Here is a 72,089-nt window from a genome sequence, read left to right as displayed (position 1 = left end):
GCGCTGTCGGGCTTGGCTAGCATTTGGACGGGTGACCGGGTCTGCCGACCTCTGTTGGCAAGCGCAGTGTACTCAGTTCCTGTGAGGCCAATTGAGGAGCTACTTCGTTGAGAAGTAGGGGCTCCGGTCACGAAAACGGACAACGCGCTGATCATATATCCACTCATATCCCCATCCAATGACAGACACGATAGGGTAGCCGAGAGCGCTAACATGCTGCTTCCTGCACTCAAGTAGGCGTGCCGGCCCCGGATCGAATCCGCCCGGTGGACTAACGACGAGGGCCGATGTGCCAACCAGCCTGGATGTGGTTTTTAGGCGGTTTTCCACATCCGACCAGGGGAATCCCGGGCTGATCCCCATGTTCTGCCTCAGTTACACGGCTCGCAGACATCTGAACACATTCGCACTATTCCATGGGTTCCACTCGACGCAGTTGGGGTACACTAATTCCGTCCCCGGGGGTAGAGGGTAGCGGCAGAAAGGGCATCCGGCCACCCTTTCAACATTAACATGCCAAGTCCGATTAACGATGGCTGACCCTGCGTCACTGCGGGACAAGGCTCAAGCGATAGAATGGAATCCCCATCCAATGACACTTATCGTCTGAGGATGACACTGCGATGGGTCGGTGCCTTAGGACCATCTCTGGCCTGTTCTGACGGTGTTCGGTTTTAGTTTTAATCTCTCCTAAGATTCGTCAGGCACATCTTTCTTTGGTGTATCGGCAGATGTTATCAAATTTAGTTTCTGCAATGTGTGTGTGTGTGTGTGTGTGTGTGTGCAGCCAGCCTAAACAAATACTGCTCGCCACGTCTTTCCTGTAACAACCGTGTCGACGGAAAGCGTCGGTTTATTTCACGTTTCTAACAGAATTATCTTTAAAACGGAATTTTACTTGTCCATTCGGTAGAACGGTCCCAAAGTAATTTAGAGCCACATTCGTTTTATCGATATGTTTTAACAGAGACACTAAACCAGAATGAATAAACAACTCTCCAGTAGCGACTGATCAGTGCAGCTGCACCCCGGTAGCAGTCGGCGTGGGCCACGGCACTGCTGTCGCACCTACAGTACTCGTTAATTCTCGTGTTTATTGTCACTGTTCATACATATTGACAAAGCACAAACTGACTAATTTAGGGCCGCTCTGTAGGGTGGTCACATAAAATTCCGCTTTAAAAATAATTTTCTTAGGGGCAGGAAACAAACGTAAGCGTTTCGTCGACACAAGGCGTCACGTGAAAGACATGAACGCAATTTGTTCGGGCAAACGAAATCACAAATATCTGCCGAAACATCAGAGACGATTTTTGGAAGGAGGCACCTGGTGTATATACTGCTTAACAAAGCGAAAGCACCCTAAGACATGGTCGGATGCCAATGTAATTTTGTAGATGTACACACTATCGCAGGCCGGGGTGGCCTAGCGGTTCTAGGCGCTACAGTCTGGTTCGAATCCTGCCTCGGGCATGGATGTGTGTGATGTTCTTAGGTTTGTTAGGTTTAAGTAGCTCTAAGTTCTAGGGGACTGATGACCTCAGAAGTTAAGTCGCATAGTGCTCAGAGCCATTTGAACCATTTACACACTATCCGTGGTATCTAAATAATTACACTGCAAAATCTCTGTGGCATGTAGAGCGGCCACTAGAGTGTATCAGTTTTGTTCGTGTTTACTGATGTTGCCAGAGCTGTTAGACTTACAAGGGTCGTGAACAGCGTAAGGTGTTGAGACACGAAGATGCCGCATACTCGTACATGGCACAATCTGAGAGAGGCTTCACTGGGAAACTCCAGTTTGGACGATCGGTCGAATCGAGCAGTATCAAGACTTCTGGGTCATTCCACAAGTGAGGATAGTCGTATTCTGTACCAAACACTTCGTAACCCATTCTCATCTGCGCTGGCCACCCGAAAGCAAGTAATAGGAGGCCTGCAATGTTCAGCATCATCCCGTACCACTCGTTAGAGGCGAGCAACAGAAATACTGGGGAATTACTGCCCCACAAACGGCGGTGTTTGGAGTGGTGCCACTACCAGGACGCACGTATAGGTAATGAATGGCGTCGTATTGTGTCGAGCGAGGAACCACGGTTGTACACTTTCATGGATGACCATCGTTGGTGACTACGGTGTTATTCCTAGCACCATGGTGTGAAGAGCGATCGGGTATGACTTCAGTCGGTTGTCGACCATTACAGGTTCGGGGCGTTTTATAGCCTCGAATCTCCATTCTTTATCTTCCTCTCAGGTACACACAGGTGGCCAATCCCTTGTGATGAATTTCTCAGACCTTCATGGAACTATCAGTAGTGCGTCAATTTTCATCCGTGTATCGATGGAAGGGAGGGTTAGTGCCTACTTGGTATAAACAGTATTAACAGTCGATGCCTATATGGCGTTTCGTGGGGCGGAGCTGACTATTGTTACTTCTCCTCTGACGAAATGGAGACCCCGTGCTTGTAGGCCTTGTCCAGCGTTCCCATGCCTATAAGATAGCTAGGTTATGAGTTCGCACGAATGGCAGGTAGTAATCACGTTTCGAAAGCAGGCCACAACTTGAGACATTGACGTGACTGACAGATACTCTTCGTTTCTACATCTACACGAATACTCTGCAATTGACACTTAAGTGCCCGGCAGAGGGTTCTTCGAACCACCTTCCGACTGTTTTTCTATCGTTCACTCTTTAATAGCGACCGGGAAAATGAACACTGTGCGAGCTTATTTCGTTATGAGGATCATTTCTCTCTACGTAGGTTGGCGACAGAAAATATTTTCACATTTCAGAGGAGAAAGTTGGTGAATGAAATTTCTTGAAAAGATCTTGTCGCAACGATAAACGCCTTTGTGTTAATGACTGCCATCACAATTCGCTATCATATCGGTGACACTCTCTTCCCTATTTCGGAATAATACAAAACGAGTTCTCCTTCTTTTAACTTTTTCGATGTCACGCATCCGTCTTATCTGGCAAAGATTCCATACAGCACGGCAACTCCTCTAGCAGATGTCGAACAAGCGTAGTTCATGCAACCTATTTAGTAAACCTGGTGCACCTTCTAAACGTTCTGCATACCCCACAACATTGTCTATGTAATCGTTGCATTTTAAGTAACTGTAATTCGTAGGTATTTTGTCTTTAAATTTGTGTGATTTATGGTGTAACTGAAATTTAATTGATTTCTTTTTGTTCTCACGTGGATGACCTCACGCGTTTCCTTATTGAGAGACATTTGCCACTGTAAGCACCATACAAATATCGTTTCTAAGTTATTTTGCATTTGATTTTGATCTTCTGATGACTTCACTAGACGGTCTTAGAGGGTTGCTCAGATTATCTCCTAACTGTTTATGTACGAGTAGGTTAGGAACAGCAGAGGGCCTACAACACTTGCTTGGGGAACGCCGGATATCACTATATGATTATTTCCAGTCTATTACTAGGTACTGTGACCTTTCTGACAGAAAATCCGAATCCAATCGGACAACCAAACCGATACACCGTAGGAAACGCAATTAGATTAGAAGTCTCTTGTGAGGAACGGTGTCAAAAGTCTTAAGGAAAGCTGGAAACATGAAATTAGTTTGAGATTCTCTACCAATAGCACTCACTACTTCGTGCGAATAAAGAGCTAGTTATGCTTCACAAGAACGATATTTTATGAATCCCTGCTAGCTATGTGTTAATAGACCAATATATTAGAGGTAATTCATAATGTTCGACTCACAGTATGAAGTGACAACTGTCTTCAACGCCTCCGGTTGGGCTACCCAGTCGGACAATTCCAGGGACGAAACTGTATTCGGTGGGACTCACAGAAAGAGCGTTGGCATTTCTGCTGTTCGTTCACCCTTGTTATTTCGTGCCTTTGATTCGGCTCTCAGTTTCGCTCACTTTAACGCTGATGGCTACCTTCGTACACTGCGACAGTGATACAGCAGTATTTTTTCACTGACAAATGATGAACACCAAAGAGTAATACAAATGCAGTATAAGACGCTCTGAAGAAATGTAGACACGGAGGAAAATGCAAAAGAAAACAGCTGGAACACTGGAAAGGCAGAGAAAGGGGACAATGACGTCTCCTGGCTTTCGCGTGTTTGTTGACAAAAACCGACGTGCGCACTCGAGCATATAGAGTACGCTGAGATAAACAGCTTCGGAGGGCTTCGCTTGTTAAAAAGCTGAAATGCTTTAGGTAGCTAGGACTGGAAGAGGTGAGGTTCCATGCTACAACAAATAGTACTCCACCCAAAAAAGTCGCGTCTTTTGAACAAAAATTTATCGAAGCTGTTGCTTAAATTTTCTATGAACAGGTGAAATTAACAAGCTCTGAAAGGTGCAGAGAATGGCCAATAAAAAAGTAATATTCGAATTTTAAGTTGAAATTAGGAATGGTGAAATACTGCAAGCCTTGAGCTGACTTAGGAGGTTCTCCTTCTACGTAAATTGAAGAAGGCATAGTATGACTTCATTTGCCACAAAAACAAACAAAATATTTTACGTGACCGATGTTCCCCAAAATATAAATCAAGCGCTGGAAAACTTTTCGCTAACGGTTCATTTAAGACAGGAAATCAGAATAGGTAAAGAACGATTAGAAAACAATTTGAAGGACAGACCACAGAAATTTTATTGGACCGCTCATAAACAGTTAAGTACAATCCAGATCTCAGCCAATGAACGGATACCAATGTATAAAGCTTAATTTTACGGTGAGGTTGCAGTGGATAGTTTTATAACAGAACGTATAAATAAATTTGAACCAGAACGCTCTGAGAACTTCACATAAAACAGCATCAGTAAAATTAATCTTAAGTACCAAAATTGATTGCATGAAGGCAGAACAAATAACATTCATAAATTACGAACCAGGCTCTAACCTATGGATAAAGCTAAGACTTACATAATGAATTTCACCAACGTAAGTTAGCCCGGCTGGCAAATTCTGTAAATAAAACGGTGGTAACTCAAACCTAAAGCACATAGTAAAAGCAACTCTACGCCACAGCAGATAGGTCCGACTAACAGCTCAAACATTCTACACATAAAAGAGTTCACCAAACAAGTTCATACCCCTCACCGTCAATTAAATTTTTACCCGTAGACCATATAACAGACCAAACTTTAGAGCCATCTTCAACCAGTTCTTGGGGACGTTCTTATGTATGATGATAGATTAGCAAGCGAGAATCGCTCCAAATGATATTTAATTTAGGAAGTTTATGATAGCGTTCATGTCCTCCCACGACTGTTAACACTTGTCCTTGGATGGCCGTTTTCTACTTAACGGTGATCTACGACTGAGACCGACTGGACCGCCGTTAAGTCGGTGTAGCAGAGGAGGTTCACGCCACCTGACGAGACGCAAAGGCGGTCTTTGCTTAGCTACAGGCAAAAAAGTAAAGTAGCGCTTTCCATTACATTGTTCTGCAAAACGTAAGGATAAGATCGATAAAGTACCACAGCATATTAACTTTCTAAACTCTAAACTCCGACTGCATCTCGGAAGATCCCAAAGGGTACTGACCTACCGTCGTGTCATCCTCAGCCTATAGGCGTCACTTGATGCGGATATGGAGGGGCGTGTGGTCAGCACAGATCTCTCTCAGCCGTTTTGAATTCTAGTGACCGGAGCCGCTACTTCTCAATCAAGTAGCTCCTCAATTTTCCTCACAACGGCTGACATCATATTAACTACCCCGCGGAATTACTTAAAGTGCGGAAGCATTGTGTCAGAGGTCTCCCAGTCGAGCACAGAAAGCTGGGCGTCACGGAATGAAAAGTGATGTTCCTCTGGACATAAGGCAGGATATGGTTCTTAATATAGTATGCTATCACCATGGACGGCAGCACAGCACTACAACGTGCTCCCATGCTGGCCACAACGCTGTTACGGAATTCTTGTGGTAGGGCGTTCCATCCTTCCACCAGTTCGGTTGACAACTGCTCGATAGTCGTAGGTGCATGTGGATGTGCTCTCCACAATGTATCTCTCGCGGGCTCGATTGGATTTGAGTAGTGGGAACGCTCAGGTCAGTCCATTTGCCGAATATCCTCACATTCCAAGAGCTCCTCCAACTGCGCTGTTCGAAGGGGTCGCATATCGGTATCCGTAAAAATGACGACAGGTCGGTATGCACCTCTGAAACGACACACAGGGGAAGGAGTATTATATCACAATGAAGTTAATCGCAGAGTTCACTGCGTTCACAGAATTACCATGGTACCAGGAGCACAGGGACATAACCAAGGACGAATGTGTTCGCGTGCTCTTCTCGGATGGGAGTAGATTCAGTTTGCATAGTGATTATGGACGTACCATCTTATGGCGAAAGTGGGAACATGTAACGCATCCAGACGTAATCTCGCCGAATATCGTAACGTTCGAAGAGCTGTCCGAAGGGGTCGCATGTCGGCATCCGTAAAAGTGACGACAGGTCCGAATGCACCTCTGAAATGACACATGACGCAGAGGGGGAAGGAGTACTATATCACAGTAAAGTTAATCGCTGAGTGCACTACGTTCACAGATTTACTATGGTGCCAGGAGCACAGGGACATAACCAAGTGTGAATGTGTTCGCGTGCTCTTCTCGGATGAGAGTTGATTCAGTTTGCATAGTGATTATGGACGTACCCACATATGGCGAGAGTGGAAAGATGTAACTCATCCAGGAAAACTGTCGGACATGATCGTTTTGGTGGCCCAAATGATATGATATAGGGAAACGTTATTGTGCACGGGCGTACTGATCGCCAAATTTTTTAACACAGTACACTCGTTGGCCGGCCGTTGTGGGCGAGCGGTTCTAGGCGCTTCAGTCCGGAACCGCGCGACTGCTACGGTCACAGGTTCGAATCCTGCCTAGGGCATGGATGTGTGTGATATCCTTAGGTTAGTTAGGTTTAATTAGTTTCTGAGTTCTAGGACACTGATGATCTCAGAAGTTAAGTCCCATAGTGCTCAGAGCCACGTGAACCATTTGAATACACTCGCTGGTCAGTTCTATGGAGTCATTGCACTATTTCCCCATGCACGTCTTTCCTGGGGATGCATTCGCCCCTGACTTCGTTTATATGGAAGACAACGTGCAACCGCTTCGAACAGCGTAGGTGGAGCAGTTTCTGGAGCGAGAGGATATTGACCAAATGGACTGGCCTCTCCGTCCTCCCGACTTAAATCCCACTGAACACGTTTGTGACACATTGGAGAAGAACTGCATACCAGTATTGGAGCACCTTGCGGAGCAAGTACTGCCGTCCCTGGTGATCACACATCCTATTAAGAACCACGTTCCGCCTTTTCTAATATCCAGTGAACCACCATAAATCGCGGTGATTTCAGTGTCATTACCTTTCTATGCGTCGTCAGCGAGCGAGGCGGAGCTGTGGTTAACAAATGGTTCAAATGGCTCTGAGCACTATGGGACTTAACATCTATGGTCATCAGTTCCCTAGAACTTAGAACTACTTAAACCTAACTAAGGACATCACACAACACCCAGTGATCACGAGGCAGAGAAAATCCCTGACCCCGCCGGGAATCGAACCCGGGAACCCGGGCGCGGGAAGCGAGAACGCTACCGCACGACCACGAGCTGCGGACTGTAGTTAACACACTGGACTTGCTTTCGGAAGGACGACGGCTCAAACCCGCTTCCAGCCTTCCTGATTTGGTTTTCCCGATAATTCCATAAACCGCCTCAGGCAAATGTCGGGATGGTTCCTTTGAAAGTGGACGGCCGACTTTCTTCTCGATCCGTCCCGAATCCAGAGGCGGTGGCGGAGCGGTTCTAGGCGCTTCAGTACGGAACCACGCGGCTGCTACGACCGCAGGTTCGAATCCTGCCTCATGTGTATGGCGTCCTTACGTTAGTTAGGTTTAAGTAGTTCTAAGTGTAGGGGACTGATGACCTTAGATATCAAGTCCCATAGTGCTTAGAGCCATTTGTCCATTTTTCCAGAGGGACCGATAACATCGCTGTCTGGTCCCATTCAACGAATCAACCAACCAACCAATGAACCAACTATGTAGCGGTGAAGTTTCATCGTGCTATGTTACTCGAAAGTGACACTTCATGTGAAAACTACTTTCGTCTTGAAGTTTCACGCACCACTGTAGATATCAAAATAGTTCCCGCGTCAGAAGCACCAAGTCAGATTAGTATCTTTATGGCTGTATGTGAAACACTTAATCTATTCGAGATATCGACAATGCATGATTGAATAGGCAAACATTAGTGAGCTTCTGTGCTATTGGGGTGAAGTCGTGGCAGGGCATAGCTATTCGTTAGCTCTGTTCATAGAGGTAGAATAAAACACAGACCGCTCTGCACTAAAGCAGATAACTCAGAGTCCTGGCTCTGATCTCGATCGCAGTTTTATGTGCTGCACAGCTGTTTCAGAGGGACGCCCTTAAAGGGAACTAAAAAAATCGCAGTCCCTCCTCTGCACAGATCCATACTGTCGAGTTTCTCTTCAAGAACGTCACAGACCCGCGGGAGCCCATAGCATGACACGCTCCGTACAGTGTGTCGTGCTGCGTCGTGCGAAGAGGCCACGAACCGGCAGCGCGGTTGAGGTGCAAAGACCTCCGGTGGATCCGCACCTCGCAACGACGGCCGCTCCTCGCTAATTAATGCACTACAAGCCAGCCTCGCGCTGTCTTCCAAAGCCGGCGCACGGCCTAATGATCTCCTCGCCAAGCGACACACTTGCGCATTTAATTAATATTTTCATTCGCCTGCTTGTACGTACACAGTGACTCGTTTTTCTTTTCTGAGCAGAGTGCTCTGTAGTGCAAATTAAAGCTCTGCAGCGAGGTTTCATGAGGATTCTAAAAAAAATTACTGCGACGGTACAGGATTGCGGAATTACAGTTTTAATTCTGTAAGTCAAAAATCCCTTTGACAACGTTGTAGCTGTAGGTATGTGAGCAAGTGAAATGCCACCTTGATGTAACATTTCAGATTAAAAGAGAAACCTCATCTCGCGACGCAGCTGCAGCAAGTGTTGGCAACTGTACAAGAGGAACGTTGACATAAATATTTCTTTACCAGATTACGGACTTTTTTCAAATGTTCTCGCGACCGTGAAGCTCTCGTCCGCCTTCCTACTATGTTCCCATCAAATGTGCTACATTAATAAACGAACATAAATGTGGGGCATTTTCAAGCCTACAGCAAATGTAGGCACCACTACATATTCGGAAAAGCTTAGCCTACTTGGGAATGATTCATGACAGATAGTTGTGACTGACCACACCGAACGTTACGTAGGGACGTCAGAGGATGATGATAATGATTATTATTATTATTAGTGTTTTAGGGCGCACAACAGCGAGGTTATCAGCGCCCAACGTCAGAGGAAGTTTAGTTTTAATTACAATGGTCTACACCTGAGTGTCACGTTGACTCAGATTAATACCGATTCCTCCTATCTATTGGCCTACGTGTAGTGAAGGAGCCAGCTCATTATTTCAGTTCACCTAAAACTATTATTGGTTCAATGGCTCTGAGCATTATGGGACTTAACTTCTGAGGTCATTAGTCCCCTAGAACTTAGAACTACTAAATCCTAACTAACCTAAGGACATCACAAACATCCATGTCCGAGGCAGGATTCGAACCTGCGACAGTAGCGGTCACACGCTTCCAGACTGAAGCGGCTAGAACTGCTCCGCCACTCCGGCCGGCTAGAGATGTGGAACACACACACATACATATATACATTTATATAATACCGTGTGGTTATAATCAAAGTGCAGCTGGGGAACCGATTTATTCGGAACGAAACTGGTTCCAGTTTCGTCCAGCAGGTGGAAATATGGCACTGTATAGTACCTGGTCGACGTCTCCGGTGCTCGTATTGAACAAGTTATATAAGCAGCAGGCCGGTAGTGATGACCGAGCGGTTCTAGGCGCTAGAGTCTGGAACCACGCGACCGCTACGGTCGCAGGTCCGATTCCTGCCTCGGGGATGGATGCGTGTGATGTCCTTGGGTTAGTCATTTTTAAGTAGTTCTTAGTTCTAGGGGACTGATGACCTCAGAAGTTAAGTCCCATAAGATTTCACACACATTTGAACATTTTTTGAACCATTTGTAAGCAGCAGTGAATAATGACATCGACATTATGCCGTTCTCACTTGTTTGGCTTATTCTGCCCACATCTCGTTTCTAATCCATTCCATATGGAAACATTTCTGTATGTCTTTCTTGCATTCACAGCGCCAGAGCAGCACAGTGGAGGAGGGAGGGGGGGGGGGGCGGCGTCACAATTGTAACTAGTCTTTCCGCGTTAACGCTTTAGGAAGCATTCCAGGTTTTGATGCAATACGATATTTTCACCCACATTGGACCACCGTGAATAGATGTACTTTAGTTATAACCAGCCAGTGCATTAAAATTGAGGCTTTCCAGCCGCTCTGGCCCAGAATGTTGACATTTTCATTGGTCTTTCCGTGCTCCTACTTATGGCGCTTCTGCAAGGTGCTACTTCTTACACGGACTTTTAGCTGTTTTTCAGCAACAGGTGTTGGAAAACACCTACCGTCACACTGAAAATATAGTCAATATTGAGATCAGAATTCTGGCTCCGCCTACCATCCTTGTAGGAGGGTTAGGCCCAACAGAAATGCCCTTTAACCAACAACCAGCAACAGCCGGAAACGATCAGAAATGAAAAAGAAATAAAAGTATGGTATCAAAGACTGACCCGCATGGGTCCAGTGGGCGTACAAATCAAAAGTAGACGCTGTTGGACGGAACGGCGTGACCCAGTGCAGTGCGGGCGCTGCGAAACCCCAGCTGGTCGCGTCACGTCAGCCCGTCTGTTATTGGCGCAGCGCCGGCGGCGGCCGTCGAACGAGAGGCGGTGACAGATGAGCCGCTTCCTGTTTTCCATCAGCCGGCAGTGCAGCACAGCGCACCGAGGCGGGCAGCATACGGCGCACAATGGCGCGCGCAAATAAAGCAAGCTGGCGCGGTGGGGGCAGAGCGCGCCAAGTTTGATAAATGCCCGCGCAACTTCTGCTGTTTGCAGTGCGCGGCCGCAGCAGCAGCAGCAGCAGCGTAAGCTCGACCGGCGCCGCGGGTGGCGGGTCAAGAGCGCGTGTCTGGCGCTGTAGCCGCCGAATATTGCGCGCGCGCCTCCCTGAAATATTAACCCGCTCGCCTCTCAGACAGCTCAGCGCGCGGGGCCGGCCCAGCTCGGCGGATCGCGAGTAAAATATTAGGGCTCTCGAGCGCGGAGCGGGCGAGTCGAGTGCGGGCGCGGGCGCGGCAGACGAGGGCGATCAACTGGCCAACTTCGGTGGCGCGGACCAAGTTTCCGAACGGTTCGTCGGCTGCCGGCGCACAGTGGCGGGGGCGGAGCCCCCGAGGTCGGCCGCGCCGAAATGGCAATTACGGCGGCGGCGGCTCGCAGCGGCGGCGGTAGACCGCGCGCGGCGTGCGCGTAATTAGACGCTGCGGCTCAGCCGACTTGTGATACACTGCACAAACAATAACGCTGCGCAAGGCGCGGTCGCCCGGCAAATCCGTTACGAGCGCCACACCGGCAGACCCTCTGTCATAGATCTAACGCCCGCCCGGAAGAACGACTCACTGCCCGTGAGCGTGGAGTGCGACCGAAGCGTACTAGTGTAGGTACATAATCCACCAAAATCATTATTATCTCTTTATCTCCATGTGCGGGAACTTTCTGCAACAAGAAACTTGTACTTCTGCATACGGCCGCATTTATAGATTTTCATCCTCGTAGTGACACCACGAATTAAGTGAAGCGTCCGATGCCGCTTCACATACTGAACCACCTTTCGCCGTCTAATCTCTGAGTATACTACAGACCAGTCTCCACATCCTACGTTCCTAACAGAAGCCAAAGAAGTATTGTCAGTGTTCTGTTCTCTTTCCGTTTCGTCAAAAACGACATTACAAACTTCATTATGATTACAAAAAAAAATGGTTCAAATGGCTCTGAGCACTATGGGACTTAACATCTATGGTCATCAGTCCCCTAGAACTTAGAACTACTTAAACCTAACTAACCTAAGGACATCACACAACACCCAGTCATCACGAGGCAGAGAAAATCCCTGACCCCGCTGGGAACATTATGATTACATTAAAGGAAATAGATGTATTGGTAGGTTCAAGTGACCCGATTTAAGTTTGTCGACAACGATGTTATTTCGGCACCAAAATAACTAATGACGGCAGAACTAGATGTAGGCTAATGCAGACTGGCAGTACCAAGAATTTTTCTGAGACGATAAAACAGAAATTAGTTAATATCGAATACGAATTTAAAATTAGGAGCCGCGCGGGAGTAGCCAAGCGGTCTGAGACGCTGCAGTCATGGACTGTGCGGCTGGTCCCGGCGGAGGTTAGAGTCCTCCCTCGGGCATGGGTGTGTCTGTCCTTGGTTCAAATGGTTCAAATGGCTCTGAGCACTATGGGACTCAACTGCTGAGGTCATTAGTCCCCTACAACTTAGAACTAGTTAAACCTAACTAACCTAAGGACATCACAAACATCCATGTACGAGGCAGGATTCGAACCTGCGACCGTAGCGGTCTTGCGGTTCCAGACTGCAGCGCCTTTAACCGCACGGCCACTTCGGCCGGCTGTTTGTCCTTAGGATAATCTAGGTTAAGTAGGCGTAATCTTAGGGACTGATGACCTTAGCAGTTAAGTCCCATAAGATTTCACATACAGTTGAACAGTTGTAAAATTAGGAACTATTTTCCGTATGTATTTGTTTGCCGTGTATCCTTGTACGGAAGGGAAAGGTGGAGTACAAGCAGCGGAGACGAGAAGAGAACGAAAGTTTTTGAAATATAGAATGCTGAAGATTAAGTATGTGAGTCCAGCAACTATGAAGCTGATATTGAACCTAACTGTGCGAAAATAATTTGACTGAAAGAAGAGGCTGATTGACAGAACACACCTTGAGGTTTCAAGGGATCGTTGGTTTGGTAACTAAGGGAAGTGTGTGTGTGTGTGTGTGTGTGTGTGTGTGTGTGTGTGTGTGTGTGTGTGTGTGTTGAGGGGGGGGGGGAGGGGGGGAGTCGGTGTGGAAGGCGCAGGAGGTAATTCTAAAGAGACCTAGGCTCGGATATGGTAGTCAGGGTCATCTGGATGTCGGTTGTAACAGTTACGCAGAGAATATACTTACATGAAGAGCTGAATAAAACCAGTCCTCGACATGAAAACCACGTCTTTGACCGAATTTCTTGAATCCTACAAGTTATGCTTACGACTGTCACCATTTGTCTGGACATGACGGGGTGTTTCGTAACTTGATATATGCGATCTGTGGCATATGAGAATGTGAAAGATTATCACATGAGTTGGGCTGTCCTGAGATTACCTTTCGCCAGGATGGGTATACGAAGATACAGATTAGACATTTTACGACCAACCATAAATCTGGTGAAACATGGGAATAATGATTCATTTGCCTCGTTTTTATCGGGACTTATGCAAAGTTTTGTGTACGAGACGCTTATCGAGAATGAAAAGGATCTCCTGACAAGAATTCTTCCAGTCTGTGACCGGGAACATTAGAACGGATAGAACAGGCTTTTGTGCGATGATGTCTTACCTGCATTGACGGGGCTGGGGGACGTCATTTTGAAGAACTATTGTAAATGTAGGAGCTCGTGAAACTTGCTCAGGTAAATCAAATATTTCATTATTACTGTACAATAGACAGGATTTTCGGTCTGTCCGATATGAAGTTAACGTGCATCGTATCTAGTGTATCAACAGGGTGAATTGTCTGAGAGTATTGGCGAGTTTCCGGCCGGAAGCCTGTGCGTCAGTGTCAGCGTTGAGAAGTTGGGGCCCTTACTTTGAGCGCTGCACGAGGCTAAGGCGAAACCTGTTTGGAATAGATACATAGGCTAGTTTAATAAGACTCGTAAAAAAAGAAAAAATGTTTGTTTCATAAGAAGTTCACCTTACTTTTCGCCATAGTCTCCTTTGAGGGATTTACACTTGGTCCAGCAATCCTCCAGCTTTCTCATCCCACTGACAAAGTAGGTTCTGCTAAACTCTGCAAAATATTCGTTGACTGCAACTACCACTTTTTTATTTGAAGAAAATTTCTTCTCAGCAAACCGAAGTTTCAACTTTGGGGACTGGGAGGAGACACTTGTGGCTAACAATGCCGGTGAATAAGATGGACGTGGAACCAGTTCAATGCCCGATTCCTGCACTTCTGCTATTTTATCGCTGATGTGTCGTATGGTGCAATATCTTGATGAAAGACCATTTTTTGCACGCCAACTTTTGTCTTTTTTTTTCAGCCAACGCATGTATCAAGCGAGCCAACAATGAAGCGTACGAGAGACCAGTTAAGGTTCTGCCATCTTTCAAATTACTCCTTGGGAGATCACTCCTTGGGAATCCCAAAAACCAGTGTCTATCACGTTACCAGCTGAAGAAATGGTCTTTGCCTGCTTCGGTGCACTTTCATCAGGTTTTGTCTATTGTTTTGACTGCTGTTTTGACCCTGAGGTGTATTGATTTAACAAGATTTGGTCAACAGTCACAGATCAGTGCAAAACGTTTTGCGGATATCGATTAAATATTGGCAGAGCCTGTGTTGAAATGTTTCTGAATACGCGTTTGGTAGACTGTGAGAAATCGCAGCTCCAACCTTGCACAGCTTCATCATAGCCAGAGCTGTAAGACTATCGTTGGCTACCAGAATTAAATGTAGACTGCGGAAGTTTTCCTAGTTGCTTTGGTCAGTTAAGGTCGTACCCGCCTTACGTGTACGTTAAGTGTTAGGTGTTTTGCATACTGTCAGGTGTTGGCTGATATCGATCGCTGTCTTTATGTATGTGATGAGTGTTTTACTACACTCCCCTAAAAACCGGAAGCGGCGAACCGTCTAGAAACTGAGTGAGGATATAGAAAGCGCTGGATAACCAAAAGAACATTGCTTTTCTTTTTACATATTTATCTTCCGTCTGTTGTCGATGAAGAAACAGTCTTTGGAGCAAACCTGAAATTGACAGTGTTTCATTGAGGTTTTATTCGTAAATTATTGATCTGTAATATGAAACAGCGAGATACGGCAGTAAAAATAAAGGAAAAAATACAGATTTATCATATAGCGCTAGGAAACACCGTTTGCTCAAGAAGAGTTAAAACAAAAAAACCGCAATACTTCGTCGAACATGTATAGAACATGTTTGGATTAATCGTAAACATCTGTCGCAATTATCAACAATAACAGGATACTCTTCTCTTTGATCTTGATGAAGAACGTTCTAATGAGTATATATTGTGTAGTGCATGTGATTGCTTTGGTTACATAAAACAGCTGAAGTTACGCGATCAACTAATTTTTATTACTTACAATATTCAATTTATACTCTGTAAGGATATGAAATACACAACTAACTAACTCTGCATGATGTGCCGTTCTAATTACGTGGAAAACAAACAACCAAACTAACAAAAAAAGAGAAGTTTCCGACTGACACATTCTCCCTTATACATTCATTTGTGTTTATTTCCCTACCAAGGCTACCAGTATTACCTGTAATCCAACCATTTACTACGTCATTTATGAATTGAACCAAAATAACTAAATCGTGGTTTCGGTATAACGCAACTCCCAACGTGCTCAGTTGAGATTCATACAGTCTGAGCAATCTCATGAATTTTTATGCAGCAGTGTTGCATTACCTAACATTTTGTCAATGGTTTCCCTTGTGGTGGTCTCAACTAAACGGCTAGCACTCGCTTCGTTGCTTGCCCAACTACGTTTAAATTCATTAATCCGAAAGTAAATGGTATTCAATGATGGAGCAGAGTCCACGTGAAGATCATGCAATTCTGTTTCGACCTGTGTGGCAGTTCAACCCTTCAAATGAAAATGTTTAATAATAGCTCGAAACTCGATTTACTCCATTTGCCGTCGTAATCGACACACTGACCAATTCAGACGGCTGTCAACAATGAACAGTACGCTAAACGCTGTTGAAATTCTTAATACGATACTTGGACTGGGTGGTTGGCTGGTTTGGGGGAGGGGACCAAGCAGAGAGGACGGAGAAGGATGTCGGCTGTGCCCTTCCAAAGGAGCCATTCCGGAATTTGCCTGAAGCGATTAAGGGAAATTACGGAAAACATAAATGAAGATGGCTGGTCGCGGGTTTGAACCATCGTCCTCCCGAGTGCGACCCAAGTGTGCTAACCACTGCGCCACTTCACTCGGCACGATACTTGGAATAATGAAGCTTATCAGACATTAAAACGCAACAGAAATGTTCACCTACATGCACCTAGAACTACATGATTACTCTGGAATTCACTATTAAGTGCCTTGCAGAGGGTTCGTCGGACCACTTTAAGCTACTTCTCTATCGGTACACTCTCATGTAGCTCCGTGGGAGCTCTGATTTCACTTATTTTGTTATGATGATCATTTCTCCCTATGTAGGTAGGCGCCAAAAACAAATTTTTACTGTGAAGAAATGTTGAAATTTCATGAGAAGGCGGTGCCGCTCGGAAAAACGCCATTGTTTTAATGACTGCCACCCGATAGAGCGTGTGTGTGAAACGTCATGGGACTAACTACTAAGGTCATCAGTCACTAAGCTTACACACTACTTAACCTAAATTATCCTAAGGACAAACACACACACCCATGCCCGAGGGACGACTCGAACCTCCACCGGGACCAGCCGAACAGTCCATAACTGCAGCGCCTCAGACCGCTCGGCTAATCCGGCGCCGTTCGTATATCATATGCGTGGCACCCTCTCCCCTACTTCGCGATAATACAAAACGAGATGCCCTTCTGTGGACTTTTTCGGCACCCTGCGTCAGTCCTATCTGATGCGGATCCCACACCGCACAGCAGTACTCCAGAAGAGAGGGGTGAGCTTAGTATAAGCACTCTCTTTATTAGACCTGCTGCATTTTCTAAGCGTTCTACCAATAAATTGCAGTCTTTGATTTCCTTTTCCCGCAACATTACGTATACGATCGTTCGAATGTAAGCCGCGCGGGGTAGCCGCGCGGTCTTAGGTGCAGGTGTCTTGTCACGGTCCGTGCGAGTCCCCCCGTCGGAGGTGCGAGTCCTCCCTTGGGCACGGGTGTGTGTGTTGTCCTTAGCGTAACTTAGTTTAAGTTAAACTAGGTAGTGTGTAGGTTTAAGGACCGCTGACCTCAGCAGTTTGGTCCCATAAGACCTTACCACAAATTTCCAAAAAAAAAAAAATTCTTAATTGTAATCCTCAAGTATTTAGATGAGTTTACAGTATTTAGATTTTTGTCATTTATTGTGTAACTGAAAATTAGCGGGCTATTTTTTACGCTAATGTGGATGACTCGACACATTTCATAATTCAGAGTCAGTTGCCACTTTTTGGACAATACCATACCTATATATTTTTTTTTTTTTATGTCCATCCTTCTAAATGAAGATTTGAGGGACTTTGGCTGTTCACTTAAGTAATAAAACGGAACACCTGAAGACTCAACGACATTGTATCTGCAGCCACAACATCGGTGTTACAGTCTACGGAAACAAGTTCGTAGATATTGGTCACTGATGGGATAGTGTAAAGAATCGTAGTTTATCCCCTCAGCGTCAGTTAAGGCCTGAAGACGATGTACTGAATCACTGAAACTGACAACTATGTAATAAACAATCGAAAGAACGGCCACAGGTGTTCCATTTTATTACATACAGATTGTGAGTGTGTGGGTTTTATTTTGTCAATTTGCGCAATGGATTGATCCAACAAGTACCCTTTGGTTACTGCAAGAAATAATTTCCACCTCACACTACTGCAGAAGTCAGACAGGTGCTCCTAATGTACCAACAAGAACTGATTGATTCAGCAACAAATATCTTCTGGAGTCGTCTGCTGTAAGGAAAAGAGACAAAACTATTCTATATTCTTACGTAACTAGTGGATTACTTGGGTACTGGAGTATTGCTAGTCAGTGTAAGAAAAACATTAAGCGAAAGAAAATTATTATTTATTGCAAAAATATTTATGAGAAATCAAGTGAAACTTTTTCTTTTAAATTAATGAATTTCCAGGTTCTTTTCAGATCTGTAGATTGCCTCTAATGGATAGGAATGCTATTAATTTACAAAGTATGGAAAGGTTGTTTTCTCCCTTTTCTTTAAGAATGTTATTTACTCGGCAGAATGGCTGGGAGCCGTGCCTACACAACGTGAATAACTTTTCTAGGTACGGTCAAGGCTGTCGCGTGAGAAATGGAATGGAGTGTACTGTTATGGAGGACAGATGAGGCTCGCATACGCTGTAGCGGACAATACCTTGAGCTGCAATGACTGCTGCCTGGGTCGCTCACTGCTGACAAATAACATGACTATCTCTTTCTATCTGGATTGACCTTCGCCAATCAAACTCTCCCTACGCCTTGATGAAGTCAACGACTCCTATTCGCCCCTAGGCTAACTATTGGCATGGTACACTGGTCAGATAACCAGTCCATCGCGATGCCAGTCAATATACGCTCGCAGGCGTTTAACTAGTACTCTGTCCGTGTTCACACTGCACAATAAGTGTGGCAGCCAACTAAGTCAACAATCCTTAATCACGAGCGACCCAATATAGAGTATCATTCCGATTTGCTAGACAGAGGTGCTCTCCCAGCGAAGTACTGAGGACAGACTTTGTTCCTCGCTCTTTGCGTACATGTACGAGCGCACTCGCTCTCGTTACGTGTTCCCGCTCCAAGAGCGACAACGGAACGGCCCCTTTTTCTGGAAAAGTTGCAAGAGTATATTATTTGCTGTCTTCCCTCACTCTTCTGGCTCTTTGCGTCAGAAATATTCCGCCAATCAGCATTGCTCTTTTAAATGGGAGAATGATTTTTCTTTAAGTCGACCAATGCGGAAAGATGTAGCATCTCAATTAGGCATATACTGTCCTCCTGTGAGAACTCCATAACTGCACTGTTGGTCCGTCAAGAAATGCGTCTTCTGGGCGCCCCCACACAATGTAGCGGAATTTGCTTTTAAGTCGAACACAGGGGTTGGTATCCTTTCGCTCTGGCAAGAGCTGTCCTCTCTCTGGGCGGTCGTTCAAGCCGAAGTAGGTGTGTGCAGACCCACCCCTCTGAAGGGATGGGCCTCCCAGCAGGCCGGTCGCCTCCCTAGAACGAAAATTCCTGTGGGCGTCATGTTGTGTACGCCAGCCTCAGAGTTTTTCAACTCGGTACGCACTTGCGATTTACTTATTAGATTTGTACATCGCTTACATGAATTCATCCTGAATTGACTCTACCTTATCGAGTTTGGGTTCTAAGAAAGCGTCTTGATGTGCAGAATACGACTGTGAAGATGGAATTTGTAAGAAATGGAGGTCAGGAGACCACGCCACCTTACAAGATATCTTGTCCAAATCGTTTTGAAATTCAATCTGACCATCTGATGACTTTACGTGACAGCAAATGACATCACCAGCTGTGAAAAAACTATGAGTACTGCTCAGACTTTCTCCTAAGTTGTTCACGTTAATCAGGAACAATAGAGGGCCTTTGACATTTCTTTAGGAAGCGCCAGATATTACTTCCGTTTTACTCGATGATTTTCCGTGAATTACTATGTCGTTTCTGACAGGAAATCACGAATCCATGTTCCATAGGCACGCGATTTTATTGGAAGCTGCTTGTGAAGACCGGTTTAAAAAGTGCGGGAAATCAAAAAAAATAATCAAATTGACGTTCCCAGTCGATAGCACCCACTTGCCATACTTGTCAAACTACCGTTGTACCCGACACCTGGAAGCGTCCTACAGCGGTCACCTGGAGGCCGTCATCCGCCGACGCCACAGACGGGCCCCGCTGGCACGGGAGCGCGTGCCGCCCGACAACATAAGCAGGCCGGCTGGTGGTGGCCAGACTATCGATCAGGCGGCGAGGCAGCCGCGCCGTACCGAGGTAATTATTACTGCAGAGTAGCGCCGGCAGTCACGCGACGCCCCCGCGACGCCCGGCGACCGGCGGCGGCGCAGGCGGCTGCGGCAGCGACGTACACGCGAATAAATAATGAGAGGCGTGCGACGTCCAGACGTGCGCCGTTGCCTAATATCTGCTAATGCGCTCGCCAGATGTCGCGCGTGTCAGAGCAGATCACAGCGGCAAACCGTCAGCGGGGTATTATCCGTCTAAGATGCTTACAACTCCGCTTCCCAGCCGCACACCACAGACAAAACACGGTGCCCCGTTAAGATACGGATAACCCCGTAGAGCAGTAATATTAATTATTGCAGGACACTTGTTTTCATCAACTTCAGTTTCCGACTAACGGTATGCATGCGCAGCATGCCTACATAATATGTTCCAAACCGCCGAGGACAGAAACCAGATTATCTGGTACTCATGCTTCTCGTTCTATTAGTGATAAAAAGGTAGGATCAGTTGTTTCGGATAGCCGTTGGGCTGCGAACCATTTGTGTACCCCACAGAACCATCGTCTTAGTGTGACTATCCTACGGTACAGGGTCAAATTATGAATACTAGGCACTTCCTCCTGCGTAGGCAAATGGAGCAAATGGGTTGATTCTTTTTGCGTTTGATGTGATCTACGGTGCGCTTGATGGGACTTGTGAAGGGACCATTAGTCTATGGCAACTTCCTCGGAAAACCCGAAGAAAAGCGTTTCTTTGCTATATTTTCGCCATCATCAACGGACCAAAACCCAGCGGGGATTCTAAGACGGTTATACGCAACAGACAGCTGAAATTTGTACAATATATTGGTACGAACACGATCTCAAACAATCCTAAAAATTTTATAGATAACTTATCCGTTTCCAAAATAAATATGTTGAAAGTTACTTTACATCTACGTGTAAATTCGAGAATGAGGCGAAATGTAAATAATAAGTAAAGGCAGCAGATTGCTCAAATCTTAAGTCCATTCTCTAGGCCTTTATCTAGAAAATTCATCTCCCCGTTTCAAAAATTTTCATTCGTTGTCAAGGAACTCGGGTACAAAAACCCACGCTCAGATTTCAGACGGCTATCACCAGCAAATGGCTGAAATTCTTATGTTATATTCCTAAGATTCCGATCTCTAACAACCTTGAAAACTTTCTTCATATCTTTATCCGTTTCCAAGATACCAAGGTTCGAAGGTATCCTACTCTTGAACGTACAATCCGATGTGAGGCGGAAACGCAGTTTATGCAGTGACATACCACGGGGGAATATGCTGTAAAGTATCTCTTTTATCATGTGGGAACCCCATGCTGTAGTCCTGATGCACACGAAAAATATTCGTTGCACGTAAAATCTGGTGTGAAATGTAAAAATAGTTTTTGATTATTTCAGTTTCGCACAAGTAAACCATCTCAATTTTACTTACCAATACATTTCTTTTTGTACGAGTTACGTGCCCCACTGCAGGGGTAGAAAAAGGTGGCTGATACCTCATTTTTCAGTCAGCTTTTTAAGTAAAAAGCAACAAAGTCGCATTTTTTGTGCTCCGATAGCAGCATTTTTCCGCTGATCTGTCTGTGTATGAAATATTCAAATGGCTTCAGAAAAAAATCTTTCAACATGTTTCGCAGCGAAAAGTGAACGTTGAAATGTTTCGATATTTTTCTGAGGCCAATTTTACTTGTTAGTATTTTTTTAGTTTATTTTAGCCTGTGTAACCTTATCTCAACAGCTCATGCTGATAAGAATAACATGAAAAAGAAAACAGGCGATTTGTTAGCTCACAGTAGCTTTTGCTTTAGGTAAGGTAAAGGCTTAAGACGGAAAATTCCGATGTTACACTTCATTAATAGAGCAACTCGCTCTTGATTATAGAGTTCATGAAAAATTCGAGCGCCTGCTCAGAAGTTGTCGGTCTAGATAAGCTTTTGACAGCATAAAATGATGCTAGTTTTTTGTAATTATCAGAAAACCGGTACAAGCTACAGGGAAAAACGACTGTTACAGAATATGTACAGTAACCAGGAGAGAACAATAAGAACAGAAGACCAAGAGAGAAGTGCTCTGATTGTGTGAGACGGCGATGCAGTCTGTCATCCCTGTTGCCCAGACTGTAGAACGAAGAAACACTATTGGAGGTAAAAGAAAGGCTGAGAATTTGGATTTAAATTCAGGGTGAAAGGATAACAATGATTAAGATTGGGTGACGATGTTGCTACCCTCAGTGGAAGTGAGGAAGAATTTCGGATACGTTGACTGCAATGAAGAGTTTAATGCGTACAGAACGTGGACTGTGTGGCGCATTCTGAACTCCAGGTCAATAAACAATTAAATTATGAGCCATCAATCAAAGCCACAATTCCAATTTTTGGATTTCATCGATGATCATTCACGAATTAATTAAAAGCCTGCAGTCCATTCCTAGAGTTCAGTCCCAGGGTTTACTTGTGCTGGGCACAGTGTTCCGCATACCAAGTAATAAGTCAAAACATGTCGCCATCACGTAAGCTAAGCGCCGTCGAGAATCAGAGTTCAGTGGCAACATGCATCGGCCATTTGTTTGCGTGGCTGCTAACCTAACTGTGGAAGGCAGTCACAAATATAAAGTGCTGCGGCTCTTTATGGCGACCTGAAATCGACCCAAAAATCTATATATAAGCGTCCCTCTTCCCACCACTTTAACAGATGTGATGACTCAAAAACGAAATATAAATATATGTTTCATAGTAGAATTGAGCAACCTGATGACAAACACGATTTAAATTCATATTAGTTTTAACATAAGCGTTTCTCGTTTGTATATTAAATATGTCGTAATGTTTATTAACATGTAGCAACCATATTTGAGTCAACTATTCCTTACAAACTCGTTCTGTCACCTTAGCAAAATAAAAAATTTAAAAAATGTAATGTTAACTAAATTTAAAGCAGCTCTGAAGTGCCGTGTAAAATCTCTTACCTTAAAGAATTTTTGTGCTGATTTCCCAACTGATCTTAGATTTTGCAAGTCTGTAATGTTTCCGAAGTTACAGACAGTTTAATATTATGATTAATACTTTATTAATAGGCTATTAATTCACCTGATGAGATTGGGCTGAAGTTGTATGTGTAAAACATGATCTTCTGTCCTGTAGCATCAGTTTAGGGAACATTACTTTTGAAAACGTTTGTTTAGTTGAATTTCAATATTGCACCATAACATCCCACGTTAATATGTGCTGTGGTTTAGGAGGAGATGTGGAAATGGCTCTGAGCACTATGGGACTTTACTTCTGAGGTCATGAATCCCCTAGAACTTAGAACTACTTAAACCTAACTAACCTAGGGACACATCCATGCCCGAGGCAGGATTCGAACCTGCGACCGCAGCGGTCGCGCGGTTCCAGACTGCAGCGCCTAGAACAGCTCGGCCACTCCGACCGGCAAACAATAAAAATTAGTAGACTGCCAAATAACGTTGTAAATTTAATAAAAGTTCATCCGAGTACACCTATTTTTCCCATTATATAAATAGTAAAGGAAATGACTGTTGAAAATAAAAAAAAAAACCTGACAAACGGAACTCGATCCAGCGATCCAGCGGCTTGAACGCCAAGCACTTAAAAAAGGAAAAAAATCTCTATTGCTCGTTGAATTTGTTCAGGGCGGACGTCCGATGTCGCCCGTTCAGTTTGTTCGTTGATTGGTTAACTCAGTTTCTTTTATTGGAAAGGGTAGCTCACACCCTGACCGAACACGCTGAGCAACCGTGCCGGCACAACTCGGCTGCAGCCACTTCATTGTAAAAATGACCAGGCACAGATTATATTTGACGACCGAAATTATCTTGCGATTTTCTCAGTAACGTTTGAGAAGTACGCACTACTGCTTACACATTTTGTTGTCCTCATGGAGTACTACGAGTGGACGAAGTTTACAGTAAATCCTCGTTCCAAACGTTGTGGCCTCCCCTTGTTAGAAACTACCTAAACCTAACTAACCTAAGGACATCACACACATCTATGCCCGAAGCAGGATTCGAACCTACGACCGTAGCAGGCGCGCAGTTCCGTATTGAAGTGCCTATAACCGCTCGGCCACAGCGGCCGGCCCCAGCCAGTCTCTTTAGACTTACAATCCTTCATATAATCATACCATAACCATATGCTAGTATCACGGTAGACATCTCATTTATCCTAATATTTTGCGCGAACGATTAGGTGTTCTGGTCACTTTACAAGCCGTTGGCTAGTGTGCTTTGGCGCCGCGGATTCGTTGTTCCTTCATTTGACTCTATTTTAAAAGTTAACGTCTCTTAAAAAGTCAATGAAACGCATCCCAAGTTGTTAGAGGACATCTATCATTGAACACATTGCTTTCACTAGTGGTGATAAAACTTCTATTATTCTTTCCGAAAGACAAAGCAAAGATTAGAAGACGAAGTAAATCGCTATCTGAAAAGAGAAATATGACAAGAGGTCCGGAGAAAAGAACATTGTCGAGTGCCGAAAAGGACAACAACTCTTTCTAATCAACTTTATCTATTCCCGTAAACTATGACTTGAGCGAAAAACTGGAACTAAGTGATTGCAGTGCAGCAACCTGCGAAAATAAAAAAAAAGGCTGCTCAAGAAACTGAGATAAAAGAAAAATGTCCATGAGAGAAACGGACAAAGACGTCCATTATGAATAGATACTGAACTAAATGGCACAATGGAAAGGTTAGGAACACATTCAGATAGGACCAGGTAATTTCATTTCGGAGGAAGCATAAGGAGGACAAAAGTGGGCACAAAAACGAATATTGAAGTACAAAATACGTACGCAAGTGTCAGATGCTGTAATATGCAGGGCTGAGGAAGTGGCACGCAACAGGTGAAAGCTGCAGCAAACTAGTCGTAAGACCGTTGGCGAAATAAAAAATGCTGTTAGTTGCATATGACACAGCAAAAGATTCTCCCGAAAGACCTTACTTACATTCTGTGGTCAGGTATAACTGAACCTGTCTTCTGCATTCAAAAATATCAAAGACGAGCAAGATTTCTTCTTCAGCCTTGTTTACCCTATAACTTCGTATTAGAGACCGTTTCATCGTAGTAAGATGAAAATTATCTTCATTATTCTGATACATTCTCAGTTTTTTTATATACTCTGTAAATAGATGTCTGCATTGCTTTAAAGCAATTTTCGTGGCTATGAACTGACTACCCGCGTTACCCATTCTCTACATTGGCGTTCCTCATCCCCTGGATATTGAATGATTTTGGCAAATCCCCCAATTTCCGTCACCCTTTCTCCACATCCCTTCAGCCTCTTTCATCATCGCCTCTTTACGCCATCGAAGATTTATATACGACACGAGAAGGACCAATAGAGGTCTACTTTCAAGTGTTTCCTGTGTTGCAGGATACGAGGCACTGCATGTGATATTCTCATATCTTCTCAAATAATTAATTTCCTGTTAAGATCACTGTTCAGTTACTTTGTTTTTAGCTCAACATAAAAGTATGGCTTTTAATTTGCAGCCCCGGTCGGAAGATTCGTGCAACGTTATGAACATCGGAATTGCTACTCATCAGCGTTGAAGTGAGAGAAATATTCCAAAGTGCTGATAAATTTGATGAAGCTACTGTTTAGTACTTTGCCTAACTGCTACATCTTACAGTGTAAGTGGAATGTCCTTTATATATTTTCTACGTACATAATCACCATCGCTGATCTTTACTTTAGTATCAAATATCGCCGTTCGCCTTTTGTCTTCCGACTTGTTAAGTCGACAAAACACAGAACTTACTGAATAATAAAAGGGACACATGAGATGTTGCCTTATTATAACGTTTTTTGAGTAACAACGGAGCGAAATATGTGGACCTATATGAAAAAGAATCATGTTGTGTTTCTGTTTATAATCATTGCCGGGAACCGTTTTACTGGCCAACTATAAGTTGTCAGGCACTACTAGAACTGCAACATTTGCTCTTGAGTGGTACTGCGGTATCCATGTGCAGATCACTTTCCTACAAATTTGTCTGCCGTGCAAATAAGGAATGTAGAATGCAAGGTGACGTGAAAACTGTTCCTCGTTGGCGCCTAAATCAAAGACCCACATTAATTCCTGTAAAACTACAGCTCAACGTCCATCCGCAGCTAGTGGTCTAGTGACAATATGTTTTCATTAATCAAGCTGGCACGGTAGCTCAGCGTGTTCGTTAGCTGCACTCTGCAATAAAAAACTGAGTCAACGGCTAAACATTGAACCTGAACGGGTGTCATGGACATCCGCACCGAACAAATGCAATGAATAATATCGAACTAAATGAGAAAAAAAAGACTAGCTTTGCTGCCTGTAGATCACAGGGAACCGGGCTCGATTCCCAACGTGGTTGGGGATTTTGTCTGCCCGGGGATGGGTGTTGGTGTTGTCCTCATTACCTTATTAGCATCAGCATCATTCGTGACAATGGCTAGTTTGGACTGTGTAAAAACTGGACTATGAAAAAATTGGGACTTTGTACGGGCGCTGATCATCGCGCATTTGAGCTCCCCGCAAACGAAACATCATCATCATCATCATCATCATCATCATCATCATCAGCTGCATGTCCAGTCAGTGTAGGCGACAGGAATGCGGTAGTGCTGTATGAAAATTGACTGCATCCTCATTGACGATACTTCGTTCCCCTTCCCCCTCCCCCCTCTTAAACCCACAGAGAGAATGTATACTGAAGAATCAAAGAAATTGGCACACCTGCCTAATATCGTGTAGGGCCCCGTGAACACGCGGAAGTGCCGCACCACGACGTAGCATGGACTCGATTATGTCTGAAGTAGGGTTGGAGGGAACTGACACCATGAATCCTTCAGGGCTGTCCATAAATCTGTAAGAGTAAGAGGGGCTGGAGATCTCCTCCGAACGGCATGTTGCAAGGCATCCCAGATATGCTCAATAATGTGCTTGTCTGGGGAGTTTGGTGTCCAGCGAAAGTATTGAAGCTCAGAAGAGAGTTCCTGGAGCCAGTCTGTAGCTATTCTGGACGTACGGGGTGTCACATTGTCCTGCTGGAATTCCCCAACATCTGAGGTCATCAGTCCCCTGGAACTTACAACTACTTAAACTTAACTAACCGAAGGATATCACACACACCCATGCCCGAGACAGGATTCGGACCTGCGACCGTTGTGGTCGCGCGGTTCCAGACTGTAGCGCCTAGAACCGCTCGGCCACCCAGGCCGGCACTTGACTTTAAACTACTACCATCCGCAGAGGGAAGTGGCGCACTGCGTTACCCACTGGTCTTGTGTTCGGGAGGAATGCGAAATTGTAAACACCTCGTGAAATTACTAATGCGTGATGAAGCAATTGCAGACGATGGTACGGGGATTCTATATTTATGGATTCCAAGTCAGCTGGTGCAAAGTGTCTACTCCACATTAATCTAACATTCGGAAGGCAAGAAACTAATTACTCCGTAGTGAAAGCATTGACTCTTGTCAGTATTTTCTTCACGTGTTTCTTCTATCGTCTCTGGCAATACCATGTTGCACCGTGGTGTGGATTTCACGTAAGACAGCAGGTCCACTTAGTATTGTGAATAGGTAAGTTAAGTCATACGTTTAAAGAAAGTAACAGCACACTGCCTTCAACAGCACCATGCATAGTAAAAGACGTCAGTATTGCTAGCGATTTTCGAAATGTGAGCAGCTTAATTTAGCTTTTTTCTATTCACAGAAAATACACTGATACTAATCTCTAAAACAACTAAATGTGCAGTTAACAAACGACTTATAACTGTATATATAATATCAACTTGCAATCAAATTGCTGTCTCAACATAATTCAACAGCGGAAGGGAGGATTTCCCTTACTCCAGTAAGATCTCAAGTGCCTCCTTTTTAAATACGTTGTCTTGCAAGAAAATGTTCAACAGGGCTCCTCTGTTCCATGGCTGGAACTCTGACGGCACTGTCTGTAGTAGGCAAACTTTTCAATCCAGTGCATTCTAAAGCAATCTCCAGTCCATTACAAAGAGACCGGAACGCAATTCAGCAGGATTAACATTTTGAAAGGGTTTAGACACTCTATAGAGGAGCCATCTTCAGCCAATGGTCAGCAGGTTTTGGATCCCACCGGACAATGGCCACAGGAAGCACGCTGAGGCGGTGCGGCCGCGTCTGTGTTCTACGTTAACCGCAGCGTCCTTATGGTGTTCAATCCGCAGCGCGGAGCAATGTCGACGCTGTTTGGGCCACGAGAGATTTCTGGCCTCTTTTGGCCAGATGCACCCATTGTCGAATCTAGGTTCCCCAGACCACAAATAAGTCCACGACTGTCACTTCCCAGACCCACAACGACACTAGGGTTTCCCAGTTTTAAAAGGGCAGGTGGAGAGAGTGCCTGGTCAACAGAAAGGTGTGGGCACATCTGGCCAGCGCTCGATGAGAGTATTAAGTTTCACGTGGAGCATGAGGATTTTTTTTCCGCACAGGAGTTGCAGCTGTGTACGCCCAGTAACGTTTGTAAGGTCGTTAAACAATCTTCACTGGCCGAATGGCGATCACCCTCGGTCCATAAAGGAGTCAGGAAGGAAAGATGTCCTAAGTAGTTGAGTTCCATACTTGTGTTACAACTGGGTGCGCTGGAAAAGGTTTTCAAGGTCTTAAACCAGTATTGGCGAGGTCGAGAGGTGATCATCTCGGACACGCAAGTTTCCCTATTTAGGACAGAAGTCCATAAATAAGTCAGGTATGAAACACATCCTAACTGCAAACTGATTGGTATGAGGGGCAGCTATAGCTGTAATAACGCTTTACAATTGATGAAAACCGCACAGCTGCTTCAGAATCATTTATTAATCACGAGCCGGCGTCGGTGGCCGTGCGGTTCTAGGAGCTTCAGTCCGGAACCGCGAGACTGCTACGGTCGCAGGTTCGAATCCTGCCTCGGGCATGGATGTGTGTGATGTCTTTAGGTTAGTTAGGTTTAAGTAGTTCTAAGTTCTAGGGGACTGATGACCTCAGATGTTAAGTCCCATAGTGCTCAGAGCCATTTGAACCATTAATCACGACTAGTTTAATAAGTTTATAGGCATATCTTCAGTGACAAACTGTTAACCTTTCAATACGTAATGTCTTTAAAACTTCCTTAACAGTAAAAAACAGAAGTGCAGGAAGATACTGGACGTACTGTTGACTCTTACGGCGATTTTTACGTACATTCTGTATTGAAAGGCCAGCAGTTTTCCATCTGGAGATGTGACTATAATGTCATGAAACTAGTCGTGATCAGTACGACAGTTTGATGCCACTGTTGCGGTTTTTCATCAATTCAAACGTCTTACCCAACTGTGTTCCAGTACAAGATACAGGTCGCTCCTCGCATGCGACTAGCATGCTCCACGTTTCCTATTCGCCATGTACAGCAAAGGCCTTTACTTCTATGAAAATAACTTTGGGACTGACGTTTCAGAAAGTCGAATGGTAGGCGCAAGCCGCCAGTCAATCTTACAAGGGGACCGCTCACCTACCCGTCATTACAGAATTTGTCCAAATTTATGGCACACCCGAGGCTTGGCCAGAAATAAAAGTGACATAAGTAGGAGCTGCAGATGGACAATCGGTAAAAAAAAATAGCTGCAGAGATTAATAACTGTAGAAGCCCTCCCGGTTAGTCGTGCGGTCTAACGTGCTGCTTCCCGACCGGGAGGTGTGCCGATCCCCGGCAGGAGTCCGCTCGGCGGATTAGTGTCGAGTTCCGGTGTGCCGGCCAGCCTGTGGATGGTTTTTAAGGCGGTGTTACATTTGCCTCTGCGAATGCGGGTTGGTTATCCTTATTCCGCCTCAGTTACACTATGTCAGCGATTGCTGTGCAAACACCGTCTCCACGTACGCGTACACCATAATTACTCCATCACGCACACATTTGGGGTTACACTCGTCCAGTATAATACGTTCCCAGGGGAGGGGGAAGGGTGGCACTGGGGACCGAACCTGACAATAACACTGGGTTCAGTGTGCGGCGGCGATGGGGTGGGTGGACTGCTGTGACCTGTTGTGGGGTTGTGAACCACTGAGGGCTACGGCGGGACGAAGCTTCTCAACCGTTTCTAGGTCCCCGGTTCAATACACAATACACACACAACAATAACTGTAGAGGAAGACGGAGATTGGAATATGTATGCAGCAAGTAATTGGGGGCGTAGGTAGCCGCTGCTACTCTGACAATAAGGTGAAAAAAATGGCTCTGAGCACCATGGGACTCAACTGCTGAGGTCATTAGTCCCCTAGAACTTAGAACTAGTTAAACCTAACTAACCTAAGGACATCACAAACATCCATGCCCGAGGCAGGATTCGAACCTGCGACCGTAGCGGTCTTGCCGTTCCAGACTGCAGCGCCTTTAACCGCACGGCCACTTCGGCCGGCCAATAAGGTGAAAGGAGGCTTGAAAAGGAGAGGGAAAAGAATGGGATTGTAGATAAATTTTCAGAGAGGGACTGAAATGCGTACACAAGTATTTTGTACATAAAAGTAAATACTAGCATCTACTGCTTGCATACCCAGGGCAGGTAGCTTCCATGTGGTTTAAAGGAAGTACAGGCGATCACTTAGGAGAAGTGCGTATAATCTCTCTTGTAACAAAAGTAATAAATGTCGTCCTGAAATAACATAGCCACGACCGGAAATCTAATGCCTCGAAGGGGCCTAAATCTCTTCATTGCCCTCATTCTGACATATCGTTCATCTGCCAAATACACGGTCCTGTCACGTTATTGTCACCACATGTCAAAAGCCTGAATAACCACGTTTTGCAGCACGGGACATTCGGGAAAAGAGTCTATGAGGTTCGGGAACGCACCGACAGGAACGTGGTGCCGTGCCGAGTATTGTGCCGTGACCAGCTGCGCTAAGTTTCCCTGTTGAAGATCCATGGCACGAACATCCTGATCGGGGTCGTGCAACAGATTCTTGATTCGGTGATTCGGTATAAATCCGCAGAGTTTGGCCCCAGGGAAGTACGGTTAGCTCGTCTTGCTCTTCGAACCAAGAACGTACACTGCGACCCATGTAACACTGTAGGGTTATCCTGATGACAGATGCCATCGTACATATAGTGGTGGACTTGGTCCCCAGAGATAGATGCATACTTGGATTGATCCGTTGTGCCTTCCATAATGAGGATATCACCCGGGGAATACCACAAAAACATTCCCCCGACCATCATACTCACTCCCGGCTGCTGTGTTTCAGACTTTTCATGCTGTAACCGCCAACGGCTTTCTGTGTGATGGAGCATAAAACGTGGCCTCAGTGGAAGTGTAGTTGCTGCATTGGCGTGCAAATTCCAGTCTTCGTCGTCGATGAACAGCAGTCAGCATGGGTGCGCCTGCTTCCGAGGCTCACACGCAGCAACGTTTGCTGAACAGTCGTTGGGGAGATACTGTTGGTAACCTCCATGTTCACCTCGGTGGTCAGTTGCTGAACAGCTGCACGTCTGTTCCGCCGTAAACATTTCCGCAACCGTCGTCCATCCCTATCAGCTATTGCCTCTGCACCGCGTTTGGATACCGCCATTTTGACAAGCACGGTATACTTTAACCAAGTCAGCACTTGAACAGTTTACAGATTTATTCGTTTCGGAAATTCTTCCACCCTAGGCCCGAGAGCCACCAGTTATACCTTTCTGGACATCAGATAAATCGCTCCGCATCCACAGTATGACCACTGCAGTGTATTCCGCGACCACCGGTATGCTTTATAGACGCTTCGCTCCTAGTGCTACCCCTTGCCGTCTCTGAGTGGTTACTGCACGTTTGTGTCGAACATAGGCGGTTGTGACATTAATGTGAGTGGACTGTGATTATTACTAAATTATAGTACACAACTGCCAATTAAAATAGCTACACCACGAAGATGTCCGCCAAAAACTGAGTGGTCAGCACGACAGAATGTCAATCCTAAGGCCCGGGACCGATTCCCGACTGGGTCGGAGATTTTCTCCGCTCAGGGACTGGGTGTTGTGTTGTCCTAATCATCATCATTTCATTTCCATCGACGCGCAAGTCGTCAAAGTGGCGTCAAATCGAAAGACTTGCACCCGACGAACGGTGTACCTGACGGGAGGCCCCAGTCACACGACCACGAAGATGACGTGCAACAGACGCTAAATTTAACCGACAGGAAGAAGATGTTCTGATATGCAAATTATTAGCTTTTCAGAGCATTCACACAAGGTTGGCGCCGGTGGCGACACCTACAACGTGCTTACATGAGGAAAGTTGCCAACCGATTTCTCATTCACAAACAGCAGTTCACCGGCGTTGCCTGGTGAAACGTTGTTGTGATGCCTCGTGTAAGGAGAAGAAATGCGTACCATCACGTTTCCGACTTTGATAAAGGTGAGACTGTAGCCTATCGCGATTGCGGTTTATCGTATCGCGACATTTGCTGCTCGCGTTGTTCGAGATCCAATGACTTATAGCAGAATATGTAATCGGTGGGTTCAGGAGGGTAATACGGAACGCCGAGCTGGATCCCAACGGCCTCGTATCACTAGCAGTCGAGATGACTGGCATCTTATCCGCATGGGTGTCGCGGATCGTGCAGACACGTCTCGATCCCTGAGTCAACAGATGGGGACGTTTGCAAGACAACAACCATCTGCACGAACAGTTCGACGACGTTTGCAGCAGCATGGACTATCAGCTCGGAGACCATGGCTGCGGTTACCCTTGGCGCTGCATCACAGACAGGAGCGCCTGCGATGGTGTACTCAACGACGAACCTGGGTGCACGAATGGCAGAAACGTCATTTTTTCGGATGAATCTAGGTTCTGTTCACAGCATCATGATGCTCGCATCCGTGTTTGGCGACATCGCGGTCAACGCACATTGGAAGCGTGTATTCGTCATCGCCATATTGGCGTACCACCTGGCGTGATGGTATGGGATGCCATTGGTTACACGTCTCGGTTACCTCTTGTTCGCATTGACGGCACTTTGAACACTGGACGTTACATTTCAGATGTGTTACTACCCGTGGCTCTACCCATCATTCGATGCCTGCGAAACCCTACATTTCAGCAGGATAATTCACGACCGTATGTTGCAGGTCCTGTACGCGCCTTTCTGGGTGCAGAAAATGTTCGACTGCTGCCCTGGCCAGCACATTTTCCAGATCTCTCACCGATTCAAAACGTCTGGTCTAGCCGAGAAACTGGCTCGTCACAATACGCCAGTCACTACTCTTGATAAACTGTGGTATCGTGTTGAAACTGCATTGGCAGCTGTGCCTGTACACGCCATCCAAGCTCTGTTTGACTCAATGCCCAGGCGTATCAATGGCGTTATTACGGCCAGAGGTGGTTGTTCTAGGTACTGATTTCTCAGCATCTATGCACCCAAATTGCGTGAAAATGTAATCACATGGCAGTTCTAGTATAGTATATTTTTCCAATGAATACCCGTTTATCATCTGCATTTCACTTGGTGAAGCAATTTTGATGGCCAGTAGTGTATACGCTTCGCTCCTAGAGTTGCCACTTGCCGTCTCTGGGTGGTTATTGCACGTTGATGTCGAACGTATGCGGTTGTCATATTTATGTGACTGGACGATGAATATTACTAAATTATATTAATTTTTGTTCAGCTTCGCCAGCGCCGCATGCTGCAAACATATCGAAGGAATACAGCCAGCGCTGTTCCAGAGTGTGGTGCGTAGACGGCGGGCTTAAGCGCTCGCACTGTGGCGCCGCGCAGCACGTCGCGGAACGTCACACCGACTAAACAGCTGTGGCGAATTACGATGGAGCGCGCGGCACGCACCGGCAGTCGGCAGGCGGCTTGCTCAATGCGGGCAATTAGTGGCTGCGTAATTAGTGGCGGCGGCTGATCCGTGGCCGCCGGCGCCCAATCAGGCCTCGTTACGCGACCTCCCGGGTCAACTTGTTACCGTTTTTGTATGGAGAAGCGCGCCACATTTGCCGCCATTCGAGAGCGCCTAGCCGACCAGGGGTAGGGAGTGGAGGACCGTGACGATTAGACAGAAGGGTTGGAGGAGGTTGGGGGTGGGGAAGGCAGGGATACAGAAGGGACAATTAAGGGCTGAGAGAAAAGTTACCACTATAATATACTGAACATCAAACGGATATGGGAACGCTCACAATACAAGAATAATATTTGCTGCAGAAACCCATAAATAAACATGAACATATCCTCAATATACATCTGAGAAATAGAGAAGACCGATATTCACACTATTTTACAACATATTTTTAAAAAATTTAAAAAATCATAAAAAATAAAGGCACACACACACACACACACACACACACACACACACACACACACACACACACACAGTGCCCAACCACCCACCCTTCTTCCGTCCCCACCCCATCATCTTATGTCACTCTCTCACGGCCGACCAGAGTGGCCGAGCGGTTCTAAGCGCTACAGTCTGGAACCGCGTGACCGCTACGGTCGCAGGTTCAAATCCTGCCTCGGGCAGGATGTGTGTGATGTCCTTAGGTTAGTTAGGTTTAAGTAGTTCTAAGTTCCAGGGGACTGATGACCACAGTAGTTAAGTCCCATAGTGCACAGGACCATTTGAACCAAGCCCACTCTCCCACGATCGCTCAATCAGTTCCCACGGTCCCCCAGTCAGCTGAAGGCATGTGACCAATAGCAGCGCAAACATGTTCAGTTTCCTACAGTATGGGTTATGCAAAAAGAAATATTTACTGGAAGATACCTATACCATGTCCATTTCGCACATATAGAACAACAAAAGTCTGCGTGAACAGGAGACAAAAACGAAGCAGAAAACACAGACATTCAGGGTGATTTTTATTAACGCGTAAAAATCCGCGAAGCGATGCAGAGGACGCTGAATGTAGCAGGCAATAAAACATGAGACACATGGGGCCACAAATGTCGGAATTGTCAAAAGTGGATAACAGATGTTGTGAGCGTGTGGGTTCTATTCTGTCGTTCTGCACGACGGATTAATCTGAGATGTACCCTTTACCCTGTGGCTCCTGCAAGATGCAATTTCAACCCCCACACTTCTACAGAAGTCAGACAGACGCTCCTAACGTTCTTAAGAGAAATGCCTGAAAAACTTTCAGCAATAAATATCTTCTAGAGTCATCCACTGTAAGGAAATGAGACAAAAATTCACAAAATTTCTTACGTAACTAGTGGGATGCTTGGGTACGGGAGTAGTGATAGTTAGTGTAAGAAAAACATGAAACTAATGAAAATTATTATTTATTTTACAAAATTCTGATAAATCACAATGACACTTTTAGTTATGAATTTAACACGTTATTTCCAGGTTCTTTTCGGAATGTGAAGTTACCTCTCAAGGATAGGATTCGCTAATGAAATTTCTATACAAAGTTTAACATTGTTATTGACTTGGCAGAATGGCTGAGAGCCGAACCTACACAACTTAAATAATTATCCGTTATAATTTTTCTAGGTTTGGTCGAAGCTGTCGTGTGTGAAATGCAGTGAAGTGTACTATTGTGGAGGAAATATGGGGCTCACAAGAGCTGTAGCGCACAATACCGTAAGCTGCGATGACTGGTGTCTGCGCTGCTCATAGCTGACAAATAAGATAACTCTCATTCTAACAGGATTCACCTTCACCAATCAAACTCTCCCTACTCCTTGATGAAGTCAAGGACTCCTATTTTCCCCTAGTCTAACTGTTGGAATGGTACGCCAGTCAGATAACCAGTCCACTGTGATGTCACTCAAAATTCGCTGGCAGGTGTTTAACTATAACTCTGTCTGTTCACACCACACAATAAGTGTGGCGGCCAACACAGTGAACAACACTTAATCGCAAGGACTCAATATAGAGCCGCACTTCGATTCGCTCTCGACGGAGGTGCTCTCCCAGTGAAGTACTGAGGAGAGACTTGTTCCTCGCTTTTTGAGTACACCTACGAGCGCGCACGCTCTCATTACGTGTTCTCGCTCCAAGAGCGACAACAGAACAGCCCCTCTCCACGCCAGACGTGAAGGGGTATATCTTTCAGTCTCTTCCATTACTCCTTCAGCTCAAGGCGTCAGAAATATTGTCTGCCAATCAACGTTGCTCTTCTAAAACCGGAGAATGACGTTTCGTTTAAGGCGACCAATCCGGAAATCTGTAGTATCGGCATTTGGCGTTTGCTGTCTTCCTGTGAAAATCTCTGAAACTGTATGCTATGTGTAAAGAATGCGTAGGCTGGCCGCTCCCACACAATGTAGCGGAATTTGCTTTTAAGCTAAACACTGGGTCCTGCTTTCACTCGGGCAAACGTTGTCTGCTCTACGGGCGGTCACCGGCCGACGTAGATGGGTTGGGACCGGCCTCCTGGCGTGCGGTTGCCTCTCTCGAACTAAAAGCCCCTGCGACCGTCGTTTCTGGAATGTATGTGTGAACGCCAGTCTCGAGTATTTCACCCACGGTGCGCTTATTTGTTATTTGCATATCGTTTACATGATATCGAGTTTGGGTTCGAATGAAGCGTATTGATGTGCGGAATATGATTGTGAGGGAGGAATATGTAAGCAATGAAGGTCAGGAGACCACGACGTCTTACAATGTTGATCATGTGACATCACCTCGCCGCACGCGCAGTGATTGGGTTCGTCGATCCTAGGAGGCAGTGCTACATGTCGCTGCGCTTAGTTGCTTCATTTTCGTTCTTACCTTATCGGATGTGACACAGTAGCGCTCATTACTTAGCAACGAAATAGAAATCATTTCATACGATAGATTTGTCTGACAATTAACCCAGATTTCAGAACACAATATGTCTGAACACTGTGTTACCTTCCCTCAATAAATTTTTTGCCTTCGTTTCACGCATTCAACGATACACAGTAATAAACCATGTGTAAGAAGATGAAAACTCTGTGGAACAGTTCTGTGTAAATAGGTCTTGCTGGAAGCGCATTTTAATTAGTTGCTCCGTAACACTGTTTAACAGTTCGTTAAATGTAAACTGATTCACCTTAGTCTTATGTTACCACTACCGCAACTGCCGTATCACATCGGATAATGCAAGAACGAAAACAGAGTAGCCTAGCATAGCGATGCGTAGCACTGCCCGCTATAGGCGACGATAGAATCGATAGGTCCAACCACTACACTTGCGCCGAGGCCCACGAGAAAGACAGGCCATGGGACGTACGTCGCACTGCAGGTCTCAAGACTGCCAGCAGCAGTCTCTGGTGTGGAGCTAGTAACTATGTCGGACGATTTTAATAATTATTAACTGCCCGTTTAAATGCATGTAAATTCTCGATAGCACACGATAAAATAACCTGTAGTGGGCATCTTCTCAATTAAATATTGATTTCCCGTGGGCCCTGCAAGGAACCGAGCGTTCATGAAGTGTGTCGGACAAGTCCACTAGTGTGACATCACAGGTTCGTCGCAGGGCCCCTATATCTCGTTGACCCATACGTGCGGTGATGAACGTCATCTTGTGACGCCACATGTTCAACACTTGTGATATACTTCTGGAGTAGTTCGTGGCATTTGCTTCCCCATATGTCGAAGTGGATTTTTAAGCGTTCATAAGAATCGCTATGTATAATTGTAAATAGAAATAACTCGATCTGTACAAACTGGCAAAGAATCACTACAAATCTCACATCAAAATATGTATAATTAATTAATTCTCAATGTATTGTAGATCACAGGAGATGTCTTGCCTATATAGGCGAAACATGTCTGGTACTCAAGATTAAATTTCAACTGCAGAAGACAGAAATTTTCTTATCTTTGCGATTAGACGTAATTGTAGTTACTACAATATATCGGGTGATCAAGAAGTCAGTACAAATTTTAAAACTGAATAAATCACGGAATAATGTAGATAGAGAGGTACAAATTGACACACATGCTTGGAATGACATGGGGTTTTACTAGAACAAAAAAAAATACAAACATTCAAAAAATGTCCGACAGATGGTGCTTTATCTGATCAGAATAGCAATAATTAGCATAACAAAGTAAGACAAAGCAAAGATGATGTTCTTTACAGGAAATGCTCAATATGTCCACCATCATTCCTCAACAATAGGTGTAGTCGAGGAATAATGTTGTGAACAGCACTGTAAAGCATGTTCGGAGTTACGATGAAGCATTGGCGTCGGATGTTGACTTTCAGCATCTCTAGAGATGTCGGTCGATCACGATACACTTGCGACTTCAGGTAACCCCAAACCCAATAATCGCACGGACTGAGTTCTGTGGGCCGGCCGCTGGTGGTCGAGCGGTTCTAGGCGCTTCAGTCTGGAACCGTGCCACCGCTGCGGTCGCCGGTTCGAATCCTGCCTCGGGCATGTATGTGTGTGATGTCCTTAGTTAGGTTTAAGTAGTTCTCAGTTCTAGGGGACTGATGACCTCAGAAGTTGAGTCCCATAGTGCTCAGAACCATTAGAACCATTTTTGAATTCCTAACACTGACACTACTACTACTACTACTACTACTACAAAGAAATCGAATCCATTATTCACGAAAAAAAGCTATGTTCGAGACCATATAAACTAATGACGAGTAAGACATCGCCATATGCAGCATGTTCGATCATCTATATTTACATACAATTAACTGCTTAAACCATCACCTCGTAGTATACATATTATTCCGTGCTTCAGAAACAGATATTCTGCAGGGGCAATAATTATTAACGCCCTCGGTAAAACTAAAATACTATAAAATTCACCAAACAAGTCTCGTCAGCAATCAGTTGTTCATTAGGATCGGCTATTTCAATATCTTTATTAAATATATTGGAAGTTACGTCGTTATGATACTACTGGAAACATTAAGCACATATTGTTTGCACTGATGCTTTTAATTTCATTTTATTTCTTTAGAATAATTTTCTTGTAGCAGTAAGGTCTTCAATTGCCTAAGCTATCAAAATGTGGGCAGCAGTTGGAAACAAGTGCAATAAATTTAACCGCTATCCCATCATGAGTTGAGCAAGGCTGCTAGTTCGAAAGTCCATCGCTTTATTAAACGGCCTAAACGTGTTCTGCCAGTTGGCTGTGGCTCCAAGGTTGTTTTGCTGTTCTATTGTTACCTGTGTGTCTTTTGTGACAGAGCCAGTTGAGGCAATATTTGTGCAAAGTGACGTCATCACATCTAACTTATACAAGTTTTACTATTTATATCGCGCTCTTCGCTTATTTTATGATTATTCTTAGATACTGGTTCTCAGTTGATGGTAGTACTGCTATCCCCTTAGTTCCAATCACTTGTGTGTGGCAGTTTATTATCTCAGGATGAAAACTGTTAATGTTCTGTTTTTGTTCCTCCCCTAATTTTGCGTTTAAGCATTAGTTGTTACATCGCATGTTGATCTGAAAACTATTTATGGTATCTTTATCATTGCACAAACCAAACAAATCATCTTTATTATGTAGTCTTCTTGACTAGGATGTCGGTGATACTATGTCTTTCTTTTCAAATCTTTATGTAACTGGTTAAAAGACCTGTGATGTGAGCCGTGTACTTGCTGCTTATCGTCACGTACAAGGGAAGTTATTTTTTTTCGGGGATCTATGATTTGCCGTGCAGACTTAAATATTAGAAGCACATTTCTAAATTTGGGGAAATGGCTCTTAATTGTATCATACATTAACAGTGCGAGTTTCGAGACGCAATGTAAAATATTTTTATTTCAACAACTGGCCTCCATTTAGCTCTCAGCATTACGTAATATTGTATGTAGATAATCGTTTTACAGGGTGATTCAAAAGAAAAAGAACAGATTTCAGTGGTTTGTTACAGACAAACTATAAAAGATAGAAACACATTACGCATGTCACTGCTTGGCTACGGTACTCCACCTCTTGTATGGCCTTCCTACGTTATATGTAAGCTTAATCTATTGGGGGGGGGGGGGGGGAGGAAGGGAAATGGAAAGGACTATCGATGTCAGGTGCATCGGCACTGAACTAGGAATAAGTGGCTACGAGTGAAAATGTGTGCCGGGCCGGGATTAGAACTCGGGATCGCCTGCTTACCGGGCAGTGGCGTTAACCACTGCGCCACCCAGGCACAGTGTTTATCGCAGCTTCGCGGATTATCTCGGCACGCCTCCCTGTCGACCCACCTTCCCTCTCAGTACCACCTATCCACAGTCCCTGTCTATGTCGTCCATGCTCGCTACTGTGACATTTCTGCAGGAGATCAGACATAATTGTACATCCGTACTTTCGATACATGTATACATGTATACAGATTAAAACTGTGTGCTGCCCGAAGACTCGAACTCGGGACCTTTGCTTTTTGCGGACAAGTGTTCTACCATCTGACCTACCCAAGCACAACTTACGACCCGTCCTCGCAGCTTCAATTCTGCCACTATCTCGTCTCCTACCTTCCAAACTTCACAGAGGCTCTTCTGCAAACATTGCAGAAATAGCACTGCTGGAAGAAAGGATATTGCGGAGCCATGGCTTAGCCACAGCCTGGGGGATGTTTCCGGAATGAGATTTTCACTCTGCAGCGGAGTGTGCGCTGATATGGAACTTCCTGGCAGATTAAAACTGTGTGCTGGACCGAGACTCGAACTCGGGTCTTTTGCCTTTCGCGGGGAAGTGCTCTACCAACTGAGTTACCCAAGCGCGACTCACGCCCCGTACTCATAGCTTCAGTTCTGCCCGTACCTTGTCTCCTACCTTCCAAACTTCATAGAAGCTCCTCTGCTCACAGTTTTAATCTGCCAGGAAGTTCCATATCGGCGCACACTCCGCTGCAGAGTGAAAATCTCATTCTGGAAGTATACATGGCTTTCGTAAGATATATTACTTCGCTCCAGTATAAATATCCTTGCAAAGGAGACACTGAAATAATTCTGCGACAGCACCACCCATTAGACCGGAGTGACAACATATACGAAAAGTGCAGCCTACATGGACACAACAAACTGACGCACAATATATTATGAAGGAATATAGACTGACAACAGCCTCGTTGTACACACATCAAAAAAAGTTTAGCATCACCTCGGTTCCGAGAGTTCCGGAACCTGTACAGAAAATTGGAATAGAGATCAACGTAAACATCATTTCCGCCCTTTTTATTGCTCATGAAATCCACACATTGCATGTTGTACCACCATACAGCGAGACCTTCAGTGGTGGCGATACAGATTTCTGCACACACCGGTACTTCTAATACCCAGTAGCACGTCCTCTTGCATTGATGCATGCCTGTTTTCGTCGTGGCATACTATCCACAAGTTCATCAAGGCACTGTTGGTCCAGATTGTCCCAGTCCTCAACTGCGATTCGGCGTAGATCATTCAGAGTGGTTGGTAGGTCCCGTCGTCAATAAACATCCGTTTTCAGTCTACTCTAGGCAGGTTCGATAGGGTTCATGTCTGGAGAACAAGCTGGCCACTGCAGTCGAGCGATGTCGTTATCCTGCAGGAAGTCATTCACAAGATGTGCACGATGGGGTGCGAATTTTAGTCCATGAAGATTAATGCCTCGCCAATATGTTGCCGATATGGTTGCACTATCGGTCGGAGGATGGCACTCACGTATCGTACAGCCGTTACGGCGCCTTCCATGACCACCAGCGGCGTACATCGGCCCCACATAATGCCCCCACCCCCTCCCCAAAACAGCAGGGAACTCCACCTTGCTGCACTCGCTAGACAGTGTGTATAAGGCATTCAGCCTGACCGGTCTGCCTCCAAACACGTCTCCGACGATTGTCTGGTTGAAGGCATATGCGACACTCATCGGTGAAGAGAACGTGATGCCAATCCCGAGCGATCTATTTGGCATGTTGTTGGGCCCATCTGTACCGCGCTGCATGGTGTCGTGATAGCAAAGATTGACCTCGCCACGGACGTCGGAAGTGGAGTTACGTTATCATCCTGCCTATTGCGTTTAGTTTGAGTCGTATCTCGACGTCGTGTGGCTACACGAAAATCATTATTCAACATGATGGCGTTGCTGACATGGTTCCTCCCAGCCATAATCCGTAGGTGGCGGTGATCCACTGCAGTGGTAGACCTTGGGCGGCCTGAGCGAGGCATGTCATCGACAGTTCCTGTCTCTATATCTCCTCCACGTCCGAACAAGATCGCATTGGTTCACCCAGAGACGTCTGGACACTTCCCTTGTTGAGAGCCCTTCCTGGCACAAATTAACAATGCGGACGCGATCGAACCGCGGTAATGACCGTCTAGGCATGGTCGAACTACAGACTACACGAACCGTTACCTCCTCCTTAGTGGAATGACTGGAATTGCTCGGCTATTGGACCCCCTCCGTCTAATAGGCGCTGCTAATGCACGGTTGTTTACATCTTTGGGCGGGTTTAGTGACATCTCTAAACAGTCAAAGGGACTGTGTCTGTGATACAGCCGGCCGCGGTGGCCGTGGGGTTCTAGGCGCTTCAGTCCAGAACCGCGTGACTGCTACGGTCGCAGGTTCGAATCCTGCCTCGGGCATGGATGTGTGTGATGTGCTTAGGTTAGTTAGGTTTAAGTAGTTTTAAGTTCTGGGTGACTGATGACCTCAGAAGTCCCATAGTGCTCAGAGCCATTTGAACCATTTTTTAACACAATATTTCTGTGAAACAGTTACTCATCATCTAGGGGTGCTGGTTCAACAATGTCACTTATCTTCTTGGCCGGCTTCCCACCGCACTGTTTTCCGCATCCCACGACACGCTACGTATAACGTCCACTCATAGCGCTGCCACCTTCCTTCTGCAAATGGTTACAGCACACTGACGTCGAACAAAGGCGGTAGTCACGTTAATGTCACTGGATCGTGTAGACTGTTGCAAATAACAACTAAAAATGCCATTTGCCGGTAAGTAACAATATCGTTAGGCACGAGGATCACTTCAAAAGAAATGCACACTATTTTTTAAAATTCATGTTTTATTCTACATGTTTGAAAGTTTTACAGGGTGTAGATACATCATTTAAGAACAATATTTTCAATTCTCCACATAATTTTCATACCTCTCAACTGCCTTACGCTATCTTGGAACTAGCCCCTGTATACCTACACAGTAAAATTCAGGACCAACCTCTTGGAGCCACTGTTTGGCAGCGTGCACAAGGGAGTCGTCATCTTCAGACCTTGTTCCACGAAGAAAGTCTTTCAGTTTCCCAAAGAGATGATAGTCACATGGAGCCAGGTCAGGACTGTAAGGCGGGTGTTTCAGTGTTGTCCATGCGAGTTTCTTTGTGAGCCACTGTCAACATCCTGGGAACCCACCTGGCACAAAACTTTTTCAACGCACACACTTTCAGTATTCTGCAAACACTTCCTTCCCCTATCCCAACGTGATGCGTCTGTCAGCAGTCACAAATTCCTTAACTCTCTGCACATTGTCTGGAGTGTGTGCAGTACAAGACCTGCCGCTGCGAGGGCAATCCTCAATATTACTGTGCCCGCTTTGATCACGTAACCTGCTTGCCCACTGACCAACTACAATGCGGTCACAGCGGCATTTCCATACACCTTTTTCAATCGTTTGTTAATGTTTCCCACTGTCTCGTTTTCAAAGAACAGGAATTATATGACAGCACGTTGCTTCTGACGAACGTCAAGTGTAGCAGCCATCTTGGAGACACGCTGCGACGGCGCCACCCACGGGAACAGGTTGAACTAAGTTTGAAAACAAGCGGGAAGGATGTATCTACACACTATAAAACTTTCACACGTGCAGAATGAAAACTGTATTTTTTACAAAAATGGTGTGCATTTCTATTGGAGTGACGCTCGTAATAGTTCAGATCAAACCTACGCGGCGGCCGCGTTCAGCTGGAAAGTTGCAAAGTGTGTTCGCCGTAACGTGGCACAAGTTGCGGCCAGCCGGGCCGCTCGCTCAAAAGCGATAAAACCGGCGGCAGGAGGGAAGTGGAGCTGATGCTGCGGTTCCACGAGCCCGGCCCCACCAGGCGTGGGGCGGGGGGGGGGGGGGGGGTCCTCCCTCCTCGCGAGCGCCGCGTGGGGGGGGGGGGGGGGGGTGCAGGGCGGATCGCGGCGCGTAAAGGAGGCGACGTCACACGCCACGAACCCGGGATGAAATCGTACGAGGGGTAGCCAGCTACCGAGCGGCACGCCGCGCTCCGCAGTTCCAGTCCCTGCTATTTTAGTTTTTGTGAAGGTAGCCGCGTATGGCGGCAGTGGAGTGGAGTGGCCGGAAGGAAGGAGCAGGGTGGCGACAGAAGAGGGGTGTCCTCCACGCTGCGCACAAGATGACTCCGGTCCTAGATTAAAACTGTCAACCACTCTGACGAAGATATATTAAAGCGGTCGCGCGTGCCCTGAAGACTCGCGGTTCCGGCAACTCCTCTGCTACTCAGGAATCCTCCAGACAAGAAGGGGCTATGCTAGTCCGTTGTGTAACCGGAAATATAACCACCCTCTTTGTTGCTGGCGGCTGCGTAATGGGTCTCAACTGTAGCCCTCTGTCCACACACAGAATGTTTTCGGTGGTGGTGGTGGTGGTGAAGATAAATTTGCACAAAACGTTATATTTAAGTCAAGATGAATTCCACTAAGACCAGTTGTGCTCAGATACTGTGAAATGGCTATAATCAGGGATGAATTCAGAATTTGAACAATTTAAGCAACTGGACTGTTCAAGGTCGTTTTAACAACATGTGCATCTACATCTGGGTCTATATGACTCGTTACTAAACTCATTAATGAAGGCTATACTTTGTCTCAAATCCCACTAGAGCAGCAATGAAATTCGAATTCTTACGTGACTGGTTGCCCTCTTCATCTATGATTATCGTTGTACAGGGTTGTTATAATTAAAGTGCAGCTAATTGCAAAGGTCCATTTTCGGCTGTAATTATCGCATGGTAGCGGAACTTCGTAGATATTCTAATCCTTTATCCCAGAACTGAAGTAGACTGTAAAGCAATAAGTTCCACTTTCGGCTACCAGATGCAAACGTGGCACTGTGAATAGGAGAGAGACATACAGAAGTGTTTACATTAGTAATGGATTAGGAACAGGACTTGGGCAGAAAAGGTCAAACAAGTTAGATAGGCACGAAGTTGATTTTATCATTAACCATCGCTTTGTTTAGTATGAGCACCGAAGATTTCGACGAGATGCTGCACAGTGCCAGTTTCGTGCCTTGTGGTCAAAATTGGAACTAACTTTTTTCCAGCACAGATCGGTTCCGCACTATCGCATTATCATACCTACCAAGTTTTGCTGCCATACTATAATTACAGCCCATGCCGGACCTCCGTGAGTAGTTGCACATAAGATTTGTTGTCTTGATATCTTACAGAGATAAAGTTGATTACGGAAATCTATCATTTCACATGTTGGTACCCTAGTTTCTGTAGGCTCGTTTGTTGTCATTTTTGTTTCATTGTTCAAGTTGCGAAGTTCTGGTTGAGTTTACGTAACTGAAATTTTCAGGTGTGATTGTGATTTGTTCGCTAATATTACTGTGTCGTTTAAGCACGGCGCACTTATTTACAAATGGTGAATATGGAGAGATGGTCTTTATGTACTAAATTTGTAACGGAGATCCTCCAGCTGCTTCTAGAAAATGCGGTTGACTATTTCGTAGCCGCAGAGTAGCGTATTTACCTGCGATTTCACTGCACTGCGTACGACTCGTGCAGTGCCCACTATCCATACCTGAACGTGCAGATGAACGGGGTGTGGATGTCCGCAAGCTACTGTAGCTCCGGAGGCAAACATTTTCGGTCCTATTCCATTATTGAATTGACTACCGTCTACATGGCGCTAAGACGGAAGCACAGTTTCATTAAGAAGGGATTCCAACGACCTGGTGAAAATCCGTTCATAAGACGCCCATGTGATTGCGGAGGATTTGGGCACTGTTTATCACCGAATCTTTTAATTAATGGCAGGCAAGAATCTCTGACCATGCGATTCGTGTTGCTTCATCACCGGCCGTGAGCCAAGAACAAGACACGTACAGACTGAAGCCCCGTCAAGACGATAGCACTAGTTGCGTGTTATGCGTAAGCGTCTATTATGAAACGATTTTGTGAGCGACCAAATGAAAGCGTGCTACTACTGTCTATGTGAAAGTCAAGTAGTTTCAGCGAAAAATTCGGCTTATGTTTTCCGGAAAAGGTACTTCAAAAGCTGTGTGTAATCGAATACAGGGTTCGCTGGTGTAACACTCTTTAATTTTCGTACAAAGTGCGCACTATTTCTGTGAATCACTTTCTCATCATCTGGGGTTGCTGATCCAACAGTGTCATCTATCTTGTTGGCCGGCATCCTTTGGGATTTACTAGGTTTTTTGTCGGTGAGAAAAATTGTGCAATTCCTACAACATTCAGGAAGATTAAAGCAATAAAAACAACATGCCTGGAAATTTCTGAATTTCCATCTGTATTAATAACGCTGTAAACATAGTAAATAATGATAGTGTTTCACATTCGTGCAGAGAACCACACCTTCAAGCAGTGCCCAAACCTGAGGGTTGACCTTTATTCTGACACAAAATTGGCAGCAGCGAAATCAACTAAAAAGTATATTTAATGTTTATTGCTACGAATTTTTCATACACTTACGCAACTCGAAATATATTCGGATGAATAAACTAGGAAACTTGTTTTACATACTTGCTAAAAATCGGAGATAAAATCACGCAGTATACACATAAAATTAATAAGACACTATGATTATTCCAACGGTCGTTGAACGAGTGTAAGCACGCGAACAGTACGCTACATTAAAACAATTGTATCTTTGATAATCATACCGTGATGAGCCCCTCATTTTACACACGCATAAATGTTATGTTGTCTTTCTCTCCCTGTTATTTTTGCCACCCTCCACGCCACACACTCTAATTACATCATGAAAATAAACGTTAATGTTACTGCTGTTTTTCCAGAACGTTCCTAACCTAAACGAAAGCATATTGGAACAACATTTAAATATTGCGAGCCCAAAGTGGCCGTTACCAGAAATGAGATGCACTGCACAAATTCTCCGCTGTGTGGTAAACGCATGGGAGGTAACTGGAGGTACTACAGCCACGGTAACATCTCAGCTTACGTGGATTATGCAGATGAAACTACTTGGACTCACCGACATGAGCAGTACCTGTAAACGAGTAGTCAACGATACGTACTACTAAATCATTTGCTTCCTAACTCGGAATTCTTTCCAGCCGTTCCGAGTCTGTAACACATCAGTTATACACTACTGGCCATTAAAATTGCTAGACCAAGAAGAAATGCAGATGATAAACGGGTATTCATTGGACAAATATATTATACTGCAACTGACATGTGATTACATTTTCACGCAATTTGGGTGCATAGATCCTGAAAAATCAGTACCCAGAACAACCACCTCTGGCCGTAATAGCGGCCTTGATACGCCTGGTCCCTGAGTCAAACAGAGCTTGGATGGCGTGTACAGGTACAGCTGCCCATGCAGCTTCAACACGATACCACAGTTCATCAAGAGTAGCGACTGGCGTATTGTGACGAGCCAGTTGCTCGGCCACCATTGACCAGACGTTTTCAGTTGGTGACAGATCAGGAGAATGTGCTGGCCAGGGCAGCAGTCGAACATTTTCTGTACCCAGAAAGGCCCGTGCAGGACCTGCAACATGCGGTCGTGCATTATCCTGCTGAAATGTAGGGTTTCGCGGGGATCGAATGAAGGGTAGAGCCACGAGTAGTAACAAATCTGAAATGTTACGTCCACTGTTCAAAGTGCCGTCAATGCGAACAAGAGGTGACCGAGACGTGTAAGCAATGGCACCCCATACCTTCACCCCGGGTGATACGCCAGTATGGCGATGACGAATACACGCTTCCAATGTGCGTTCACCGCGATGTCGCCAAACACGGATGCGACCATCACGAAGCTGTAAACAGAACATGGATTCATCCGAAAAAATGACGTTTTGCCATTCGCGCAGCCAGGTTCGTCGTTGAGTACACCATCGCAGGCGCTCCTGTCTGTCATGCAGCGTCAGGGGAAACCGCAGCCATGGTCTCCGAACTGATAGTCCATGCTGCTGCAAACGTCGCCGAACTCTTCGTGCAGATGGTTGTTGTCTTGCAAACGTCCCCATCTGTTGACTCAGCAATCGAGACGTGGCTGCACGATCCGTTAGAGCGATGCGGATAAGATGCCTGTCATCTCGACATACGAGGCCGTTGGGATCCAGCACGGCATTCCGTATTACTTTCCTGAACCCACCGATTCCATATTCTGCTAACAGTCATTGGATCTAGACCAAAGCGATCAGCGATGTCGCGGTACGATAAACCGAAATCGCGACAGGCTACAATCCGACCTTTATGAAAGTCGGAAACGTGATGGTACGCATTTCTTCTCCTTACACGAGGCATCACAACAACGTTTCACCAGGCAACGCCGGTGAACTGCTGTTTGTGAATGAGAAATCGGTTGGCAACTTTCCTCATGTAAGCACGTTGTAGGTGTCGCCACGGGCGCCAACCTTGTGAGAGTGCTCTGAAAAGCTAACCATTTGTGAATCACAGCATCGTCTTCCTGTCGGTTAAATGTCAAGTCTGTAGCACGTCATCTTCGTGGTGTAGCAATTTTAACGGTCATTAGTGTATTACTGAAAAAAATTCGTCGTAGTAGAACAAGTATTGTTTGATTATTGTGTCTAATAAGTAACCTAGTCACCTCAGACAGATACGTGTTACGCAGAAATTTAGGTGTGGGACAGTTTTAGATATACGAGAAAATGTCTTCGTTATTCTGCATAGTAAGTTTCATAAGGCGGCTGCTGAAATTAAAACATTTTTACAAGAAACGTTACACCTGCACTGGAGTTTCCTCGTCTTTTCAGGTTTATGAGGATCCTTTTTATCCCAAAACAGTGCGTGAACTACGAAAATACGTGAACGCTACACACGAAATGAAAATTTCTTAAACTTGTGCCGTTTGGACGCAACTGATTGGGCGTGTGAAAGGTGTCGTGTAGGAGTTCACACTTCTTACCATAACCTAGATCCTTTCGCAGCCTGCTGCCGAGGTGCGTAGCGATAAATTTCAGGTCATGCCACATATGATTTGTACAGGAGTTAATAAGGCAAATATTATGCAAATAACAAGTCATCGTTTTATATGATGATAAAATCCTGGTGAACAAATAAATGCGGATGAAATTTCATTGTAGGCGAACATGATCAATGCTACCGATTTCAAACAGTAGACCATTATCAAGCCAAAGCAAAGAGTAAGAATCTTGTAATCAGAACATTTGAAGTGAACAACTCCGATGTACGTAAAAGAACATAGCTTCTGGTACAATAAATAATATGCAAAAAACACAAGCATGTAGGAGACACAAGGCGGAAGGCGAACTTACTCGCTGTTGAGAGGAATGTCGTTACACGTATTGCCAAATGCATTGAGGTTGACGGACATCATTTTGAGCATTTATTGCATTAATGTGGTATTTGCAGGTAATCACGCTGTAACAGTATGCGTTCTCAGAAATGATAAGTTCACAAAGGTTGAAACACGTATGTAACGCAGCAGCGATGGCGAGGCATTGTAGCATCTGTGACCAGAGAGTATGCGCTTGACCGCGCGAGTGTTGCGAGCGGTTCTCAGTCAGTAGTAGTCTTTGCGAGTTAGTTGTCGCTATGCAGAGTAGCAGTCAGTCAGTCGTTGCGAGTCTGTAGCTCTGTCTAGTTGAGAGCAGTACTCAGTCTGTAGTCGTCATGCAGAGCGGTCGGTCAGTAGTAGCAGCCCAGTGCGGTTGTGTGATGTAGGCGGTCGGCAACAATGGTCAAGATGAGGAATAAGGTATACTGTTAATTAATATAATCATTAGATAATGAAAAATTTTATTTATTGTAATTATTCTCCAACAAGTCTCCCAATAATAATTTTTTTATTTCAAAAGCATTTTCTCAAAAGTTTAATTTTTTTGAACTAAAGATCTCGTTGCACTTCCCATTTCATTCCACTTCCTTTTGAAGAAAAATTTCACTAGAATTACAAAAAAAAAAAAGGAGAATATTATTATTTGCAATGTAGTTCCTCCAAGTGGTGCGCAACAACAAGAGCAGATATGTGACATCCATTTATTCTGAGGTAAGACTTTAATTCTGATTGTTTTTACACAGGGCCAAAAACCGATATTTCGGTTTAATTGAATTTTCTTGTCACTGAATGGACTTTAATTTTTTGAAGGATTTATAATTGAGTCAGATTGCGAATTTCACATTTGTTGCCATTGTCAGTACATTTGATTGTAGGCAGGTTACACATAGAGCCATGTCCATCAGCATTTCTAATTAGTATCGTTATTTTCTTTTAAAATTTTTGTGGGGAGGTTACACTTGGCTCCCATTTCTATTAAGTATTGCTATATTTTCTTATAAAAAAAAAATTGCGGTGGGGAGGTTACACTTGGCGACACCCAGTCCAGGATCGTATTTCGTTGAGAGTCTTTTGAGCGACAGTCAGATATCTGCTCTTATTTGCTTAGATAATTAGGATTTGGCGCAACGCTTTTAATAATATTGTGACTTTCTTTCTACAGGTCAACGGCAATTTGCTGCTTTGTTGTATTTGTGTGTTGCTTTTGCATTGTGCTTATTTGCTTTGTGAAAAATTTTGACTATTGTAAAAATGCCGCGAAAGACTGTGAATAGTGTATCGCGAAGTATTGTGAATGAAATTACCGACTTAAACAACGTGACCGATAGTAATTGTGATACGCAACGTAATGATGACAATCCTGCGTTCACTAACAATCAGTGCATTCCAACCACTAATGATGACTTTCACCTTAATGATGAACAAACGAACTCAATTGTCTCGTCTGTTAACTTGACGACAATTGATGACGCAGAATGCTCTATGGTAATGAGCGCTGTAGAGCTTAACACACCCGATTTGGAAAATTCAAGTAATGTACAGTCAAATCTGTCTAATGAAAATGAACAGATCACACAAAGTAGGACAGATGTATTTAATTCCGAAACAATGACTGATAGTATACATTTGACTGACAAACCTTTTTGTAAATTTCAGAATGACCAAATGGTTACAGAAAGTGAAACAATTCCAGATCCACTATTGAACAGTACAGATAATAGAAATGGTAATTTTGGCTCGGATCCAATTATGGCAATACTGATACAACTTAGGGAAGATAATAAACAACAGAGTGAAAATTTCAAACAACTTAGGGAAGATAATAAACAACAGAGTGAAAATTTCAAACAACTTAGGGAAGATAATAAACAACAGAGTGAAAATTTCAAACAACTTAGGGAAGATAACAGACAGCTTAGTGAACAAATTAGAGACGTTGCCGCGCAGTGCCATGACACTAAGGAACAATTGCGCGTGGAAATTGAGGCTTGTTCTCAAAAAAATAGCGAAGAAATTAAGTCTGTTGCGCAAGAATTAAGAGAAATGCAAACAGCCGCAACAGAAACACTCAGAGACGAAATTAGCGGAGTCGCTAAACAATGCTCTGAAAAAGCTGCACAATTACGGGACGAGTTTAAAGCAATGACGGTAGAACTTTCGCGCACTATGGACGCAAAGATAGACGTGAAATTCGAACAGCAGAACACTCAGATTAACGAGCGCTTTAGTCAGCACATACAGAACAGTGATACGCGTTTCCGCAGATTTATTCAAGATCAAAACAAAGTAAAACGACAAGTCATGGAAACAATCACTGCACAGAGACAAGAGGACAAACGTAAAATATTCGCGAAAGCGAAGACGTATGTAGACAATAATATTACTACAGTGTCCGACAAGATTAATACCATAGAACAATTGAACGCGGAATTACGGGATGAAATTTCTGATCTTAAAGCAAAAACGGATACACACACAGTAAATATTCAAACAGTGACAGATAGATTCGAACAACTAGATCTAACACAGGATTGCGATGTCATCAAAGCTGATGTTAAAAAACTGAGCGAAACTACGCGCAAGTTGCAAAAACAGATTAATGCGTCTGATTCTAAAACCGATGATCAGGTTAAAATACTGACTGAAAAATGTGATGAATTGGCCAGTCGTATTGATGTTATCGAAAATACTAATGACAATAAATCAGACGATACTGCACCGGTTTCTTTTATCCAAACACCTGAATTTCAAAATTTACAGCTGACAATTAATGAAATTGATTCATCTAACAACACGTTACGTCGGAAGTTATCAAATTTACAACAAGAAGTAACAGAGATGAAAAACATGTCAGTTAATAACATACCACAACAGACGCCACTTTATGAACATGTGTCAGACTCACGCAGCGCGTATAATTTGGGTAATCTACAGAGAGTACGGGACTTAGATTCCGATCAACCGCAGTTCAATAGATTCTCTTACGATCCTGAACCTGTTTCATTACACAGAGATGATAATTTCGACTATAAACATTTTCTGTCAGTAAGAAAGTTCAAAATATTTAAAAACGATAGAACGCAGATTCACCCACTGGATTGGATTCAACAGTTTAGCTTTGCTCTTCCACCGACTTGGCCTGTAACACATAAACTTGAATTTATTTGCAGTTTTTTGGAAGGCGAACCGGCAACTCGTATGAGACCGATCGCGAGACAGTGTTACTCGGTAGAGGAATTTCAGAATGCTTTTCTGTCAGCGTACTGGTCGAAGACGACACAGCGCGGAATTAAAGATCAACTAATTAGTTTGCCAAACTATGAAAACTCAAATTTTCCCAGTGTAACGCAATTTTTTGAGCACATGGTACAACAAAACCAGTACCTAAGTGAACCGTACAGTGAATCCGCACTTATACAACTATGCATCTCTAAATTACCACGGTCATTACGAGTGTCACTTCTAACGGGCCAGCAAAATGAAAACATTTCAGCATTCAGAGATCTTTTACAGCTCTTGGAAGTACAGCAATCCGATTATTCTTTTGTAAACAAAAACTTTTCGAGTAACAACCAAGGTCAACAACAGTACTGCAATTATGATCAGGGACGTAATTTCAATCGGAAAGATAACAGACGCTTTAGGAACGATAACTACCAGAAATTTAATAACAGGCAAAATTCTAATTATCAATACCGTCAAAATTTTCAGCAACAGGAACAACACTTTAGTAACAATAGAGGTGTTTCACAACAACAACATCAAAACCAGCCGATTAGGATACCTAACCAACAATGGAATACACAAGGTCAACCAGGCTTTAATGTTTCGCCGCGTGGACGCATAGTCCCTGGTCCAACAAATAGTAACGTACGTCAGCAAGGAAACAACTACGTACAAAGAAGACAGTATTTCAATTCCTATCGTAATGCACCGTATAGGAATGACTATTACGACAGACGTAAAAATAATGAAGACAATTTTCAGCGAACGTCTAACAACAGTCGGTCATACCAACAGCAAAATCATACGCAAGAACATATTCTCATGAATGAACCCGACAGTAGGTACCATCCAGAGCGTAACACGCCTGGAAGAAGTAATAGGACAGTTCAAATAGTCGAAATGCCACAGAATCCTCCTAATAATAATAACACGTCAGATAGAATCTGACTAGATAATGTACAGGACGCATCTTGCAATAATACAAGCACTACCTTAGACACGCAAAATGTTGCTCACGAAAATGTAATTACTTTTGACGACATCAGAGACACTCTTTTACAGGAAAGACCAGTTATTCAGAAAACCATTTCACATCCTGTTATCGAAATTAAAATTGGTTCATCGAAATTCTCAGCCGTAATTGATTCCGGATCACCTATATCAGTAATAAATGAGGAGACTTTTAATGAGTGCAACAAAGAGAATACTTATCCGACATTACCTTTAGGCAAAACAAAAGTGAAAGGAGCAGTATCGAGTAAAGGAGTAGACGTTAAATTACAGACACATTTATCATTTTGTATCGCAGGTCACACGTTTCACTCTAATTTTTGGATTGTTCCTTTATTGACAACAGACGTTATTTTAGGCACGAATTTTCTGGTACAACACGAAGCAGTCATTGATTTTCAGAATTCTTATTTAATGTTAAAGGATGAAAATGTACAACTTGCTTTAGAATTTCAGCACTCATTATCTGCGGAAGAACAAACAATTAACCGCACAGAGGTCATTTCCGCAACACGTGACATAGACTGTAATCCCACATTGTTAACGGATACGTACGTACACAACTATAATACTCCAGACGAAATGGACTACGACGTAATACAAATGATTTCCGATAAAGTTAAAGAGAGTAGTGCAATTACAGACGACGAACGAACGCAATTACACAAAATTCTTTTACAGCAAGCTCCAGTTTTTGACAACATTCCTGGTACTATGTCCGGCTTTATGTATGAATTTCAAGTCAAACCGCATGACACATTTAAAGCAAAGCATTATCCTATTCCATACATTCACAGAGAACAGGTTAAAAAAGAATTGCAGGATATGCTCGACCAAGGAATTATAGAACCAGCAGTTAGTCCGTACATAAACCCGCTACATATTGTTAAGAAAAAAGATGGCTCACTTCGCCTTGTACTTGATTCACGTCACATTAATGACATTATTATTAATGAAACAGATCGACCACAGACATTAGAGGAACTTTTACAGAAATTTCACGGTACAGCTATTTATTCCACATTAGATTTGAAATCGGGATTTTGGCAAATTCAACTTCATCCGAATTGTAGAAAATATACAGCTTTTCTCTGTTTCGGCGACTGTTATCAATTTTGCAAACTACCGTTCGGCTTAACTATTTCTTCTGCAGCTTTTATTCGCGGTTTGAACACAATACTTCCGACAGAACTTAAAGACAGAATTACGACGTATGTAGACGATATTCTTATCGCAGAAGCTAACTGGTCTGAACACAATATGATTCTTGAACAACTGTTACAAACTTTTCATGCACAAGGACTCACAGTTAACCTCAGTAAATCGCACTTTGGCAAAACTTCTATAAAATTTCTTGGACACGTAATTTCAGCAGAAGGCATTGCACCTGATCCGGAAAAACTTCAAGCTCTACGTGACATTACTGTTCCTACAACAAAAAAGCAATTACGCAGTTTTTTGGGCTTAATTAACTTTTTTCGTAAATTTATTCACCATTCTGCTTTAGACACGCCTAGACTATGCCAATTAACGGGTAAAAACACTATTTGGTCTTGGGATAAGCAAGCACATTTTGAATTCATGAACCTGAAACATGCTCTGTTGAATGCTCCACTGTTATCGCACCCCGATCTTACTAGAAATTTTTCCATTGCTACCGACAGTTCCAACACCGCCTTAGGCGTACACATTTTCCAGGAAATAGAAGAAGATGGTTCTACAGTAATTAAAAACATCGCATTTGCAAGTCGCATTTTGTCACCTGCTGAACGAAATTATTCCGTCACAGAACTTGAAACATTATGTGTTGTATGGGCTTTCACGAGATTTAGGCACTTTCTTTACGGCAGACATACCACCGTCTACACAGACCATAGAGCGATACAATTTTTACTTTCAGCTAAATTCACTCACGACAGGTTAAGCAGATGGAAACTATATTTACAGGAATTTAATTTTACAATAGTTCACATTCCCGGTACGCAAAATGTTATAGCAGACGCACTATCGCGTTCTCTCAGTAACAATCAGCAAGACGTAGCAACCAACTTCTGCAAAGCAAATTTCAGTGTCATGTACATTCAGCAGGTTGCATTTGAAAATTTTATTTCATCATCATTACAGGACATAGCACAAGAACAAAATAAGGACAATGTGTGGAAAGAAATTAAACACCTTTGGCAAGATAGGAAAAATGTTACGATTAGGAACCACTACACTGTACGCAATGACATTCTGTTTCGCCGCTCTCATCCTGACAGCAACATTTGGTTATTATGCATTCCTGACGAACTGGTTAACAAACTAATTTGGTACACTCATTTAAGTTACGCACATTACGGAGCACGAGAATGTTTTCTTATACTGAGACAGAACTGTTATTTTACCAACATGGAAAAACGTATACGACGAGTTTTAGCGTCTTGTAAAATTTGCCAGAAAGCTAAATCAGACACCACTTCACATATTCCTCCTTTATATCCCATTATACCTGTGAAATTAAGACACATGGCCGCAGTAGATATTTTTGGTCCGATTCCGAGAACTAACAGAGGTTTTTGCTACATTTTTGTCGCTGTTGAGCTCACTTCAAAATTTGTTACTTTCACTCCGTTACGCAAAGCTACTGCTAAAACTGTTTCGAAAGCATTTGTAAAACATTTTCTATTTCATGTAGGGCATGTAATGAAAGTAATTTCTGATAATGGATCTCAATTTCGTAGTAGTGTATGGACACGCATGTTACGAGCTAGAAACATTTCTCCGATCTATATATCCAAGTACCACGCTTCTTCGAACCCTTGTGAAAGATTAATGAAGGAAATTGGTAAGCTGTGCAGAATATACTGCCACAAAAGACATATTGATTGGGATACACACATACTCTCATTCCAAGATGTAATTAATTCCATTCCAAATGAATCCACTATGCTATCTCCGACTGTTATACTGAAAAACGTTGAACCACCGAACAAAATTAAAGAATTAATAGAATTCCCCAAAAATCGTCGCCTACGACACCACGAAATAATTGACATTGCGCTGAACAACATCAAACGTGCCGCAGAGCGCCGGAGAAGACAGCAAAAACAGGTTTGTACACGCCGCGACTTTCACGTTGGACAGAAGATATTAGTACGTACACACAATTTATCCAGCAAATTAAAAGGTAAGTGCAGTAAATTTGAACTTCTATACGCAGGTCCGTATCGGATTCGCAGCATCCCTCACCCCAATGTTGTACACGTCGAAACTTTGAGAACCAGAAAATCGAAAGGCAATCACCATATCTCAAACATTAAACCGTTTATTGAGTGAAACCACTGTATGATTCAACACACTATGATGCCATTTACTAATGCAATTAATTCACCTGACTAATTATTGATGATTATCGTATTTTTTTTCTTGGCAAGTGCCCGGCAAGGTAAGGTTAGCAGGTCGCTTTTCTTGTCGTCACACATCAGACCATGCATATTTTTCCAGATGAATTTACACATTTACGACTATTTCTGCAATTATATTTATGTGACTACTTATTGATGATTATCGTATTTTTTTTCTTGGCAAGTGCCCGGCAAGAAGGTTAGCAGGTCGCTTTTCTTGTCGTTACACATCAGACCGTGCACATTTTCCATTTTTTTGTGTATATGACTGTACTCCAGTTTTGTTTGTATGGACTATGAAATAGTTAAGATATAACACACACCAGTCGACTTTGACATTTTTTTTTGCCTTATGACATCTCAACATCGTGATTGTTTCACATTTTTTTTTGCTACTGCATTGTATTATTCTGTGTACATTTTTTCGCATCCGAACACTGTCAATGTCTTGGACATATTACGTTTTCTGTCATGTTATGCTGTATGGTTAATTGTGTCACCATAAACCAGTCATTATTTAGTGGGTATAGGATTTAAATGCAAGACATTAATCTTTGTTCATCAATTTCAGAAAGGAATGATGATTCTAAGAAATAAATTTAACATAAATGGGAATTTCACCTACGGAATAAACGAAAGGAGATGCAATAACTTTATGAGGAAGAGTAAAGGGATCAGGATTAACAAGCATTAACAAGACTATACTATACTCATCACAGAATAGCAGTCTTAACTAATTTTTTCTTTCAGAATACAAGGTGATTGATGCAGGCTGTCAGAGAGAACTACACATCTTATTTTTAGTGATGAAATATGCTAGAGATAAGGAATAGTTAGGTAATGAGTAATGAAGTGATTTTTTGCAGATGATAGTGAATACTGATGAATAATGATGAAGGAAATGGTATTATGAATAATGAAGTTTTTCTTTACAGGTGATGATAATGGTGAAGTTATGATGATATGGATAATGAAGTTTTTTTTTCTTTATGCCACGTAGTTATTTAAGTATTTGTTGCGGTTTGCTTTGACAGCAGGTGTTACATTGCATAGTAGGATGACGGAAAGTTTTGGAAAGGACAGCTATGGAACACATTTTATACACATTTCACTACTTGTTAATTCGAAGTTCACTACTTTTCAGCATAGTGTGCGTTTCTTCTTTCAGGTCAATAATCCGTTTTTATATTTTTTCCAGGAGAAGTTTTTCATGACACTTACTAAACCTGTTACTTATTATACCTGTTCTAGTACTTGCATTTTTATATTTTTTACCCATTTGTGTTTATCATTTATAAATGTGATCACATGTACTGCCTTGTTACATAATCTTGCTACAGCTGACTCATGACGAATGACGTTACCTATCCTCATTTGCAGCAATAGGTCAAAAGCAAAAAGTATTATGCCTCAGCAATTAATTATCGATCCCAACGCAATGCATTGCTACCAAAAAAAATGTATTACCAGTCCCACATAATGTCACTAGTTTATGATAATTCTGAATAATACTGATCAACTCTGAATAGCATGTCACTCGAGTAATGACCTCTTAATGAGACTATATTCAAAATAATGCTTTGTCACTAGCTAATAACTGCCACTGTTTATTGTAATGCCTGTGATTACTAATGACGAATGACGTTACCTATCCTCATTTGCAGCAATAGGTCAAAAGCAAAAAGTATTATGCCTCAGCAATTAATTATCGATCCCAACGCAATGCATTGCTACCAAAAAAATGTATTACCAGTCCCACATAATGTCACTAGTTTATGATAATTCTGAATAATACTGATCAACTCTGAATAGCATGTCACTCGAGTAATGACCTCTTAATGAGACTATATTCAAAATAATGCTTTGTCACTAGCTAATAACTGCCACTGTTTATTGTAATGCCTGTGATTACTAATGATTTGACTGTAATTAACTGATTTTTAATAATGACTTTGTAATGATCTGAATAATACTGAATGATGAACTATGTTTTATTCCATTCAATACTTGATGGCCACTGAGTGCCAATAATTAATGTCAATCAACGAAATTGTTATTAATTATGCCATTAATTAACTCTTGTTTTCAATGTTCATACTTTGTAATTGGAAATAAATGTGACTGTTTCATAATGCTTTGTAATTAGGAAAAGACTAATGATTCTTAATAGATTGGAATGACACATAATTAATTAACTATGGTACTGTTTAATAATGCTTTGTAATTAATTAAGGCTACAAATGATTAATTAATTAACTGTAATTAGACAAATGATTAATTAACGACAAATGATTAATTAACTGTAATTATACAAATGATTAATTAACTGTAATTAGACAAATGATTAATTAATGACAAATGATTAATTAACTGTAATTAGGAAAAGGTTAATGATTCTTAATTATACTCTGTAACTGAAAAGAATGCGATTATTTCATAATATTTTGTAACCAGGAAAAGAAGGCTACTGATTCTATGTAAAACAATTAATGAACATTTTTCTGTAATACTACATACTTGGTACAGAAATGTTCAATAACTGGGCTATGAATGCCACGAACTATCAATGAAGACTGTAATTGTCAATATTATGTGACGTGATGTCCTTCACCTCATAAGCTGACTACCCTGAATTACTGCAATGTCCATTTGTCCTGTTTATCCCAGTGATCATGGAGCACTATATTTGGTTTTGCACTAATTCTACGTTGGTGTGCCTTGTAAGAGTGTGGTGTTGACACGACATGCTGTCCACCACCATGAGCGATGAAGACATTATTATGGTCCCACTGTTTGGTGTACCTAATGTACTGCCAAAATGAAAACATGGAACATTACTACGACAGTTCAGTGTCTTGGCTACACTGATAAATTCTGATGGGAAAAGAACTTCAAGTTGTGTCACTTGGTGTTGTACTACTGTGGAAAGATATGGACTTTCAGAGCAGCTGTGTGCAATCTAAAGTGCTACAACCATGATGCAATCCTTCCCTTTCCTATCCTGATTCTTGTCACATAAAGAAAAATTTTTTTTTTGGTAACATCATTTATGTTCATAGGTTATACATTTTTCGATTCGCTAAACTCCAGTGTGAGTACACTTATGTCACTGGTCGACATGATGTTTGCCATTATGTTTATTTGTTGTGAAAATACTAAAGACATTTTTCAGTGCATGTGCACTTTGGACATGAATTTTTTTTGCCATTATGTTTATTTGTTGTGAAAATACTAAAGACATTTTTCAGTGCATGTGCACTTTGGACATGAATTTTTTTTGCCATTATGTTTATTTGTTGTGAAAATGCTAAAGACATTTTTCAGTGCATGTACACTTGTCAACATAATATTTTTTGCCAGTCTGTTTATTTGTTCTGCATATGCTAAAGAATTTTTTCAGTGCCTGTGCACTTTATCTGTCAAAAAGTTTGTATATACTTTTCTGATTTGCTACTATGTTTTGTACTCACATTTTGTCTTTGTCTGATATATTTTGTACTTAGTGCGTGTGCACAACATTTACTTTATGTACTACATCTAATTATTCTTGCCAGTCTGTTTATTTGTTCTGCATATGCTAAAGAATTTTTTCAGTGCCTGTGCACTTTATCTGTCAAAAAGTTTGTATATACTTTTTTCTGATTTGCTACTATGTTTAGTATTCACATTTTGTCCTTGTCTGATATATTTTGTACTTAGTGCGTGTGCACAACATTTAAATATTCTGTAGGTTGTAGGATTTTGTTAATTAAAGAAAAATTTTGCCGCGCTTGGCAAGTCCAAATGACTCACCATCGCTGCCAAATTTTTGCCCCCCGAGTGGAGGGTTATGAAACACGTATGTAACGCAGCAGCGATGGCGAGGCATTGTAGCATCTGTGACCAGAGAGTATGCGCTTGACCGCGCGAGTGTTGCGAGCGGTTCTCAGTCAGTAGTAGTCTTTGCGAGTTAGTTGTCGCTATGCAGAGTAGCAGTCAGTCAGTCGTTGCGAGTCTGTAGCTCTGTCTAGTTGAGAGCAGTACTCAGTCTGTAGTCGTCATGCAGAGCGGTCGGTCAGTAGTAGCAGCCCAGTGCGGTTGTGTGATGTAGGCGGTCGGCAACAATGGTCAAGATGAGGAATAAGGTATACTGTTAATTAATATAATCATTAGATAATGAAAAATTTTATTTATTGTAATTATTCTCCAACAAGTCTCCCAATAATAATTTTTTTATTTCAAAAGCATTTTCTCAAAAGTTTAATTTTTTTGAACTAAAGATCTCGTTGCACTTCCCATTTCATTCCACTTCCTTTTGAAGAAAAATTTCACTAGAATTACAAAAAAAAAAAGGAGAATATTATTATTTGCAATGTAGTTCCTCCAAGTGGTGCGCAACAACAAGAGCAGATATGTGACATCCATTTATTCTGAGGTAAGACTTTAATTCTGATTGTTTTTACACAGGGCCAAAAACCGATATTTCGGTTTAATTGAATTTTCTTGTCACTGAATGGACTTTAATTTTTTGAAGGATTTATAATTGAGTCAGATTGCGAATTTCACATTTGTTGCCATTGTCAGTACATTTGATTGTAGGCAGGTTACACATAGAGCCATGTCCATCAGCATTTCTAATTAGTATCGTTATTTTCTTTTAAAATTTTTGTGGGGAGGTTACACTTGGCTCCCATTTCTATTAAGTATTGCTATATTTTCTTATAAAAAAAAAAAATTGCGGTGGGGAGGTTACAAGGTACATGTATCACATTGGAACAACCGAAATAAAATGTTCAAACATACCTACGTTCTGTATTTTAATTTAAAAAACCTACCTGTTACCGACTGTTCGTCTTAAATTGTGACTATTACAGCGCCATATATCACAAAGCGATAAAAGTGGTCCAACTAAAACATTCATATTTCTATACCTAATACACGAATTTGTAATAAAAAATGGGGGTTCCTATTTAAAAAAACGCAGTTGATATCCGTTTGACCTATGACAGCGCCATCTAGCGGGCCAACCAAAGCGCCATCTAGTTTCCCCCTTCAAGCTAGACGAGTTTCGTTCTTTGTATTTTTTTCGTTTGATACTTATATATTTGATCTGGTCTCTATCAATGGGCCACCCTGTATATTTAAACAACTAGAAATACTAATGACAAGATTATAATTTTTTTACGTTACAAATTTTAAAATGTGTACAGTATACCACCATGCATAAAATAACCCTCACTATTTATGGATTACTCTAGACTTTGTAGAAAAAAGGGCAAATTATGAAGCAACAAATATACTTTATCGCTCTTATAATGTATCAGATGTGCTCTTAGACATACCAGAATTCAAATGTAAATCAGTTTTATCCCGTAGCTCCTTCAGTCTCAAAGAAATAATATTTTCATTTAAAATAACTGCATTGCTTACGCATGGAAATGTACACAGGTACGTATTTTAGTTACTGAATTCACACAATAAATTACATATTGCGTAGAATTTAAAATGACTATTTTAAGTGGCGAGCGCTAGTCATATTCTCACTGAATAGTGTCAGATTTTTGTAGTCTTTTGAGGCATGAAAACTGAGAAAGCGACTTCTTGCTAATGACTTCGGGGCTTGAAGATGTGTAACAAATAACTGCCGACTAGGAGGAAAAGATCATGACATAAATATGCAACGGTGTGCAAAACTTAAGGACAGAAGCAACTTTCTCCTGACGTATCACTGCCAACTAAGATAGGTCAATGGAACTTGGACCATATACAGAAATAACTCCACCAACACGCGAAAGGTAGTGGGAAGAAATGACACTTTTATTCTAAGACAGTAACTATACTAAAGTAACGGTTGATGGTTCCTTGGACATTAAAAAAGGCGGAACATGTTTCTTAATAGGGTGTGTGATCACTACGAAGAGCAGTGTATGCTCTGCAACGTGCTCCCATGATGGCTACGGCTGCTAAGCGAGTTCATATGAAGGGGAGTTTCATTCCTCCACCAGTGCGGTTGACAACTGCAGGATGTGGACATGCTGAAATATACTGAGATGACAAAAGTCAGGGGATACTCAATATCGTGTCGGACCTCCTCTTGAACGGTGTTGTGCAGCAACTCGGCATGGCATTGACTCACGAAGTAGTTGGAAGGCCCCATTAGAAATACTCTGCCGTGCTGCATCTATAACCGTGCAGGATTTCGCGCTAGATTTGTTCTCTCGAATAGGTCCCATGAATGTTGACGGGGTTCAGGACGGCCGATGTGGGTGGCCAAATCATTCGCTAGAACTGTCCACGATGTTCAAGTCAGTCGCGAACAATTGCGGCCCGGTGACATGGTGCATTGTCATCCCTAAAAATTCAGTCTTTGTTTGGTAACATGAAATCTATGGAAAGCTCCAAATGGTCTCGAAGTACCAGAGGATAACTATTTTTATTGAATGACTGGTTCAGTTGGACCACAGGACTCAGTCTATTCCGTGTAAACACAGCTCATCTCATTACGCAGACACCAACAGTTATCCAGCCGTCTAGGGTCCGACAGATATCGTCATGAGCACAGGAGAGGTGCTGCGAACGGTGTTGTGCTGTTAGCAATGCCAGGGTCGTCGGTCGTCTGCTGCCGAGCCCATTAACGCCCAATTTTGCCCCACTGTCATAGCGGATACGTTATGACAGCGCCCCACTTCCATTTCTGTAGGTTTTCACGCAGTTTTGCTTGTTGTTAGCTCTGAAAACTCTACGCAGACGCCGTCGCTCTCTGTTGTTATGTGATGGCCATCGACCACTGCGTTGTTCCTGGTGGCGGAAATGCATGATATTCTCAGCACAGTCTTGACGCTGTAGATCTCGGAATATTGAATTCGCTAACAATACCTGAAATGGAATGTTCATTGCGTCTGGCTCCAACCGCCATTCCACGTTAATTCCCGTAGCGAGGCGATAGCCACGTCGGAAACCTTTGCACATGACTCACCTGAGTACAAATGGTAACTCCGCCATTGCACTGCCCTTTTATACCTTGTGTGCACCATACTGGCGTCATCTGTACACGCGCATGTGCATGTGCCTATCTGATGACTTTTGTCACCTCAGTGCATGTCTTCCAAAAACATGCCACGATGGGATATAAACCGGAGGAATCTTCTAGCCAGTCCATACGTCGAATATTCCTTTTTTCCAAGGGCTCCACCACTTGCGCTGTTCGACGCGCTCGTGTATTGTCATCCACCTATATGAAGACAGGATAGAGGGCACCCCAGGAAAGACGCATCAATGTAGTTTAACCCTTCGGTGGGCTCGCCTGCGGCAGTTAGCCGCAAGATCTTAGTTTTATGTTAGTATCACAGATAGCATTACAGTTGCGTCCACATCCAGATACGTATTCGTTATTCTCAACACATTTCACCACCTACTACATTTGCGCGATTCATGCTGTCTGCAGTTTAGTCGCTAATGTTGCTTGCAACGTGATTACTGCGTTTGCGGTGTGTTTGCCGCTACGCGCCATGTGAGGTAAGTATTTTCTATACTTGGGTTTTTATTTCGCCTCAAGGCAATCTTTCTTTTATATTAGTACATAATGAATATTCGAATCGAATCGAAGTTCGCATGTGCAATTTTCATTACTTTTTACAATCTTGGATATTGATTTGCTACAATATATTACTTCTATAGAAACATGTGTTTCATTAGGCCTCATAAAGCGTGGACATGGAGAAAGAGAAGGCATTTAACAGGCACCGTATAATTGTGCGTTCTGAAGACTACAAGATGCAGATGGAAGTTGACTAATTTATTCACAATCATAAACAGGAGTGAGATTTTATGTGTTCCCTTGTTACTTTCTTCTCGCGTAAATCAGTGCAATTAAGTGACATAATTAAAAAAACCGTGAAGACAATAAAGAATATCGGCTTGTTATAAATTACAATAACAATAACAGACATATTAAAACACTAAAATCCCACCTCGATTGCGAAAAAAGCACCTAGTGTTAAGTGTTAACCAAGGTTTCGGCGTAGACAACTACACCTTCCTCAGAACGACAGTAAAACCCACAAGTCCCTAAGAAGACCTTTGTCAACGACTAAAAGAACACCATAGCTATACATTCATAAAGGAAAAAGGAAAGGAAAACACGAACATTACATATGTACAAAGTCAAAAGCACTACTTAACTTAATGGTGTACGCTCCACCGCACATCGGCCTATGTTCGATGGGCCATGAGCCGCCATGAACTGCAGCTACAAATGGTCGCTCACTTACAAGCCTGACCCGCTATCTATGCACATGCGCAAGACAAGGGAAGTTACTGGAATGCGCATGCGCATACGAATACGAGAAAGTTTATACATGGGTCGGGGCTAAATAGACCATATATTCCCAATCGTGGATCAACGTTTATCACAAAATGGAATGGATAGAACAAGAGATGAGCTAAATAGGAGATGAAACCTAAAAATAACCGCACACTGTTGCTTATGCTAGTGAACAAACTTATATATGAAGCTACCTATGACAACAGGAGGAACTCTTAAAAATTATACCTAAAGCCAGCCTGGGAGGGGGGTGGAGGGGGGCTGAGGGGACGTAATCTAAAGACGTCTTGGTAATAAAGATATAGGGATAAAACGTGAGGTGTTCAAAGGGCTAAAATCACCTTCATCGTAAAAAGGAAAATGAGGATAAGGAGAAAGGAGATGAACAACTTGACCAACCGCGCTCGCCAATCAGCGCGCGCATGTGATAATCCCCAGGTCATCAGACTTACAAGTATGAAGAACAAAGTAAAGGCGCGAAACCTTCAAAAAATTTCCTATTTCTTAGTAGGAGATGATTGTTAAGGATATTGTCTTTAACATGTTGCAGATGAAGATGCAGATGCAGAAATGGAGATCTTTAAGCATCTGCAACATGTTAAAGACAATATCTTTAACGACCACCTCCTACTAAGACTCCTACAGTGACTTTGTACATATGTACTGTTCGTGTTTTCGTTTTCTTTTTCGTTTATACATGTATAGCTATGGTATTCTTTTAATCGTTGACAAAGGTCTTCTTAGGCACTTGTGGATTTTATTGTTGTTCTGAAGAAGGTGTAGTTATCTACGCCGAACCCTTGGTTAACACTTAACACTATGTGTTTTTTTCGCAGTCGAGGCGGGTTTTTAGTTTTTTAATATATTAATCAACGATTGCTGACGCGCTGCGATGTAAGTTCTTAAACAATAACAGACGATTGTGAAGGCAACAAATAAATAAAAGATTATTTTTACAGACCCATGTGATGTTCTGTTATGTCTTCTCCAATAAAATGTAACTGGCGATTATATAAAGATCATTTTTCCTTAGGTTAAAAGTGTAATACTAATTGCGGTGTAAAAACCGTAACGCGCCCACTCGTGGAAGTATGAAAGGCGCGCCCACCGAAGGGTTGTAGGCCTCATCTCCTCGATAGCTGATAACTCCTTTACAAGCTAATGGAATGTGAGAAAATGTGTTAAACATGCGATATTGCTCCGAACTCTCCCAGCATCCAGTTAGTGTAATAGTCCAACAAAATGTCGAGCTACATGTATGTATTATGGTGGTTGTTATTCGTAGACATGCAGTGGCTATAAAATTATTAGTTCTCACCACCAGACTTAGAGAAAGCTCTTGACAATGTTAACTGGAATACTCTCCTTCAAATTCTGAGGGTGGCAGGGGTAAAATACAGGGAGCGAAAGAATATTTACAATTTGTACAGAAACCAGATGGCAGTTATAAGAGTCGAGGGGCATGAAAGGGAAGCAGTGGTTGGGAAAGGAGTGAGACAGGATTGTAGCCTCTCCCCGATGTTGTTCAATCTGTATATTGAGCAAGCAATAAAGGAAACAAAAGTAAAATTCGGAGTAGGTATTCAAATTCATGGAGAAGAAGTAAAAACTATGAGGTTGGCCGATGACATTGGAATTCTGTCAGAGACAGCAAAGGACTTGGAAGAGCAATTGAACGGAATGGACAGTGTCTTGAAACGAGAATATAAGATGAACATCAACAAAAGCAAAACGAGGATAATGGAATGTAGTCTAATTAAGTCGGGTGATGCTGAGGGAATTAGATTAGGAAATGAGACACTTAAAGTAGTAAAGGAGTTTTGCTATTTAGGGTGTAAAATAACTGATGATGGTCGAAGTAGAGAGGATATAAAATGTAGACTGGCAATGGCAAGGAAAGCGTTTTCGAAGTAGAGAAATTTGTGAACATCGAGTATAGATTTAAGTCTCAGGAAGTCGTTTCTGAAAGTATTTGTATGGAATGTAGCCATGTATGGAAGTGAAACATGGACGATAACTAGTTTGGACAAGAAGAGAATAGAAGCTTTCGAAATGTGGTGCTACAGAAGAATGCTGAAGATAAGGTGGGTAGATCACGTAACTAATGAGGAGGTATTGAATAGGATTGGGGAGAAGAGAAGTTTGTGGCACAACTTGACTAGAAGAAGCGATCGGTTGGTAGGACATATTTTGTGGCATCAAGGGATCACAAATTTAGCATTGGATGGCACCGTGGAGGGTAAAAATCGTAGAGGGAGACCGAGAGATGAATACACTAAGCAGATTCAGAAGGATGTAGGTTGCAGTAGGTACTGGGAGATGAAGAAGCTTGCACAGGATAGAGTAGCATGGAGAGCTGCATCAAACCAGTCTCAGGACTGAAGACCACAACAACAACAACAACAACAACACCGGTATTGATACAAGGTTCGATGACCAAATACGAAGTTAGGATCTCAGGCAGTGAGGCGAGTGAACGCAGTGTCGCCACTGTTGGCCCGTGACTCGTGTCATCCGTCACTTTAGTCGCGCCGCTGAAAGCTGCGGACCGCGCCCAGAATACATTTGCGGTCCTCCTGGCAGTCCCGCAAGCGCCAGCTGCGCGAAGCACGCGTCGTCGGCGCGTGATCTCTTTGGTAAGCGGAAATGCATGTCGCCGTTGACAGGGAGTCAAGGAGTGGAGCAATGCACTAAGTGTGTGCAACGGCACTTCGCAAATAGATGGCCGTGAGTCTGCGCCCTTCTGCGAACCCGATGCGGCTTATTACGCAGGAGCGTTTTGAAACAGATACACTGGTGATGTACTAAAACTACACTGACAGAATACAAATCGCAACACCAAGAAGAAGATGCACAACATAAACTGAAGACAGTGGGCGTGTTTCTACACATGAAAGGTAGTGTATATTCAAATTTCGCGCCAGTCGCTAAAGAGTGGCCCTAGCAGTGCCACTTTGAGGACGCAGATAAGGTTCTTTTCAATACACGCTGCAACGGTCGTAAGCGTTAGTTACCTTTGAGATTGGGCGTGGTGAGTTGATGTTAGTCAAGAATGCCTTTACGGTGAAAGTGACGCTATTATCAACATCTTACTGAGTTTGAATGAGGTCTTGTAATAGGGCTGGAAGGGCGGGAAGGTAGCCACTGTAACTGATTAACCGGCAGTGGTGGCTCGAGAATGTCGAGTCGCAAGAAGACTGGGCTCCGGACAGCTACCTGGCATTACCGAGAGTGAAGACCATCGTGTTCGTCTTATGGCTCTGGCGCATAGTACTGCATCTGCAGCAGCAATTTGAACAGCAGCTGGAACCACAGTGACACAACCATCAGTTACAAATCGGATACTTCAAGGACAGTTCCGAGCCAGACATCCTGGAGCGTGCATTCTACTGACCCAAAACCATGGCCATTTGCGACTTCAGAGGTTTAAAACGAGATCTCATTGGAGGGCAGAGTGGAGATCAGTTGTGTTTCCTGATGGAAGTTGATTCTGCCTCGGTACCAATGACGGCCGTGTGTTCGGTAGAAGAAAGCCAGTTGAGGACCTGCAACCAACCTGTCTGGATGCTAGACACACTGGATCTACAAGTGGAGTTATGGTCAGGGGTGTGATTTCGTGTGACAGCAGGAGCACTCTTGGTTATCCCACCCACTCTGACTGCAAAACTGTACGTCAATCTGGTGATTCTCACAGTTGTGCTGCCATTCATTAACAGCATTCCCGTGGTATTTTCCAACAGCTTGAAGCTCGGCCACATACCACTTCTTAACCTAATATGCTCTACAGAGTGTCGACATGTTTCCTTGGACCGCTCGTCTTTCTCCAGTCGACCACATTTGTGACATCATCGTACCATGTGCAACGGCCGCGCGGGATTAGCCGAGCGGTTTCACACGCTGCAGTCATGGAATGTGCGGCTGGTCCCGGCGGAGGTTCGAGTCCTCCCTCGGGCATGGGTGTGTGTGTGTTTGTCCTTAGGATAATTTAGGTTAAGTAGTGTGTAAGCTTAGGGACTGATGACCTTAGCAGTTAAGTCCCATAAAATTTCACACACATTTGAACATTTTTTGTGCTACTGTTTACCCTCACTTGGGTGCAACGCATAGAACTATGTGAAACTGCTATAAATTTCCTTCTGGATATGTTTTTCAACTCTCGCATCACATTGGGACAATCTTCGGTCTTGGCGAACCATCAGAGACCCTTTCTGCACTTTGTCGTTGTGTAGTAGGTTCGTGTTGATAACGCTAAAGCCGGAGTGGCCGAGCGGTTCTAGGCGCTACAGTCTGGAACCGCGCGACCGCTACGGTCGCAGGTGCAAATCCTGCCTCGGGCATGGATGTGTGTGATGTCTTTAGGTTAGTTAGGTATAAGTAGTTCTAAGTTCTAGCGGACTGATGACCTCAGACGTTAGGTCCCATAGTGCTCAGAGCCATTTGATAACGCTAAATCTTGCCACCCATGATGATTCCTTCCAGAAAATAACTGCCAGTGTTTTTCATTTCAGCGAAGTCGAAGCTGGTGTCCATGCGTGCTTTTTACAGGGGTCAAGATGTGCACGACGAAGGGTGGAGAATGTGTTGAACACTTGATTTGGGGATGTTCAGTTCGTTGCTCCATTGCGATTTCTGAAACATCAGTGTTGACATATTACAATCGCACGTCCACTAATTAATGCCGCCTGTTCACAGCTGACGGGTCGCATCCACACCTGTTAATTTGTTAGTTCAAACTGCCAGCATAGTTACCGCACCAGGAATAAAACGATTATTTAGACGGACCGTGTTCAATGGTGTGCTCCTAGCAAACATCATCAGGCAATTCTTTCTCAAATTAAAGCCGATGTTTAATGCAAGCGAACTTCTTTTGTCCAGAAATACCCTCACTGCCCGTCCTAGTCAGCTTTTCATGTTCTCCTAGGATCTTCCGTAACGTGTTATTACGTCCAAGGAAGCAGAATTCATTGACTTTGTGTGATTTGCGGTCTCCAGTCTTGATAAGTTTATCGCTAATCTGATTTCTGTTACATCTTATTATTTTCGTCTTTCCAGAATTATCTCTCGATCAGTACCGTGTGCTCTTAGACTGTCCATTCCATTTAACAGTACTGCAATTTTTCCTCTCTTTCATTGAAGATAGTAATTTCATTGGTGAATCTTTATAATTGATGTTCTTTCACCCCGAATTTTAAACCCACACCTGGAATTGTCTTTTATTTCCGTCATTGTGTTTTCGATGTACGTACTGGGCACCGGCGAAAGTCTGCATGCTTGTTTCACACCCTTTCTATTCCGAGTAAGTCGCACTTGGCCTTCAGTTCTAATTTTTACATGCTTGCATGCCCGAAGGAACTTTGCATCGTATTTCTGAATAACATAGTCACTGCAAAACTGTAATTATCCGCCGACACAGAGCGGGCGACTTTCAAGTGAAATGTTTCCCCTGTACGGGAATACACGTAACAGATATACGAGTACAGGATGTAGACACATGGTTGACGTTTGTGTCTGGCCGTGAGTCGTGGTCGGATGGTCAAATGGTAGGGCGACCGCTTGCAAATCACGGGAAATCCTGGTTAGAGTCCAAAAAATTGAAATGGCTCTGAGCACCATGGGACTTAACATCTGAGGTCATCAGTTCCCTAGAACTTAGAACTACATAAACCGAACCAACCTAAGGACATCACACACATCCTTGCCCGAGGGTTAGGATCCCAGTCCGGCATAAATTGTCGTCATTCCATTACACAGTTCACGGTTGTCCACATTCTCAAGTGCGAATACATGCACTGTATTCTAATGTTAAGTCTTCAAAGTTTGGTTCCCTTGCATACTGGCGACTATGCGATCGTTTACTGTAAGATGCCCTTAATTACTGGGTACTTGTAATCACAAATACGTGTCCGAGGAGGGGAGCTCCCGAACACATTTAGACGCAGTCCATAAATATTTAACGGAGGTTGGGCATGAAGTTTTGTTTATCACCCCCCAAAAACAGTCACTTAATTGATTTGATTATTAGCTTGTCGGTGCATTTGTGAAGTCCTGGCACATATTGTAGTCTGCGCGCAGTAGAACCGTAACACGCCGCTGTAGCGGCGGGAACAAAAAGGAACAGAGCACTGATTAAAACGAAATGGGCTGCCGCATCTTGCTTTGGCTGCTCTGCGCTGGTAACATCGCCACTGAGCACGCATAAGATCCTTCTGTTCTAGCGGCGTGTTCGGTAATATTGCGTGGAGATTTCAATGTTTCCCAGGACTTTACGCATGTACCCACTAGCAAACAATAAAATTAATTACATAGATTAAACTTCACCACCGCCACCAGTCGCACTTTGTCTTGTGATATGTGGAGGAGCCGGCCGAAGTGGCCGTGCGGTTAAAGGCGCTGCAGTCTGGAACCGCAAGACCGCTACGGTCGCAGGTTCGAATCCTGCCTCGGGCATGGATGTTTGTGATGTCCTTAGGTTAGTTAGGTTTAACTAGTTCTAAGTTCTAGGGGACTAATGACCTCAGCAGTTGAGTCCCATAGTGCTCAGAGCCATTTGAACCATTTTGATATGTGGAGGTGACCCAGCGGACTGGCTGGGCTTCAGAGTGGGTAATGAAGAGTAGAGCACGAGCCGTAGCAGTGAAGCGCGACTTGGCATTGTGACAGAAAAACAAATGCGACTAATCGACATTCCACAACAAGGCTTTCAAATCGCTGATGACATGAGAAAGACATTCGTGGGCACAGAAGAGCTTCGCAACGGACAACAACGTGAGTCACGTGATGCTACGAGGCTTCGTACCCGCCTTACTCACTTCCGTGACAACGGGATTGGCCCTTT

The sequence above is a fragment of the Schistocerca serialis genome, chromosome 1 (genome assembly GCF_023864345.2).
Source record: "Schistocerca serialis cubense isolate TAMUIC-IGC-003099 chromosome 1, iqSchSeri2.2, whole genome shotgun sequence".
Classification (NCBI taxonomy): domain Eukaryota; kingdom Metazoa; phylum Arthropoda; class Insecta; order Orthoptera; family Acrididae; genus Schistocerca; species Schistocerca serialis.
Note: the sequence above shows the minus strand (reverse complement) of the source record.